Source organism: Vanessa cardui, chromosome 26 (assembly GCF_905220365.1).
Source record: "Vanessa cardui chromosome 26, ilVanCard2.1, whole genome shotgun sequence".
NCBI lineage: Eukaryota > Metazoa > Arthropoda > Insecta > Lepidoptera > Nymphalidae > Vanessa > Vanessa cardui.
Window position 1 is genome coordinate 9,581,066 of NC_061148.1, and position 62,490 is coordinate 9,643,555.

The 62,490-nt window shown below is 34.5% G+C and overlaps 1 protein-coding gene across 1 annotated transcript; it reads left to right on the top strand.

The window, feature by feature from the left end:
- Positions 1 to 34,544: 34,544 nt before the first annotated feature.
- LOC124540680 (uncharacterized protein K02A2.6-like) lies at positions 34,545 to 37,627 on the top strand. Its single transcript, XM_047118348.1, has 3 exons — positions 34,545 to 36,492; positions 36,609 to 36,803; positions 37,347 to 37,627. Exons 1-3 carry the CDS (start codon positions 34,545 to 34,547, stop codon positions 37,625 to 37,627), a joined length of 2,424 nt encoding a protein of 807 aa, XP_046974304.1.
- The last annotated feature ends 24,863 nt before the right edge of the window (positions 37,628 to 62,490 follow it).

The window sequence follows — 62,490 nt, forward strand, 5'->3', positions numbered from 1 at the left end:
GCGAGATTGTGTTATAGTATCAAACATCTCACCCCAGGAAGGATGTATTAACTTTGCGGAGTCGGAAGCGTTGTGTTCTGAGTTTATCTCTGCTTCTTTTGTTTATACTTGATTGTAACTATTCAAAATAATCAATATATTTTTTGAATATACACAAATGCATAACAACACAATTACTAAGGTACTATTCCTCGATAGACCTCTGCACTAACTGGAGCTAACTCTAGCTAGCGGTTTTTCTGAACTGGGAAACTTGAAAAAACGAGCCTATACCTTACTTGGAGGCTCGCAGCGCATCTGCAAGCTCCCAGGTGTTGTAATGTCCATGTGCGATGGTGGTTACTTTTTATTGGGTGAGGTTCCTAACTCAATGCCCGTGCTGACTGCCCGTGACAAACGGGCAGGCCACCTATGTCATAAATATATAAATATACAAGCAGGCCGTCCCGACTTCACACATATGGACATAGTTCTTTTTTATATATTTTTTTATTATATCTCAAAGTGATAAGGCAGCGTTTCCAATAAACACTCCCTGGCAGCTTCATTTTTCCGACATGTTTAACAGTTGTCGTTCTATGTCAACTAATTTACAAAAAACTTTAATGAATTATATACCTAAACTTCCCTCATGAACCCCTCTATCTATTAGGGGAAAACGCATGAAAATCTGTTCAGCAGTTTCGGTGTTTAGCGCGAACATGCGGATAGACAGACTCGGCCGGGGGACTTTCTTTTATAATATGTAGTGATCTATGGTAGGTATTCGACGGTATCTATTAATGTGATGGAAAACAATTGAAAAAATCGTTTATTGCAAATACACGTTACCTTTATCGTATAGCTTGTAAATGTGTGCCACAATCTTTTGACGTTTCACGAATTACACACACGGACAAAAGTAGGTATATACAAATATATATTGATATGTGATGTTGTCTTTTTATTTCAATAAAGATAGAAAGACAAGCAAGGTATGTAATATTACTTAATTACAAGTGGTATAAAACCTGTTTTGAATAAAAATTATAATATTTCGAGATCGAGATTGAAGTTACAAATCCGTACAATCTTAAAACTCATATCGTTGTCGGTGAAAGAAGTATATCACATACATCGGATGTAATTTTGGTGTGTTTATCTCCTGTCAGCATAAGCCCTTACCTTTTTAAAAGGAGTCCAGTGCATTTATAACGCTTCTATTTTTGATATTGTATTTATTAAAATTATATATTTATACACTTTAATGGCACGGCGTTGTAATTCCTCAGTACTCGTGTAACACTTAGTGGGTCAACGAGTATTCACCTCACGATGTTAAGGGTTAAAGTAAACGTGGCGTTTCGAACATGGAGTTGTATTTATCCCTATCATAATAAATAAAATCATAAGAAATCTCGTCATATATTTGTAAAAATTAACAACATTAAATGCTTAAATATATATATACAAATATGAACTCAAACTAGTTACTGTATAAATCTTGACCGCGTGGAATGGTGGCAAGAATGCTAGCAGCATTTCCCCGTTGAATCGCAATTCCGATCCTCTGGGCAAAAAACGAACCAGCCCTCCTGTCACCAGTGGAGGCAATGAGGCGAGGTGTTATACTTTTGATGAAGCTTTTTGCACCACTACTCCAAGGGCCAAGCGTTTCGACAGCAAATGGAACAAAAAAGTAATATATGATAGTATATTGTGTGTATCCGTAGGTAAGGAGGTCTGATATTTTAAGCACTGGCGCCGCTTAAAACCGTGAAAACAAACGCAAACGCGCTACGGTGCCAGTCTGATTGGCTTCCCTTTGGCATGCAGCAGCGGTAAGCTGGCAATAATGGTAAACAAAAATTTTAATATACATATTCAAGAATTGTAACAAAATATAATTTATATTCGCAGTTAATTAATTAAAATCCACAACAGAGCGATTTTTAAGTCATTTTCTGTCTCGCACAACCACTACGTAGAACCAACTTTCGCCGGCGGCTTCCTTCAAGAATAGAGCGCACTTCTTTAAAGGCCGGTATCGCATCTGCAAGCCCCCGGAGATGCAGATGTCAGTGGGCGGTGGTAATCATTTTCCATCAGGTGAGCCCCCTGCTCGTTTTACCCTATAACATCAAAAACACTAAATAGTTCAACTTAGTTTATTTAACATGTTGACAATATGTATGACATATTTCATGAAAATTAATCAGTAGTTCCGTCGTGAAAGCGTAACAAACAAATACACACGCTTGTAACATTAGCTCGGATGTAGTGAAGCTAATGTCCACAGAACATATTAAATAGATACGTCATCACTAAATGTACCCGTTACGCACAAAATACTAATTTAAACTCGAATGCACGACACAATGGAGCGCTATCGACCGGAAAATTGGATTTGTATTGACTCCATATGGAGTAAAATACACGAAGAGCTAAATTAACGGAAACCACTGTTTAGTTGTTTAGGATTTAAATGTTTAAAAGCGGACTCATTGCATTATCATATTAGATACTTAGAACATATTAGCAAAAATGTTTTTGTGCAGTCCTGGTAGCAAACACTCCTTAAATATTCTGCCGCCAAACAACAATAGTACGAGCTGTTATACGCGGCTCTGCTCGTGTGGAATGTGATAACAGTCCTTAGTAAATTTCATGATATGATATTTTATTAGTACAGATTAACAGTCTGAAATATTTTTTATGCCTCTAGTTTTTCATAAGACCTTTCACCTCCTTACAACACTTTTTTCCAATTAAAAAGTAGCGTATGTCCTTTTTCAGTCTCTAGACTATTTGTAAACCTAATTTGGTACATTTAAATAGGTTCAAAAACTTGAAAGCGAGACAAACAGTCAGAAGGACAGACAGAGTTACTTTCGCATTTATAGTATTAAAAATAGATAGCATGGATTGCTGTGTTCCGATTTGAAGGGTGAACTATTGTTGAACAACATTCACAAGGGATTTACGATAATAGCTTCCGAGAAAGGTGTTGCATTGGTCACATAAAGGGTGGTTAATATTTACAGCGCCATCTTTAAAATAAAATGTAAAGCCCGGCAGGCGTTGTCCTGGTGTACATACACCGATTGACATGGCGATCGATCGAACAGTACACAAGACCAGGTCTGTATCTCGTCATGTTTAGATCAAAGTGATATGTCCCGACTTCTATTGTATGGTAATAAGCCAAAAAGTAAAAAATGTAAAGTAACAGCCTTTACATTTCCCGCTGTTGAGATAAGGCCTCCTCTTCCATTAAGGAGAGGGTTTGGAACATATTCCACCACGCTGTTCCAATGCGGGTTGGTGGCCGAATTTCAATGAAACTAGATACATGTAGGTTTCCTCACGATGTTTTCCTTCACCGCCGAGCACGAGATGTATTATAAACACAAATTAAGCATATATATGTAGTGGTGCTTGCCTGGGTTTGAACCTGCAATCATCGGTTAAGATGCACGTGTTCTAACCACTGGGCCATCATGGTCAAATGGTATCGAAATCTATTAATTTCAAACACGTATATATTTATAAATGTGCAAACATGTATGCAAGTTACAAATACAAATATTATGTCTGTACATAATATTATGTTAAGTTGTGCAGCGTTACAAACTAAAGGGTTCGATTGAGAATGAAACTCACTATTGCAACGGTTTAGTGCTTTCCTATCCTAGGATATAATAATTCTAATAGCAACAATGGCTAAGAAAATAATTTAAGTTGTCCTTCCTAAAATTAAACAGTAAATAATTATTAATATGTTTTTAATGTCTAAAAGTAGAATCTACATTCCAAACGTCCAATAAAAGCTAGCGAATTAAATCAAAATGAACTTCATAAAAAGTACCTTATCTAGTATCGTTTACACCGCCCCGTGCGAAACGACCCTTAACGATGCGTGAATATTGGAAAAGGGCCCGCGCTCAGGTGAGGTCGTGAGGTCGTGAGGTCGGCGCTGTTACATTTTATCGCGTTCGCTTCGAGATTGTCACACTCTCGAGACGCTTAGACACGCGTTCAACGCAAATCGCTTCTGATAACATTTAATTTCGCATTCACAATGACGCGTAGTTCGTTCTTGAAGAGATTTGAAATTCGAATGAGATTTTTTTTTTTAATTCATTTTCAGAAGGTAGGTAAGGTAAGCAGATGGTATGTAACTCAGTCTTGAAACGATGGCATCATATTTTTTTATGGTATAGGTGGCGGACAAGCATATGGGCCACCTGATGGTAAGTGGTCACCATCACCCAGACAGACAATGACGCTGTAAGAAATATTAACTATTCCTTACATCAATGTGCCACCAACCTTGGGAACTAAGACGTTATGCCGTTGTGCTTGTGGTTAAACTGGCTCACTCACCCTTCAGACCAGAACACAACAATACTGACTACTGTTATTTGGCGGTAGAATAACTGATGAGTGGGTGGTACCTACTCAGACGGGCTTGCACAAAGCCCTACCACCAAGTATAAAATATATGTCGAAGCATCAAGAATTTTAATGAGGATTTATGCTGGCGTATATGCTGGCGTAAGTATGACGTAGTACACATAACAGAAAAAAAAGTGATTCAAAGAATATCGAAGGAAAGATATTTCGAACATGAATGACTAAACTTCTATTTCGAATACCATCAACATGTCTGATAACGAGCTGATACCTAACCAAATATGTGATAAATCTTACATTACAGCTTTAAGTAGATGGGTTGAATTCAGAATTCAGATCCAATAATAAAAGTTACCATTGGAGCTGCTGATTTAGTCTTTCTCAGTAGCAACTAGTTATCAGTGTTTTAAATTGTTTGTCTCTTACACACAGATCACTTAGTTTGACCGGTTTCAATTGTAAAGTTTTACCGCCCTATCGTGTAATGGCTCAAAGCGAATCTTGGTGCAAACTCCTCATTGTACAAAGTAAGATATTCAGTGCAGTTGGTTCCATTGTGAATGATCAGCAGTTGGTAGCAGAAATCGGCGAGCAAGAAACAATCACAACCAGTAAAGAAGCAATACCTTTATTATTCAATAGAAAAAGTAAAATAAACATAATTGCAACGTCCAAAATTAGACGAAATCCAATAATTGTAAAATCCAATTTAAACGTAAAAAACAACACACATTTAAAATTTCAATTTTCAATTTTCAAAATTGATTGACGGGTATTATTTTTTGAATAAAGAATTGATCAGCAATACATTATTTTTACTGGTAAGCTTGATTATTGGAACTGACAAGAATTTATAGCATCAAAACATTAGCTAATATGACGCAATATGTTTTGCAAAACTACCATACAACTTAATATAAAAGTACTTGGTGGTAGGGCTTTGTGCAAGCCCGTCTGATTAGGTACCACCCACTCATAAGTTATTCTAACGCCAAATAATAGTACTTAGTATTGTTGTGTTCCGGTTTGAAGGGCGAGTGAGCCAGTGTAACTACAGGCATAAAGGCCATTACATCTTAGTTCCCAAGGTTGGTGGCACATTGACGATGTAAGGAATAGTTAATATTTCTTACAGCGTCATTGTCTATGGGTGATAGTGACCACTTACTATCAGGTGGCCCATATGCTCGTGCGCCAACGTGTACCATAAAAAAAAAAAATTCCGTTAAATACAAAGTTGTGTTAGTGTTAGATTGTATTTAATTAACTTATATTTTAGGACGATAACAAACTCAAGGTTAAAGTTAAATACAATTCCCTAAATCAGAAACTTTCAGTATGAAATTAATACCAAAACAATTGACATTACGTACTGAATACTAATATATGATCAAATAGAAAAATTTCATTCAACAGTCTAAATACATCAGTCCAACATGAAGCATTGCTTGAAAAACTTTTATTACTGTCCATATCTCAATAATGTATGCAATTATGTAATAATATGTACATAGTTTATGATAATGTATGTATATGTATAAATACATATACATACATTATCATTGTGTGTATTATTCAGATGTAGTTATATGCAGTTTATTACTAAACTTTAAGATGAGTACTCTTAAATTATAGTTACTATAAATAAATATGAGACAACATTACATACATTCTTCTGATGCCAATGTAAGTAGCCAAAGCACTTGTGTTATGTTAAATCAGAAGTAATGACGGCACCGCAAACACCCAGACCCAATACAATATAGAAAACTAATGATAATCTACATCGGCTTAGCTGGGAATCGAACCCAGGCCCTCGGAGTGGCGTACCCATGAAAACCGGTGTATACACCACTCGACCAGGGAGGTCGTCAAATATCTTCTTTCTATCTATATTTGCGTTGCGTGATAAAATATTTTAAATAAATAAGTAGTTATTTTTTTGTCAAAATATTGAGAAAGTCTTACATTATTTATATATCTGGATAGAGTGGCGCGCTGTAAAATAACTAAATCAAACAAACTTTATTATCTCTGTATGTGTAATAGTTATGCTCGACACTCGCCAAAACTCATACTAATTTACTAGAGTCGATGCTGTGGCCACTGTTGGCGTTTTATTTCAACGCGTTCTTAGCTTTGGCGACCTATCTAGACATATAAATAATAAAAGGCGATAGGATCACATAATTCCTAAACTATTCATCCGTAATAAAATACGGAAATCGGAGTGTATCGGATGAAAATCAGCTACATTATTGTTGGACACTAGTCAGTCAGTTAGTTATATAAAAAAAATGCCGCTATTCATATGTATCGGTATGCCTGTTTTCAGTATTTATCATAAGTAAAAATTTCCAGTATCTTAATGCGTATTTTTTCCAAATTGATGTAATTTTTTTGTAACAAATTGGCAACATTTCATAATAATTAAACTGTACATTTATTTATAATTCGTTATCAGAAAATTATTAATTAATTGATACTCCGTTATATAATATAATCATACAGCGAATTATTTAATTATACATATTTCTTCCAATTAATATCCATAACAAAAAATCTACTATAATGATTTAAATAATATTAAAGCTTAATATTATTTGAATCATCATTTAATAAATAAACCAACTGTTATATCATATTTTGCCTTATTGGATAATGACTGAATTACCTTTAAAATAAACATCAATTTGCATTGAAGTATAGAACTGATAGCAGAGGTAGGAAAGCCTACAACTAGCCCCAAATTGTTTAAAACTCGCCATGAAGTTTATACCGCCGGTCATAATAATAAATAGTCAAAATTTCGTAACCATGGCAACCATTAAACCAAATCTGCTATAAACGTCATTTTCACTCGCATCTCGTCATTCACAATTCATATCGCGTTTTCACCCTCACCCGTCCGCAGGGGGTAGACGCCCTCCCCCACGAGTCCTCTACCCCAGTCACTATCCGGTTTTAATTGAATATCTCTGCGAACTTAATTATAGATAATTCAATTAATTGTTATATCTATGTTTATAATTATTCATCCATGTTACTGCATGCACAGGCCCCATTAGGTCTATTTACCAAAGGTGGCGCATTGGCGATGTAAAGAAATGTCATAATTTCTGTATCAGCGCCAATATTTACGGGCGGTGGACATCACTTATTACAAGTGGCCCATTAGTTAGTCATCACCACTAATATTCGAGTACCCTGATACTATAAGAAATTTAAGCCATTCCTTGAGTCCCCTTAGCGCCACTAATCTTGGGAACTAAGAACACATATTTATTCATTTTTCATTTCAGCACTCAACAATACTTAATCTTATTATTTGTTGATAGAACATTTGGTAAGCAAGTGGTATCTTTCTATCACTAAGTTAATTTGTCAATCATCTAAGTTGGTTGATTTGTAAATAATAAATAAAATAAAAAATAAATAGTAGTAAAAGTAGAGGCGAACGAAAGCGAAAATCCGTATTAAAATCCGGGTAAACGGCGCGAAGTTTTTGTATGATTGATTTGTGTTTATAATTCATTTCGCGGTCGAAGGTAAACAGCGCGGAGAAACTTGAATGTGTTGGATGAAATCTGATAAATGTGAATCCGCGATATCGCAGCAGCCTCGTGGGACAAACCCCAACTCTTTTCCAGGGGAGAAAAAGGCCCTTGCTCGAAAGGGCGATCAAAGATTTTTTGTTTCTAGAATTAAAAATAATAATTTACAAAACATTACTTCTGTAACGCTTACTTCGTCTAATGTAAAGCTGGCTATTTTAATTATACCATTCTATGTTAATACCTTAAAGGTAAATGTATACATTTTAATCAAGAAAGAAGTGTCTTAAAAAACCGACCGAATAAATTATATTGTACATCTTGAATCTTTTGAAACTATGTACATATACAACAACAACAACAGTCTGTAAATTCCCACTGCTGGGCTAAAGGCCTCCTCTCCCTTTGAGGAGAAGGTTTGGAACATATTCCGCCAGGCTGTTCCAATGCGGGTTCGTGGAATACACATGTGGCAGAATTTCTATGAAATTTGTCACATGCAGGTTTTCTCACGATGTTTTCCTTCACCGCAAAGCACGAGATGAATTATAAAGACAAATTAAGCACATGAAACAGCGGCGCTTGCCTGGGTTTGAACCCGCAATCATCGGTTAAGATGCACGCGTTCTAACCACTGGGCCATCTTGACTCATGTACATATAAACATTACAAAATAAAACTATATCGAAAATCGAGCCTTGTTAGTTAGGGCCTTAGAGAAATAGATGATAATTATATTTAATTTATAACTGTAAATTATACTCTGAATTTAATCCATCTGATTTTATATCTATCCGTATACTATAACCAGCTGTTGTAGTATTTGTATACACACACAAACGCAGAGTTCAGTCAAGCGAGCCTTAGAACATACGTCTCATATACATATTATGTTATCGAATATGTTATTATTTATAAAGAAACGAGTTTATTAATTTTAGAAATTGTTTTAAATTATTATTTATTACATACTAATTGTCGCCCTCGGCTTCACTCGCGTTGTTAGTCATACGATAGACATAAAAAGTAGCCCTTGTCTTTTCTTGGAGCTCAAGCTTGCTTCATACCAAATTTCATCAAATTCGGTTCATTGGTTTGGTCGTGAAAGAGCGACAAACAGACAGGCGGAGTTACTTTCGCATTTATAATATTATAGTATACATAAAAGTAATGTCAGTTACAGGTGATTCGAGAACAGAGCTGTGTGTACTATAAACAAATAACGTGCAATGTGTTTACTGTCACAAAAATTAATGTTAGCGGTACTTAATTGTAAATTAACCATAGAAGTACATACACAGACGTACTGACGAAAACCCTACCCATAACAAATTGCACCTCATAATATGACAGTTATAGGTAACTTAAATATATCATGGCTTTTTCAAAGGTTCTATCTAAAAGGGCTCCATTGTAAATTTTTATGTAGCTCGTTTCAAAGGATTCAAGATATACAATATTTTCTTCATTTATTATTAGGATATTTACCCCCCTCTTGATGGTTATATAGTTATCAAAGTTATAGATATGCCTTTGAGTGATTAACATAACATGACGTATCAACGACATTCATCAACCATTCATACCCTCAATAGCAGATGTCACATCAATAGCGTCACCATTCATCCCTTTAATGCTCAATATGTCTTGTCGGATTAAGACAGATCGATAATTCTCTATGACCTAGACAATGTACGCTAATTGATAATTATTTCTCAGAGGCAATTTGGCGGCTTACATTTCGTGAGCTTAACTGTTTCTTTTTTATAGAATTAATTTGACACCGAATTATTTGAATAATATTATTACACAATAGTGCTGTATCACACGCAGTAGTGTGTCAAGCCAAGTTCAAGTAAAATATTTTATTACATCGTACAGCAATTTTTTTAAATTTCACCTCTTAGTTATATTAACACATTCTGTATATTCTCCTGGAATTTATTCTAAGATATAATACGTAAATAATTTCACGTTTAGTCAGTTTGATTGATAGACAGTAAAGAATCCTGTATTGTATTGTATTGTTTATTTAAACTAGAAATAAAAGATTATCCAGTTCGATATATGATACGTTATGTCTGTAAACGCCCATGTCCACGCCCACGTATAAGTTACGTTATTGTTGTACATTAATTGTATTTTATGAGATGACCTTTAGAATTAACAAAGCTGTTTCTCTTACGCTTAAAGAAACCCCAAAGTTCTCCATCAAGTACATCCCCATTTCGCGACACATAAATCACGTATAATTTATTAAACTAATACTATCCTTAAACTTCAAACAAACAGCGATTATCCGAATGTCTCAGCGGAGAGAAATTCGCAATGAGAACGTCTCATAAAGCAATTACATCGCTTTAAACGGTACAAGTATTCATTATTTCGTTCAGAATAAATATTAAATCTTAACTCATTAGCGATAAAACACAAATTCAATTAACAAATTTAATTAAATAAACATATTAATAAGCACACAGAGGAATCATTCAAAATAATTATTTATATGCTAAAAATTATTCGATTTCATAAATTTCGAGATATCAAAAAATGAAAAGATGTCGAAAAACATACTGATCTTCAGTAGTCTGGTCTGTACTGGTCGTGGTGGTCACGCACACAAAGATAATTGTCAACGTAACATGTCATTTGTTTTAATTCTATTGTAGTAAATATCATCACATCATATCGATACATTACACTTGCAGATAACAACTACATAGTAACCATAGCAACTTAAAGAAGAGAGAATCATGGTCGTAGGCCTGATCTCCTTTGACATGTTACAATATACTTACCGAGGAGAAGCGAAACGGATACAAAATAAAAAATTGAATTTAAAAAAATCAACGAGGGCTCTAACTTCGATTTAATCTAAACACAAATAAATCACCAAATAATACATATTGAAGTAAGCTGCTTACAGTCAATCTTAAAAAATCCAAATAAAACATAAATGTTTTAACAAATTGACTTTATCGTCTGAGCCTAAAAAAAATGCACTTTGTTTTTTATTTCTATCCAGTTGTATAGAGAAAAGAATTTCTTGACTTTTAATTGACTGATCTGACATTTAAAAAAGTATGAGAGCATTTGAGATTCTTGTCCAATGATATCGGCTCGCATTACCATGGCACTTACAACACCATTCGGGGTAACCCGTTCTTAAAAGTAAATCTGCCATCAAATAATTTTGGAAATTACTCTAGTAATTAATTATGAATACGGAAACAAATAGAAGACGCGCCGTTATATACATACTTACACGTCCCAAGAATTCACACTGTGATCTTACGTTTATCGGGACGTTTGCAACACGCCCAGGATCTAGTTGAATACATAGCTTCAATTTACAAATTTTCCCGTCCTACTCGCAGCGGTAATAATATAATTACCGTCATGATCATAGTGAATGCAAATGGCTCCCGCCTGTTATGTGATTAACATCAATTACGGCTCGGTAACTGACGGCGCTCATTATGTATTAGCGGCTGCCCGCGGATTTACCGCCTAAGTCGGTTTTGCATTGAGCTGTCTATGTATCGGGAGCTAAATTCGCATGCGAATTGGTCAGTTTGGTCACTTTTTTGGGATATTATCAATCGAATTACTGTAATACGTGTATCATACACCTTTCATAATGACTATTATAGAAATTTTATGACAATGACATAGGAGGGAGTCGAGATGGCCTATTGGTTAGAACGCGTGCATCTTAACCGATGATTTTGGGTTCAAACCCAGGCAAGCACCGCTGATTCATGTGCTTAATTTGTCTTTATAATTAATCTCGTGCTCAGCGGTGAAGGAAAACATCGTGAGGAAACCTGCATGTGACAAATTTCATAGAAATTCTGCCACATGTGTATTCCACCAACCCGCATTGGAACAGCGTGGTGGAATATGTTCCAAACCTTCTCCTCAAAGGGAGAGGAGGCCTTTAGCCCAGCAGTGGCAATTTACAGGCTGTTGATGACATAGGAGGCCTATCTTCGTCACGGTAGCATACAAAGATGGAGAGGGTACAGCTAGTTTTTGGTGGGTATTCCGGTTTGCTGTGGCGCACTAGATTGTCTTGGTGTGTCTCACATAGCTCTCACTCTACGCGGGGGAAACTCGTAATGGGTTTTTTTCTGGGAGAAAAAAAAGCTAGGTTATCAACAGGAGAATGGAAATAAACTGAAATGAGAGTTTATTTATATTTGACTTAAGAATTTTCTTGATATACTAATTAATTAGATAATAAATGGTTAATTTTATACATTGTTTATCCGAAGAAAAGGATTTCAAGGAATCTTTAGAAACCTTTATTCTTAAAAGGTTAATACTTCTATTGAAACGACTCAGGAAATGGAAAAATATAAGCTGTGGGAGGTATAAGGCTTAGCTCTCACTAGCTGCTGCTTGTTGCTTCACGCGAGCTCTTAATAATATTACTATTAATTTTAAAGGAATGATCTTATTTATTTTCAATTCTGTTTGAATGTAAATCATAAGTTTAGTGAAATGAATTTACGTGAGTGAAGAAAATTTCACAGAATTTTTATAGTCCAGGATTCAGAGTCAATTTTTGCACTTGATTTCTATCAAGTTACTAAGAAAGAATATGGATACATAAGGCTGTTGTCATTAAAATGACATTTTATTGAAATCAAATCGAATCGAAATCTTTTGCAAACCGCAACTAAATCATTGTAAGTAAAATATTACTTACAGTGATTTAGTTGCGGTTTGCAAGGGAAAAGGGTAATTATCGAAATCGTTATATTCTTATAAAGTTGGCCCAACTTTCGATTCGTCTAAGAATAAAAAAAGTCGCAGATGGCCATATAATAATTTAAGAATTGAAAATGACGTAATTGCTTGGAGAAGATTTTGTTAATTTTCATACAAAATATATTTTTTTTTAATTGAAAAATAATTACTACTGAGTTCCTTGTTGATTCTATGTAGAATTGTATATAGATCTATGTAGAATTTACATTCCGAACCGGGGATACCTACCTTCAAAGTTAATTTGATTCTATAAATTGACGATCAAATAATTCGCAAAATCTTAATATAAAGTATGTATTTTGACTCCGAGAATAACTGAAACCTACGCACTGAACCTGCATCTTTACGCACTCAAAATTTATAAAACTTTACCTAAATCTAAACCCCATTTCACCCCCTTGAGACGTTAATTAAGAAGGCGCCCTTTTTCCTTTCCCAGGGCTCAAACTATCTTCATTTCAAATTTAATCGAAATCGATTCAACATTTTACGCATGAATGAATGAGGAAATACTTACTTTCACATTTATAATATTAGTTTAGACATCAAGTCTAAACTAATATTATAAACTTTTCTATACATGTATATGTTTGTAAGTCTGTACTAATTCTTATACTATTGATGTTATTACAATGAAAAATTGTAGAGTTGTTATGTGAACAAAGTCTTAGTGACTTCAAAGTACAATAGGTCGAGAAATACATAAGTTTTAAACAATAGGGGAAGCGTAATATTAATGTCTTATCCATATTAATATTTTCGTGAAGATCTATGAGAGACCTGGTCGAAACTTATTCATAATTACGTAACGTAAAAAATGGTTACTTTTAGTTGACAACAAATACATATCGGGATGTTTCGATATTCAATCCATAAAATTCAATGACAAGAATATCAGCGGGCGGGCATGCTGTTAACGGGTGCGTTCAGTAATGTGTGTTGTTACAAATAATAATTTGTTGCAGGTGTGCAGTAAACTTAGTGGAAACTTATCTGGAATAAATAATTAATAAATGGTAATTTTATTTACGACCTCCATGGACGAGTGGTGCATACACAGGTTTTCATGGGTACGCCACTTTGAGGTCCCGGGTTCGATTCCCGGCCGAGTCGATATAGATTACCATTAGTTTTCTATGTTGTCTTGAGTCTGGGTGTTTGTGGTACCGTCGTTACTTCTGATTTCTATGACACAAGTGCTCCAGCTACTTACATTGGGATCAGAGTAATGTATGTGATGTTGTCTCATATTTATTTACATTTATTTATTTATTGTACCCGAGCGAAAGCCGGTTTTCATGTAGTATGAATAGTAATTACGACAACAGTCTAACTATAGTTAGTCTTAGGCTTAGCTTCAATTTATCATCTTAATGTAACAAATGTAAATACTGTTTAATTAATTTGTTTGTATCGACCGAAACTGTCTGTAACTTGCAAAATAGTCAGACTCTTTGAGGCTGGAAGAAATTTCTTAACCTATAATATAAGGCTTTCCTTTGTAACACGAAACTTTAATGTGTTCCAAGAAAATGATTTGTTCGTATATAATACAAATAAATAAAGACGTCGATCCAACTAAATACATACTCTATTGTTTTTGGGCATGTAGACTTCCGAGAATTTTTGAGTAATGAGAGAGGGAATGTTTCCAGTAACTATTTGTAACGAAATAAAACTCGTGAAATACTTCGGATGAAAACAGTTTATAAAAAAAAGCTCGTTATATCGAAATACATATACATATATAAATTCTCAGGAAAGTATACAATTTATGTGATGTCCTGTTCGAGTTCAGATTCCGGGGTTACTCTCTAAGACGAGTCACTTGAACTGGGAAATATGGACAACAGCGACCTGTAAATTTCCCACCGCTGGGCTATGGCCTCCACTTCCTTTGAAAAGAAGTTTTGGAACATATTCCACCACGTTCCAATTCGAGTTGGTGCAATACATATGTGGTAGATTGTTTATGAAATTAGACTTGTAGGTTTCCTCACGAGATAAATTATAAACACAAATTAACAATATGGACAATAGTGTCTGAAAATACATGTATACTCTTTAAACTGTCATCAACTGAGAAAACAGTGATCCTTCATCACCGGAAAGAGTTTAGACGCCGGACCAACAATGGACTTTTTTATGTTATACGGCAAACGAGCAGGAGGCTCACCTGATGGAAAGTGATTACCACCTCCCATGGACATCTGCAACACCGGGGCGAGTGCGTTACCTGCCTTTAAGGATGGGCTTAGAATTGGACGGAAATACCCAATAAGCTTTTTAGATTAAATTGAAAGAAGATCATGATAAATAATCTGCAACCTATAACTCTATCAATAATTCAATCATTAATTTTGTATATAAGCGTTGACGGACAGTTAAATTCATCACGTTATATATATAAGTTGATAACACTTTTCAATCCCCGAGCTTCCTAAGCTGGGCTAAGTTGTAGTCACGTTACTTATTACTATCTCGTGTTTCAGGGCTCAGTACGGATTTTATAATCTCGAGATCTTTTATGTAATTCATCCGGTATCTCGTCGAGGGACCGCTTTATATCGCCATTAATTAAATCTCCACCAAATGTTGTCGGTGCCTTTGCTTTATATTTTATAGTATTTTAATTAATTAATTTAAATAACTAGCAAGCACACTCGGTTTCGCATGGGAATCATAAGGGTATGTCATCATAGGTCTATGTAAACTTACATATTATAACAACCAATAACCAATTTACACAAATTCTTAATAAATTATATCTTTAAACATTCCTCAAGAATAGATAGATTGATTCGAGAGGAAGGTTTTGGGTATATAACACATGCACAATGTAGTAAAACACTGATAACTCTAGTTTCTAAAGTGATGTCGTAAGTAAACAAATTCTGTAGTATATTTAGTATCAGCATTACACCCTTGTGTAATACACAATAATTTGCTAATATCATTTTCAATAAAACGTTAAATATTTACTATTATTATATAATTACTAGTAAACTGGTTTGGATGGCGTTTTGTATTCACCTATTTAATGAATAATAGTTCCTCTAGTGAAATAAATGTTGTTAAATATCATTATTAATAATTAAAATATCCAGTATACATTTCATTCAAAGAGGCTTTTGAAATTAATTTATTTCAACCGAGAATAACCAACAAGGCTACTTTGATTTTCCTGATCGAAGGAAACAAAAAAATTCAACCAATCACGAAGGTATCATTTTGGATGTATTTTTCCAATCTGTGTCATTAATCAGAATAACATCAATCCTCCCCACCCGTTCGCCGTCTATTAACAAATCAACAATAACAGTTAAGCGGTGGTGTCTGCACATGAATTCAATTACTAGCGCCCTGTCTGTCACACTCGAAAGCTCTTTTTCACGTAAATTGGCGACTGACATTGACGTCGTCGATTTTTTTTTGGATGCGTAATTTGTTTTCGCAATTTAAAGCGGATTTTAGTTCGTTTACTTTATTTAATAATGTTGTATGAATAGCTGAACCCGCGTGTTCGTGTGCGATTGAATTTAAGGAAATAGTTATTGTTCGTTTCGCTGATTTTTACTAAAACTTAATAACTATGAGTCGAGATGGCCCAGTGGTTGGAACGTACATCTTAATCGATGATTGCGGGTTCAAAACCAGACAAGCGCCGCTGATTCATGTGCTTAATTTGTCTTTATAATTCATCTCGTGCTGAGTGGTGAAGGAAAACATTGCGAGGAAACCTGCATGTGACAAAAAGTTCATAGAAATTCTGGTACGTGTGTATTCCACCAACCCGCATCCATACATATAATAATATAAGAATATGTTCCAAACCTTCTCCTCAAAGGGAGAGGAGGCCTTTAGCCCAGCAGTGGGAATTTACAGGCTGTGGTTGTTATTTTGTTGTTGTAATAACTCTGTATTAGGTAGCTGTAGTATTAATTCGTTGGTGGAAGGAACCCCATATAATGGTGGCGCAAGACCTGCGCGTATTTATTATAGTATAGTGTAGTATTTATATATAGACATGGATATGACTTTACTATTATTTTATACATACATCTAAAATAAAGTAGCTTTAATTATTTCTTATTACATCAGCTATCTGCTAGTGAAAGTCCCAACAAATCCCTCACATCAAAACGGCTCGACCGTTGCAAATAATAGCAGGAACAAACAGACAGACAACAATTGTAAAATTTGTTATTTTGGTATAAGTATCTCGTATATATGTATATCAAACGTATGATTTTAGTAATGTTACGTCCTTACTATTTAAATCACTCAAACTTCACAACACTTTATCTTTTTACACTACACAGCTTATTATTCGATATCAGGATTTAAGTTATAGTAAAAAAACACTTAGGTACTACTTTGATAATATAGAAATTTATTAACCAGCACTCCTTTCTTGCTCGTGTCTAGCCAACCGAAAGGCTGGTTGTCCGACTTTAATTGCAAGCTTAGTTTTTAGTCAAAATAAAAACCATGTTATTAGTCAAAATAAATATTAAAATGTAATCGGAAAGAATCAATTGAAATACTACAATATTGTAGGATATAGTTTAAGCTTTATTTAAGTATTATCTATTCTACCGTAATATATTGACTGAGAATCGTAATACTCCTTACATCAAAATCTGTTCAGCATGAACCCTATGAGTCGAGATGGCCCAGTGGTTAGAACGCGTGCATCTTAACCGATGATTGTGGGTTCAAACCCAGGCAAGCACCGCTGATTCATGTGCTTAATTTGTCTTTATAATTCATCTCGTGCTCAGCGGTGAAAGAAAACATCGTGAGGAAACCTGCATGTGACAAATTTCATAGAAATTCTGCCACATGTGTATTCCACCAACCCGCATTGGAACAGCGTGGTGGAATATGTTCTAAACCTTCTCCTCAAAGGGAGAGGAGGCCTTTAGCCCAGCAGTGGGAATTTACAGGCTGTTGTTGTTGTTGTTGTTGTTGAACCTAAAAACATAGTACGCCAATTTTGGACAGTCGTGAAAAATTGAGTTTATTATTGTGTTGAGCGGAGGGAAGCGAGGAAGCGATACTGAGCCGTCTTTTTAGAAATTTAAGCTCAAGTTAATATAATTTTGTTTGTCTTAATTGAAACGGGTCCGTCGCTATTAGGTGTTTAATTCATGACGAGTTTTTGTAATGAAAATTTATTTTTATTTTTACAGATATTCTCTGTGATGTTATTTTATTTAGGGTTAACAACATTAAATGCTTAAATATATATATATACAAATATGAACTAAAACTAGTTACTGCATAAATCTTGACCGCGTGGAATGGTGGCAAGAATGCTAGCAGCATTTCCCCGTTGAATAGCAATTCCGATCCTCTGGGCAAAAAACGAACCAGCCCTCCTGTCACCAATGGAGGCAATGAGGCGAGGTGTTATACTTTTGATGAAGCTTTTTGCACCACTACTCCAAGGGCCAAGCGTTTTGACAGCAAATGGAACAAAAAAAAGTAATTAGATATAATACACGAATATTTAGTTCTTTTTTTGGCTTCAGCTTTTTCCGCAGCGGCACCGGCTCTTAACATTGTTTCTCGGATATGAGATGGGGCCAACGTGTCAACACATGTAGCGTCCCACACAAGGGCCCGACCTCGTTCCCAGGGAACTAATGTTAATCCATCAGGTCTCTTACCATCATCACGACTAATTCCACGAGGCTCAGTAAGAGCAGGAACGTCGATGGTGGCAAGAGCCCTTTGATGTTGTTTTCATTTATTTATTTCTTGCTTTTTCGAAAATTTATATTTTCAAAAAACTAAGAGCGAGGTTAATTTTTTCAACTTTTAATCGGGTTTTCAACGGATCTTCATTTTTGGAGGTTCTATGTGTAGTCATTCTGACTATTTACAGCATAACGCCCAGCCAGGTGTGTGTTGTTGTCTGTTAGATTTTGGAATAAATCAATTAAGTTCTATATCAGTTCTATATATTTCTATATACATATGTATATATTAAATTTACTATAATTCGGTTTGAGATACATCAGTATATCAGTCAGTAAAATTAATTTTAGTATCACGAATAGTGATAAAATTGTTATATACATAGATTATTTTCAGAAAAGGTACATACTGCAGACTACCTAAATACACACTACAGCTTGGAAGGAAAAAATGCTCAAAAGTGGAGGGGATAGCATGTGCCCATTGACCACATTGCTTGGTCAAACATTTTTTTAAGGCCATGTCGTCCGGTAACAGAGGTAAATAAACCGCACGATATCCTCTATATCAATAGTATATTGAAGTGATTGAATTTGATAATGGGTTTCAAATTATTTTAATGAGCATAATTATCATTCGCTAATGACATATTAGCCATTAGCAGCACATTAACAGTCTTCCCAATGTCTATGTGATGTATATGTATGTTATTTAGAGTATTACAGTTAAAGAACTACACATGAAATTAATAAATTTAAGGAGAAATATGTATTAAGCTCAATATAATCGTTAATTATTTTAATTTGTTTTTAGAACGTGTTCCAAATTCCATATTTCATATAGTATCGACACATTAAAGGTTCATTTGTTTCATATAGATCTGTTCAATCAAGAAGTCTTTCCCCTTCACGTTAAAAACATTATTGGCCTTTATTGGCATATAAAGTGAGTCGAGATGGTCCAGTGGTTAGAACGCGTGTATCTTAACCGATGATTACGGGTTCAAATCCAGGCAAGCACCACTGATTCATGTGCTTAATTTGTCTTTATAATTCATCTCGTGCTCAGCGGTGAAGGAAAACATCGTGAGGAAACCTGTATGTGAAAATTTCATAGAAATTCTACCATTGTGTGTTCCACCAACCCGCATTGGAACAGCGTGGTGGAATATGTTCCAAACCTTCTCCTAAAGGGAGAGGAGGCCTTTAGCCCAGCTGTGGGAATTTACAGGCTGTTGTTGTTGACATGTATATCTCTGGATATATAATCTCTATTTTTTTGGCAGTCTGTACTCATACATAAGTCATCTCACGCATACTATAACATGTTAGAATTACGAGCGTCACTTGTCTTATATATGCCGATATATTAGCTTGGCATTCGAGAGTAAATCTATAATATATGACAGAATAGTCTGTAAAAAAGTCTGTAAATGTTTAATAATGACAGAGATATTTGTACCGTCACGTTATCAGTATCTGATAAATGGGAAATAAACTAGTACAATTATTATTGTAAATTTTTAAGCGATTATAGTTTTCGATATTGTTTTAAAACCGTATTACGAAATGTTTTAATACAAAATGATAGGCGACTTTAATATATTGAGAACCTGCATCTGAGTTATGATACTATTAGACGTGTGTTTGCACATTTAATAGCCACCCAATATCAGTCAGGATGACATCGCTCTACGAATATCCTGGGCGCGTTCATCAGGGGGCGCGATCATCAAGGGCAAAGCCCAACAGATCAGCTGATTAAAATGCTATTGACAGCGTTAATCAGGGTTTTTTATGGTATAGGTCGGCGGACGAGCATATGGGCCTCCTGATGGTAAGTGGTCACCATCACTCATAGACAATGACGCTGTAAGAAATATTAACTATTTATTACATCGTCAATGCGCCACCAAGCTTGGGAAATAAGATATTATGTCCCTTGTGCCTGTTGTTACACTGGCTCACTCACCCTTGAAACCGGAACACAACAATACTGAGTACTGTTATTTGGCGGTAGAATAACTGATGAGTGGGTGGTACCTACCCAGACGTGCTTGCACAAGGCCCTACCACCAAGTGAGTATAAGGTCGTTCCTTCTCAGACCTGTTCAGAAAATTAAAGCACGAAAAAAGAATCTGCAACTTGCATTGATTACACAGGTTTTCAATTATCAAAGCTAACGCATACACACCTACGGTAGCAAGTGCACTATTAGTTGATCATAGTTAATAATTCAAAATGTCACGACAGAGGAGTATTACAATTTATTTTTGAGTTACGGCAAGGAAATAATGCTCATGAATTAATATTTCATTATCAAATCGTGTTTCCTGGAATCATAAGAAAGTTATTATTCGAATCAATATTTTGTTGAGCAACAAATGCTGGTCAACAATATGTTGTGTCACTTATAATGATCATGTAATCAGACAAGGCCACTGACCAAGTTACTAAAATGTGACAATCTTACAGATCAAGACAACAACGTCTATAAAAAAGTAAAACCTGTCGATAAATTTTCCACTGCTATACTTCTCCTATTGTTTGAACCCACGATCATAGGTCAAGATGTTATTATTTCAAATCGAAGTGAACTGGCTTAAGTCACTGGTTCTGTTTTTATCAATTTGTGATTAGTTTTAAATATTCAATATTAAAAAAGAAATAGCCAGCAGGCGATCGTTTAATTCCCAAAGTGCTATCAACATTTAGGTCTATAAATATAAATCTCCAATCTTTCCTTAAGCGAGTTCGCTCACGTCGCTCGTTATCAAATTTTTCACAAAGACTGATAATCGTATTTTCTACCGACTTGATTACACGGGATAATTGGACGAACAAATAACCTCGCTTGTTTTTCAGACAACCTTCGATCACTTTTAAATAACCTGATCGGGTACCCGAATAACTTATTCTGCGAATATCTCGGATCATGCTTTATTTCATCCGATTTTATTTTAAATTAAATTATTAAATAAAGCGTATATACACATGTACATGTGAGTATCGACGATAAACTTGATTGAGCGTTTACCGCATAAAATAAATAAATATAATAAAAAAGCCTGTTATTTCTTGCGTAATGCTGCTATACGTACAATTTCGAAAGAGAAAGATTAAGACTATAAAGAAAAATAAAGTTAATACATACTAGTTTTTAGTCTATAGTATTTTTAACAAGAATCAATTTTTACGAATAAGGATACGTAATTAAATTTTATTTTAGTAATTGAGTTTCTTACCGGTTATTTTTTTTAGAATTTACAATTTGATCCACTAAGCGGTTTATTACACTTAACTTGAAAATGACGATTCTAAAGTGCTTGTTTGTAGGGTTTTATGTTGCCTGTTTAGGCGAGTTCCACAATCTCATTAGATATTTTACCGCCAAAGAGCCATATTTTGTATTATTGGGCTAAAGTGTGAAGGATTATTGAGCCGGTGTAACAACAGGCACAAGGGACATAACAACTGAGGTCCCTAGGTTTGTGGCGTGTTGGTGTGATTTACCGTAAGTATTTTCTAAAGCGTCAATATCTATGAGCGATGGTGACCACTAACTATCAGGTGGCATTTTCTCCCTTTCATATATTATTACATATGTATTATATATAAACGTATTACATAAAAAAAATCCTTGAAAATATGTTCACTAAACGTATATAGTGTATTCTTTAATCAAGTACATTTATTCAAGCCCTTTTAAAAATTTACTTTTGAATACGATTTAAATATGTTTCATGAACACGTGCATAGTTTGTGAGGAGGCAAAGAACGATTAATTAGATGCGTAGTGTCATGAAATTGTATCATTTTTAGAACTTGGATTCGCTGGGCGCGAGACATGGGATGTCGTGTCTCACAAACTTCGCGACTTCCCGCAGACTCTCAAACATGACTATATTCTAGCACTTGAACTTTATTTATCACTGATTTTACGCTATTGTATTAACCGACCTCTAAAAATGTGTTTATCAGGTCGACATATATATGTATATAACATTGTTAGAATTTAATTATATTTTATTATGATGATAATTCATTTAGGCTTCCAAGCACGTGTGTACGATTTCGTAAATATATGTTTGTCTTCGAATTTCTCAAAAAACTAATAGTCGTATTGATCGATAAGTCGATGATCATTGTCGGTTTCTTACCGGTTCTTCTCGGTAGAATCTACTTTCCGAACCGGTGGTAGCTTCACTTAATTGTAAAGTGTCGATTCAAAAGTGCTTATAAAAGCCTACTTAAATAAAGTTTATTTTGATTTTGATTTTTGATTTTAGTTTATAAGCTAAGTACACTTCAACTTAGGAAACAGTGCAAGTTTCAAGTTATACTTACTTTATCAACCATTGACAGGTATCAAAAACTATATTTCTTAACCTAGACCACCCAACGGAAGTTTTTATGAATAAAAATCAAGAAAGCGTACTAAAGGCGGCCATTGGAAAAAATCTGATTAGAAATAATACGTTTAAATAACAAAGGGTTCGAGTTTGCGAAGTTTTTATTTATTCGCTCTGGTATTGGTTTTCGCTCAGAAATTCCTAAAGTTGGCCGGCCTATGCTAATTTCAGTGAAAGCTGACCCATGTAGGGTGCCAGTGCTTTGGGTTGTTATGCATTTTTTGGGCATTTAATTTTTTTGATATATTATAATTATAATTTTTTAAGGAAACAATTGTCAAATTAGCTTCTCATTCTAAGATGGTTTTCAACGGGTAACGTGTCACGTGTCATTTTCACTGTTGTAATCAAAATTTATTAGAAGTCTTAGTACAATATTTATTTATTTCAATATAAGGTCACGACTTAGTAGATGTTCAAAGTTTATTTAAATGATGGATAAGTATATTTTTAACAATACATTTTTTAAATTGGAAATAAAAACCAATTATACACCTATGCATAGATTTTTTGAAAAAACTTATAATAAAGTTACAGCAATACATGCTATACACACACAATTCACTTAAGATTATTTTATCTAGCAATATGCCAGAACGCAATAGTACTCAGAAGACTACACATATCATGCTTCATCTTTAGAAGTTGCTATGAGATAGTTGAAATACGTTGTAATAAATAACAGGAAACGTACCTCCACATACTTATAATTAGGACGTAAGACGAGTAGCACGTGTAATGTCTGTGGAAGATAAATAAATAAATTTATTAATAATTACTGTTATAACCTGTAAGTATTCCAATAAGTTGCTCAGTCACGTATTCTGACCACTTCTGATCCTACAAACTATTCCAGTTGAAGAGGCAATGAATATAAACAAATAGATTTACTTATCCCTTGGGACTTTCCAATAGCACGGGAATATTCTACGCTGCTAACAGTTTTCGATTAATGTCTTTATTTATAATAAAATACTATTCCACATTATTATTTATATTCGACCTCTGTCTCTTCCACCTATAAAATATCATTTTCTTAATAATTAATTATGAATATCATAGATAATCCGAGCTCTCTACCAATGAGATCATCAAATTGACATCGAATGTTATTTATTTGGCTTTAGTGTTCTTGTGTTTAATGTTAAAAAAGAGTAACTACTGAGTTTCTTGCCGGTTCTTTCTCGGTAGAATCTACTTCCCGAACCCGTGGTAGCTTCACTTAATTGTAAAATGACGATTCAAAAGTGGTTGTAAAAGCCTACATGAATAAAGTTTATTTTGATTTGACTTTATTGTCGGTGTACTAAAGATATTTTACGATAGATTGTCCTAATAGATTCGCTATATTGGCGACCCTACGAAACTAATTTCAGTAGCAGGGTAGCGTAGTTTCGGCCACTATTTTCGTCGTAAACAAAGTTATACCGCCGGCCCCGCTTGTGATTAGAAAGAAAAATAAACGTGTGTATTTTAGTTACACCTTCAATTGCCGATGTGATTTCAATGTTTATTTATTTTATATCAAGTAACCTACCACCGGCTTATCAGTAAATTAATACTGCATATCTATTACCACGCGTTACCACTAGTTGGTGAACGCAGTGTCTAGATATCTTTCTCTGACCCGGCTCGTTATGAGGATTTGCCTATTTGCTATGGGCGGTGGTGACCACTTATCATAATAATAATAGTAATAACATGTGTAATATAATGTTGTCTTAAATTTCGCGATTATTACACATTAAAATAAAATTAGTCCCATCATTGGGATGTCAAAAATAATTAATATACGCGATTCAAATCCGTTATAACTAGTTTTATTTCAATGTGTAATATAGTAGAGTTCTCAAACGATTAACTTTGTGTTCCGTTTTTAAGATTGACTTGTGTTTTTAAATGTTTTTCAACATCCTTGTATACTAACGGTACACAATCATGTGACAGATTTGTTTGTATCCCTCTCTTAAATAAAATTAAAGACGCAAGGAATGTGGCTGGTAAAACATACGTTTATTTACTTTAAATTTAAATCAAATACAATTTATTCAAGTAGACTCTTAGAAACACGTTAGAATCGTCATTTTTCATAATTAAATTGAAAGTAAACCTAAAACTCCTAAAAAAAACCTAAAAGAACCGGCAACAAACTCAACGGTTGCTCTCATTTATATATTCCACGGGAAATTTAACAAGTACATGATTTTACCTTTACATTAACTTGGTGGTAGGGCTTTGTGCTAGCCCATCTGGGTAGATACCACCCACTCATCAGTTAGTCTACCGCCAAATAACAGTACTCAGTATTGTTGTGTTCCGGTTTGAAGGGTGAGTGAGACAGTGTAACTACCGGTACAAGGGACATAAAATCGTAGGTCACAAGGTTGGCGGCACATTGAACTTATATATGGTAGCTTAACACAAAATATGTGAAATTTATAAATAATTTTTGGCACTGGTCTGAAGTTAAAACTTGTAAATAATTTCACTGGGCTTGGAAATCTTCAACTTTCGAGGAGAAGGCTAGGAACCGATTCCACGACACTAGTGCAATGAGGATTGGTGGACACAGATTGTTATCCATCCAAACATGAGCACCTTACAACTTTCCTTTATCGTCAAGCATATAATCACAAATTAGGCATGAGTTTTTACAAAGCTAATTGCCTCCAAACCGTTGCGCCATTGACGTTCTTTAATTTAATACATACAAACATTTTTAACTTATAATTAAAGGCTTATTAATTTTGATTGATAAATGTATCAGATTTTTATTCTCTTGAAACGAAATCAAATATAAATACAAATATCGTCCCACTGGACAGCATTTATTGAGTATCATTATGCGACCTTATCTCCGCATTTAAAATCAATGCGAATTAAACATCAGACGCGTTACACTTTAAAATAATACAATGTAACAAAACAGGTCCGGTCCCGGGGCGGTTTTAAATCAACGTTAGATTGTGATCGTACAAATAACATTATACTCGTATCGATATCGTTATTAAATTGGGATATCTGTTATTACAATGTACTATTTAATAAATTTCAAATTTTGTTCTCGTTGCTAGGATACCGGCTATCGTAATTCTACGCGGTCAATAAAATGTGTACTAGTCGGTAGGACGCGAAACTTCACGTTTATTCAACAGACTTTTACAAGTTTTGAAACCTATGACAGGTTTAGTTTCGATTTATTTTCATTGAAAACTGTCAATTTCTGTTCGCATTTTTTCTATTTGTTTATTTTTTTACATACGATGTTTTTTCCCGTTCTATAAAATTTTCTATAATTCCTTGTTAAATCGTAACTATTTTGTAAGGTGTAATTGAGAATCTTCTTTAATCTTCTATACATCTACGGCTGTAGAGCCATGAGTAGAGATATGTACAGCTATCGTCCCATAATCTCTGGGACAAAAAGCAGCTTATGCTATTTAAACATATATAACTCAAAAGTGACTGACTGACAAAGTGATCTATCAACGCACAGCTCAAACCAATGGACGGATCGGGCTGAAATTTGGCATGCAGTTAGATGTTATGACGTAAGCATCCGTTTGGAAAGGATTTTGATAAATTCCACCCCTAAGGGGATAAAATAGAGGATGAAAATTCTTATAAATCTTTTCAGATTGAACTCAAATTAAAGATTGGAGCTACTATGATCCCTTATTTTATCCACTAATATATAAGATATTCCAAAAAAGGACATAACGCGGGCGGAGGCGCGGGCAATTACTAGTTAATATATAAGATTGTTACTCAGGGAGTTGAACGACCACTGTCATACAATTCTATCGCATCTGTATTATTTGAATTAAATTATAGATTCATCTATGAAAAGAGGTTTATTAGGCGACTATATACAATGTCAACCTCCTTGGTCGTCTTATAAATATGAAATACTTGTCTCTCTGACATCGAAAATAATATAATTAAAAAAACGCTTTCCAATCAAATTTATAGCTGACAATGCGTTATCAAATCAGATTTAAGCTATAAAATTATACAATCCAATTACTAGAATGTAATGACAGTCCTTCCCAAAAGTACTCATAAATCTATATACTAATATTATAAATGTGAAAGTAACTCTGTGTGTCTATCTATCGCTCTTTCACGACTAAGCTGTTAAACTTGATTAAATTGGTATGAAGCAAACTTGAACTCCAAGAAAAGACGTATTCTACTCTTTTTGCCTGACACATGAAAATCAATCCCCTAAACGCGAAGAAAGCCGCGGGCGACTACTAGTATTTAATAAATTATTCTAATAAACGTAAGCTAAACGTGTGATAGGTTTTTTTTTTTATGTACAGCTCTTTTTGTGGACGGACAATCTTAATCTATATTAATATTTTATATGTGAAAGCAACTCTATCTCTCTGTATATTACTCTATAACAACCAAATAATTGTACAGAATTTGATGACATTTGGTATCAAGCAAACTTGGACTCCAAAAAAGGTCATAGGCTACTTTTTTGCCTGCTACATGACAACTAACACCATGAAACGCGGGCGACTGCTAGTATGTAATATATTGTCATAAGGGCCGTATTAGTTTGGTAATTAACTGACAGGCTTACGGGATGGCTCTGATCCCGGATCGAAGTTATTGGATTAACTATCAGGAAGTTCTCAGCAGCTGCTTCTTGGAAAGTTGTCAGTGTGACAATCCAGTGTGTCGGAGCGAACGTAAATCCGTGAACTCGGCGTCTCATCGCGTCGATCGCATCGGATTTACGAATCGGATTATGAGAGTGTCGGAAAACAGGGTGAGATGTAACGTGCTCTGCGCGCTGGCTATCCTTTTATTTGAAATACGTAATCAGTCTCAGTAAATAGGCTACGTCGTCCATACTGACACGGTACGAAAGAAATCCGTACTTTATGCATGTATTAAAATTGGAGTGTCTGTATATAATATACACTCAATGTATACATAGTATATATACTAAAATAACATTTTTTTTGTATATGCGTCTGTTTATTTGTTCGGGATTATTTCTGGGCCGCTTGGACTTTCATTAGAATATAGCAGTTTTAGCAATCAGAAGGGAAAATAATTAAAAACAATAAAACAATTGAAACAACCTATAGCTGACTTATTTAAAAATAATCTTAATTTTTAACAGTAATTCAAAATATTAAGCAATCACAAACAACCGTTAATTTCAGATATGACAAACGCATAAATAAACACAAAACCACAATTATAAATAAACGATCTCACTGCTAAGTAGTGAAAGTACCGACACTCTTACCGACCGACGACTGATGAGAAAGTGCCCTGCAGTCTTTTTTTTTTATATGTTTTGTATTGCTGTTGGCCCTACTGGCCTTTACAGCGTCACAGGTCTTTATATGCCCTGCAGTCTATCGAGCGGTCGTTTTTATACGAGTCGGAAGGTACGCCAACTGCCCGCAATAAGTTTGGCTTATAGCAGATATAATACTAGTACTACGAGTAACTTAGGCTACAGCAATAACTTCTTTGTTAAATTCACAACGTTTATACTGAACTAATGATCCACCTGAAAAACTTCGCGTTTAATTAAAGTTTGGGCACCCATGACAGTTTTATTTCGATTTCATTGCAGACCATATCCATTTGTTTATGATCAACTATCGTCTCATAGTCACTGAGACAAAAATCGCCTTACGCTATTAATATATAAGATAACTTAATGAGTTTTTTGAGCTGAGATGGCCCAGTGGTTAGAACGCGTGCATCTTAACCTATGATTGCGGGTTCAAACCCAGGCAAGCACCACTATATATATATATGTAACTAATTTGTGTTTATAATTCATCTCGTGCTCGACGGTGAAGGAAAACATCGTAAGGAAACTTGCATGTGTCTAATTTCATTAAAATTCTGCCACATGTGCATTCCACCAACCCGCATTGGAACAGCGTGGTGGAATATGTTCCAAACCCTCTCCTTAGTGAGAGAGGAGGCCTCACATCAGCAGTGGGAAATTTACAGGCTTTTACTTTACTTACTTTAATAAGTTTTGAATTCATTTTGTGAGTGAATTTCGATTGATTTAGAATTTATAAATTAATTAGAAGGCAATTCATTTGCCAGTCAGCCTACATACACGAAATACAATTAAAAAGAAAGCGATACCCCAAAAAGCTCCGTTAAAGTAGGCATTTCTGATAATTTGAAATTCGATTCGTGAAATTTATTGAACAAATTCTCATTACGCAAAGCTATCGTTAATACAAATACATAATTAAATCAGGCTTACGTTCGTACATCACATGTTTCGAAACGCTTATTAAAATCTCTTCCAAAACTGTTCGGGTTTCATTTTAAATTGATTGCAGGAATTCCACGTCCATTCTATGATTGCATTAATTGTATTTCGTCGGATTTGGTATTTCTGATTGTACAGATAATAGACAAGCTACTAATTCATATATACCTTTATAGTTAGTAACTATAAGGGAATCCACAACAGCGCGTTTTGCAAGACATTTTCTACCTCACACAAACACTCTGTGCAAACAGCTTTCGCTGGTGATTTTTCCGAACCGATACGATTTGGGAACCTTCAAAAAAAGAGCATACTCCTTCCTTAAAGGGCAGCGACGCACCTGCAAACCCCCCAATGTTGCAGATGTCCATGGGCGGTGATGATCACTTTCCAACAGGTGAGCCTTCTGCTAGTTTACCCCCTATAACATAAAAAAAAATAACTATAGGGTTGAACACTTCGATATCCTGAGTAAAAATGTGCAGGATTTTACATTGAGTATTTCTCACTAGCACGCGTCTGGTCAGCTGCTTTTATTTATGTTATATAGTTCAGTGAACTGGTAAATGGGCAATCTGCCTGTAACTGGACACAAACGCCTCAAGACATTGCCAATAGAAATATTATGTATCCTTTCCATCATCAATTCAATTCATTGTGTTGAATGATAAATCGCTTAAATTAAATTAAAACGAATAACTATATACGTTTATATGTATGTATAGACGTTTTAGGGTTTGTTTTTCATATTAAACTATACTTTAGAAACATACAGAGAGACATACTATCGCATTTATAGTAGATACAAATATATTATCTAATAATAAAGTATCTATATTGCAAACATAACTTCGTAATTGCACAAAAGCTATTCTATGTGAAAACAAATGGGAATTAAATTGACTATTTGAAATTTAAAAATCAGATAAAAATAATAGGAGTGTTTGTATTGGTGACTATTATCATTATATAAAGATTTTTGTACGTGTGTCTGTTACTGTATTCTACCAAACTATCTGAACCTGAATTCGTGGTTAAATCTTAACCAACCTTGGATTGTTTATATTGTAACGTGGCGCAGTAGATGCAAGTATTTTTTTTAATAATGACAGATTGGAGTCAAATAAATAATAAATAAATATTGGACAAAATCACGTACATTACTCTGATCCCAATGTAAGTAGCTAAAGCAATTTTGGATTTGGAAAATCAGAAGTAACAACGGTACCACAAACACCCAGACCCAAGACAACTTACTGATAAACTTTTGCTACGAGTACATCGATTCGGTCGGAAATCGAACCCGGGGCCTCGGAGTGGCATACAAAAAAAACCGATGTACACACCACTCAAAATGCCAATAAGATTTTTTATATTACTGTTTTTACAATAGTCGAAAAAAGCACACACGTTTACAAGCAAGTTGTAATGTTTAAAGCCCTGTTAGCGCTTAAGCCTAGCTTAGATCACCCAATCAGTCTTCACTTCGAGCCTTTACGTGTGACATTCCATCAATCACTTCACCGATAAGCGACGGGTACCATTAAAAAGCGGCCAAGTGCGAGTCCGACTCGCCCATTAAGGGTTCTGTAGTGGCAAGTAAAACAGAGTCTGTCGCGGGAACTATTTAGATAAGAAAAAAATGATATTAAAATCCTCTATATCACTCTTTAGGGTTTTATGAAATATTATTGTTTTTTTTTTCTATTTTTGCGTGATGCGGTTCACAGAATACATAAACTTAGCAAGTTTCAACAGTATAGTTGATATAGTTTCGGAAAAAAATGGCTATGATATATGGACGGACAGACAGAGAAACAAAACAAATCTATAAGGATTCTGTTTTTTATCATTTGGCTATGGAACCCTAAAAATGCTGTTCATCGTATCATAAGAAGAATTTTATCAGCCTACGTATAAAAGGGCTTCAAAATGAGTTACTTGCATAATTGTCTTTTTTTATGTTCCTTAAAAAAACAGATGCAATTACCTAACGGTAAATAGTTGTTGTGCAGATGATGTCGTTCTCAGCTATTTCTATCTCGGCGGAAAATCCCAAGAGATCAGCCAACAACCCAGGACAAATTTTAGTCCACAAGTTTGTCCGCACAAACGGGCTTAACCCTTGGTTTTATAATCTGATGGGATCTCAACTCGCACACGACCAGAAGGAAACCAGGCCCAGGACCTATGCTAGTAACTTTAGATCAGGTACATCTCGGGGATTTGCAGTTTCATATCTACCAAAAAAAATCAAAAAGAAAAAAATAAAAATCAAAATAAACTTTATTCAAGTAGGAATTTATAAGCACTTTTGAATCGTCATTTTACAATTAAGTGAAGCTACCACCGGTTCGGAAAGTAGATTCTACCGAGAAGAACCGGCAGGAAACTCAGTAGTTACTCTTTTTTAACATTTAAAAAATACAACGTCATGTTAATTAAATACAATTATTGAAATTAATGTATCCTGCTTGGAAGTCAACAGGTAATAACTCCACGCTTTTTTATCATCTATAAAATCTTGTATCGAATAATATGCTTTTTCTACCAATGTATTTTTTACAAACGATTTGAATTTAATGTTGTCTTAAATTTTCGCGATTATTACACATTTAAATAAAACTAATTATAACGGATGAATCGCGTATATTAATTATTTTTAAACATCCCGACGTTTCGAGCACTTTGCAGTGTTCGTGGTCACGACAACGTTTGTTTCAGAGAGCCCACCATCTCTGCGATGCTGAACACCTAGAGGACGAGCTACGTCAGGTCAAGCTTGCACTCCACCAGAACAAGCTGCCCGTGCCTCGCCAGCATCGCAGAAGCCGTATCAAGCCACCCACAGTTGAGCGACAACCTGCATTTCTACCATATGTGAAAGGAGTTACAGACAGGATTGGCAACATCTTGAAGCGAGCTTCGATTAAAACCGTTTACAAGCCTCATAAGAAAGTGAGCCAGTTCTTGAGACCTATCAAGAGTAATATCCCTTTACAAACTGTTCATCCGTTATAATTAGTTTTATTTAGATTTGAATTTACTAAACGGCAAAGTTAAAAATGTCTGCGGAATTTTATTATAGAAACGGATACCTTGCCCCAAGAAGGATTTATAGACTTTGCGGAGTCGGAAACTTGGCGTTATAAGCTTATCCTTACTCCTACTGCACATACAATGATTATCACTGATTTTATCAATGTGATAAATGTTACTGTGAATATACATAATATTGTTGTAAATATATTGCGACGCAATAGTGAGTATTCCCACTTTGTTAAAAACATGCCGAAGAGAGTCTCTAGCTCCAAGATTATAAATAAACCGAATTGCTCTCTTTTGTAAAATAAAGACAGATTTAATATCTGCAGCTTACCCCAAAGTAATATGCCATATGACATAATACTGTGAAAATAACCAAAATAAACTAAAAAACGAACCATCCCACTCACACTCGCCATCACAAACACAAACTACTTTGTACATCGTCAATGTACTTTTACAAGGTATCTAAGATGACTGAAAGCCTATTTGTACAAGGCCAGTTTGAATGTAGCAATACAAATATGTTGGGCGATAGAATATTGATAATACCCTCCCTACATCGGTAGATGGGTTTTTGCAACTGGAAATAAAAATATATATACCCTAAAAAGAAGTTGTTTTCTTACTCCTTATATTTTTCTTGACTGAGATGACTCAGTATGACACATGAATCTTGGCCCATATCACCTAACTGTGGTGGAAAAATGTCCCTGCTTTTTACTTCTATTTAGAAGTTTTTACTTTACTTTTTGCCTTCCTAGATTATTGAAATTAACCGATTCGGTTTCTTTGTGTGTTACCGGAACGAGTATTAATTAAGTTATTATGCTTTGCACAAATTCAATCGTCTCCATAAAGCTATATCAAAGGATGTTACCTAATTGAGCTATGAAATCTATTTTAATTAGAATTAATTTAGATTAATTAAGATTTTAGTTATGACGGATTAGTTTAAATTAATCCGGATATGTTCATCGGAGTGGAGAAGATACGGACGAGACAAATCGTTGTGATCGAGATACAACTTAAGCAATTCTCTTAAACATAGTTGGGCATGCTGATAAAGGTGCCCGTGGTAGATCTGTGTGCCAGCCCATCCGGGTAGGTAGGACCCGCTCATAATTTATTATACCGCCAGACAGCAATAAATCGTATTGCTGTGTTTCGGTTTGAAGAGTGATTTACTTGAGGCGTAATACCTTTGATTTGATGGTTCGCAGCGCTTTGCCAGCTATATTTGTATACTCGTACATATCAGTTTTTTACAGCGCCAATAACAATGATGTTTACCTACCGCCACACTTACTTAATAATATATTAAACAAAGTAACAATTGCTATAATATTGCCTTTTTTATTTTTTTATAAATGAGACAACTTCACATACATTACTCTGATCCCAATGTAAGTAGCTAAAGCACTTGTGTTATGGAAAATCAGAAGTGTTATGTTTGTAATGAATGATTAATTAATATTATATGATTGTGGGTAGTTGTGAACTGATTTGACAAAATAAATAGTTTAGCTTTGATTCTCAAATATGTTGTATCTTTTAATGGCGACTGTGGAAAATTAATAATTTTTTGTGGAAAATGGCATCGAATATTGCTAATATAGTGTTTCCCGGACGATTTAACCCTAAAACGGACAAGTGGTGTGATTATAAAGAATAATTATTGTGTGCTCTGGATGCCGCGGGTTATGAAGAAACCAACCTTGACAAAGCGCGTTCTTTGTTTTTATCCCAATGCGGGAAGGAGACTTATTCATTAATTGCATCACTATTGGTTCCAAATCGACCAACGAATGTGAACTTTAGCGACATTCTTCGTGTTTTGGATCAGTTTTATGAGCCAGAAGTTAACGAAATTTTACAAGCGGGAAAATTTCATAAACGTCATCAATTACAAAGTGAAAGCGTGCAAGATTTTGTTTCGGCGATAAGTTTACTAGGCGCCAAATGTAATTTTGTGGATTTAAAACGTCAGTTAAGAGACCGGTTAGTGTTGGGTGTGCGTGATGACCGCTTAAGGCGTGAATTATTGAAGATTAAAGATTTAACATATGAGACAGCTGTACAGACGTGTCTTAATCACCAAGCGGCATTACTTGATTTGTACCCCGATGCTAATGAGACAAAGCAAACTCCGTTCCATGTTACAGAACCCATGGATATTATAAAATCAGATCCAATGATTGCCGACACTGTTCGCGTGCATATAAGCCAGGAGAGAAATGTCCATTTATAAAAGCAAGATGTTTTTATTGTAAGAGATTTGGGCATATTGCAGCTGTATGCAATAAACGATCTGGAAAGACGCAGGATATCTCTAATATTGAAAACAGTGGGGAGGAGGCAACATTCAGTGATAGATCTATGATGGGTATATATGTCTGCTCCGAAAATTATCGTCAGCCGATAACAGCAGATGTTATGATTGAAGGTGTTAAAGTGACTATGGAAATTGACTCTGGAGCATCAAGAACTATTATTTCTGAAGATACATACAATAAATTGTGGTCAATTCCTCCTTCACTTAATGCTACTAATATAAAACTTGTAACATGGACTCGTGAAACATTAAAAGTACTCGGTGAAGTAAATGTACATGTGAAGTTGGGTGCTAAGGAAGCTCGATGTGACTTGATAGTGGTTTCGGGCAAAGGACCTAGTTTCTTAGGTCGGAATTGGTTTCATGGATTAAATATTGAAATTGTTGGACTTTGTTGGTCTGAAGATAAGATAACAAATTTAGTGAATCAGTTTCCTGGATTATTTGCTAGTGAATTAGGAGAATATAAGGGACCACTGGTGTCTTTACATGTACGTGCTGATGCTACACCAAAATTTTTAAAAGCCCGAGCAATTCCGTTTCCTTTAAAACAGCAAGTTAATGAAGAATTAAATAAAATGGTGGATCAAGGAATTCTAACTCCTGTAAATTACTCCAATTGGGCTACTCCGTTACGCATTGTGAAAAAGGATGATGGGTCACTACGGATTTGTGGTGATTACCGAGCTACAGTTAATGCGGCAATTGATGTAGATTCTTTTCCACTTCCTAAAGCGGTGGAGGCTTTTGTAAAGCTGAGTGGTGGTCGTGTATTCAGTAAACTAGACCTTAAACAAGCTTATACACAATTAAAAGTGGATGATAAGACAGCAATGCTTTTAACTCTGAACACCCCTATTGGATTAATGAAAATGAATCGCCTAGCATTTGGTGTAAATGCAGCACCGGCTATATTCCAACGGGTGATGTCTACAGCCTTTGCTGACAAGGAGGGAGTTGCTTGTTTATTAGATGATATAGCAATTATGGGCCGGAATGAAGAAGAGCATGAACAGCGATTGTATGAAGTTTTACATAAATTGCATGATATGGGTTTTCGCTTAAATGTATCAAAATGTATATTTGCAGCTGAAAGTATCACTTTCCTTGGTCATATGATTGATGCTAATGGCTTACACCCGGCACCAGCTAAGGTTAAGGAGATTCGTGAGAAACCAGCACCAACAAATAAAGAAACTTTACGAGCATTTTTAGGCCTGTATAACTTTTATGAAAAGTTTTTACCCGATAAGGCTACACTTTTGGAACCACTGTACCGCTTGCTAGATTCTAAGAGACCTTGGAATTGGGGTGAACCTGAACAAATAGCTTTTGATACGGCTAAGAATCTTCTATCTTCGGAATTGACTTTGGTAGGATATGAGCTGGATAGAGAATTGCTCCTTATTTGTGATTCATCTGATTATGGTTTAGGAGCAAACATTGCACATGTAATGGATGATGGTTCTGAAAGGCCAATTATGATGGCATCGAGAACTCTGCAGAAACATGAAAGATGTTATGGACAAATTGACAAGGAGGCTTTAGCAATAATATTTGGATTGTCAAAGTTTCATGAATATTTAGCGGGTCGTAAATTTTCTATTATAACAGACCATAAGTCTTTGGTTGGTTTGTTTAATCCAGATAAACCAATACCAGAACAGATATCACCTAGAATGTTGCGTTGGTCATTAAAATTAAGCTGTTATCAGTATATTATTAAGTACAGAGCAGGAAAGTTGATTGGTAATGCTGATGCTCTTAGTAGATGGCTTCCTACGGCTTCTGTGGAGGAAGCTCCTCTCAAGGATGTTTTATTACTGGATGAGACTCCAGATGGCTGGAACTTAGATGCTAATAAGGTAGCATCGGAGACGAAAAAAGATCCGGATTTACGGAAGGTTATGTTTAACATGCTACATGGATGGCCACGTTCAAACTCCGATCCTACCTTACAACCATTTTGGCAGCGCAAAGAAGCTCTATCACATAGTAAAGATTGTTTTTACTGTTTTTATTGTGTTGTTGTTTACTGTGGTGCAATAGAGTTGTTATCCCTAAAACCCTCCAGGAGGATGTGTTAAAGTTATTACATGCTCCACATGCAGGAATTGTGCAAACTAAGGCTTATGCTAGAGGATATGTTTGGTGGTATGGAATGGATAAGGAGATAGAGAGATTAGTTTCTGGATGTCATCAGTGTCAAGCGGTAAGAAACAACCCACCAAGGGACCCGCAGACGTGGGTTGTATCTGAAAAGCCATGGAAAAGAGTGCATATAGATTTTGCAGGCCCATTCCAAGGTAAAACTTTTCTATTATTAATTGACAGCCACAGTAAATGGTTGGAAGCAGAGATTGTTACGTCTATGAATAGTACCAGTGTAACAACAATTCTCAGGAAAATATTTGCATCTCAGGGACTTCCTGATGTATTAGTTTCTGATAATGGTAGGACTTTTGTTTCTGAAGAGTTTAATAATTTCCTAAGCAAAAATGGGATACAACATTTGTATTCTCCACCATATCATCCAGCTACCAATGGCCAAATTGAAAGGAGTATACAAAGTTTCAAAAATAAATTGAATAAATTGTCTGAGTTGGAGATACCATGGAGTGAAAAACTCCCTAGAGTTTTATACTATTTGCGTACAGTACCTTGCACTACTACTAACAAAAGTCCAGCTGAGATGTTAAATGGGCGTAAATACAGAACAGCAGTGTCTAATTTACACCCAGATGCTGTACCAAGTCGTACTGAGTTACAGTTGGATAATGCAGCCCAAACCTCACCAAGAAGAGCTTTCACAGTGGACCAACCGATACTGATTCGTATGTGTGGACCAGGTGAGAAATGGAAGAGGGCTGTAGTAGAGATGGTAGAGGGTCCCAGATCGTATCTGGTGAGGACAGAAGACGGAGTATTACAACGTCGGCATGTTGATCAAATTCTGGCTCGCAGTGTTGAGGCGACTAGACAAAATAATGAGCCTCAAGATAGAACCATGCCTCCTGTATCTTTATCACCTAGATCAAACTCTGACTCACTACAAACAGATGAACCTATTGAAATACCGCCACCAGAATTGTGGCCGGATATAATTGGCATACCAAATACTACAGAATGATAATTAATTAATTTCCAAATTATTTTATTGTTGTAATTGGGCAAATCTTTACATGTAATAAATAACTTAAATGTGTGAGGGGAAGGTATGTTATGTTTGTAATGAATGATTAATTAATATTATATGATTGTGGGTAGTTGTGAACTGATTTGACAAAATAAATAGTTAAGCTTTGATTCTCAAATATGTTGTATCTTTTAAGAAGTAACGACGGTACCATAAACACTCAGACCCAAGACAACGTAGAAAACTAATGATAATCTACATTGACTCGGCCGGGAATCGAAGGCGGGACCTCGAAGTGGCGTACCCATGAAAACTGGTGTACACACCACTCGACCACGGAGGTCATTTTGCCTTGAAAGAAACACAGTTTTATATAGTAGTGTATTTAGAAGCGGAAAATACGATATTACATGTTAGTTGGGCGGCTGATAGACCAGCTCGGTCTCTATGGTTGTTGATGCATACAAAATACTATCGCTCCTGATCTTGTAATGCAATATGTATCAATTTATATTCTCAGCAGCGGCGTATTCAATGATTAACAACTGTATCAGAAATGCTATGCGTCATGTTTGTCATAAAAAAGCTCTCAAATGACTCTTTTCGTTAACAGAGTAATTTTGTTTTTCTAATGTTTAATTATTACCAAGCTGATTTACAAGTATTTAGTAAGTTTTCCCACGCGGTCGAGATTTGTACATTAACTAGTTTTTGTTCATATTTGTAGCTTATATTTAAGCATTTAATGTTATTAATTCTTATGTTATTAAAGCTGAGTTTATCTGCCATAAATCGCATCGATAAACATTCTTTTATCATGTAAATAATTTATTGTTTTATTCACGTGATAATATTTTATGCTCAAAGTGAAATAATATACTGGCGCCCAAAGTGCCCCATGTTGGGCGCCAGTATAATGAATGACCTTCAATCTGATCAATCTAGTATTATCCAACAATTGTAATAAATTAAAAGAAGACTGAACAGATCAAAACCCAATGTCTCATTTTTTAGTACATTTAAGTTGCAGAACAGATAAACAATTCAGACGATGTCAAACTAAATGGGTTATTTTATTACTTCAATGTATTAGTGATGCCATTTCTACTGTAGCTGTTTTGTGAGCTCATTTGTATACAAGCCGGTATCTTCTATGATCATGTTAGGGCGGTATATGGAAGACGTTATTTATGTAGCGTAAGTAAATATCTCTGTATGTACTTATGTTTTTTCGTATATTTCTTTGAAGATACATTCACGTTCATCATTATTTAACAATATTAATAAAAACTAGTACTCAAAGGTATTGATCGAATACTCAATTTTTTTTTGTTATCATAGAATACTAGTTTTCACCCGTGGCGTCGGTGAGTTTTAGGGGATTGGTTGTAATCTGTTAGGCAAAAAAGTAGCCTACGTGCTTTTTTGGAGTTCAAGTTTGCTTTATAGCAAATTTCGTCAAATTCAGTTCATTGGTTTGGCAGTTAAAAAGCGACCGACAGACAGACAGGAAGAGTTACTTTCACATTTATAATATTAGAATAGATTTTTGTATGAATAAAATAATAAAATAGCTAGGCGATATCCGTTTTATTAAATTCACTGGTAGCAGACGGACAAGTTTTTGCCCATAGAATTTCGACTTAGCGGGAAATTTTACGAACATTCTTGCCCCAACTCCACACGACTATGATTTTGATCTTATTCATATATTTCCTATGTCATATATTATTGTACTCTACTATTATAGGGAGAACCGTCTGTATAGGTATCATCCTCCCATCATGGACTTTACAGCTCAAATGTCACAGAAGTCAACCAGTATCGAAATATTTTTATGAACATCATAGGTTTCCCAAAGTTGGTGCTGCATTGATGAAGGGAAATATAATCATGGATACCAAGTATCATAAAAGATATATTGTTATATATAAAGGTATATATAACATATTTATTTAATTATACTGTTGGATATTGATGATAGAGATAAATTAGCTCGATTGCCTTCCACAAAAATTTACTCAGTTTATTCAATTCATTCATATGCACACACTCAGATTAAATAAGACAGCTTCCCATATAGTGTTTCACATATCATCGTGTGATTTTGCCTGTGGAGGTAATCGAAGTAAGAGGCAGTCTATATTTATAAAAATATTTCGAAAAGCTCATACACTCGTGACAGGAGGTCTCACGTAGTAGATTGGAACACGCGCGCTTTGACACCACACGCGGTGTCAAGCTTGGGATATTCCTACTTGATATCATTAACGTAGCCATTAAATATCAAATGTAAAAAAGGAACCCATCGCACAGGAACATGTTTCACTTGAGTAACTTTAGCCATTTGAATTTATAATTTAACTAAACATATATTCCCATTTTGACAAAAGGCGGAAGACTGTACTTTTGCCAGATATATCCACTAACCCGCATTGGAAAAGCGTGGTGGAATCATATCGAAGAGTGAAGTGAAAAAGTAGAAAAAAAAACATCTGGTCTGTCATGTATAGCAATAGTCTTCTTAGCAACAGGAATAATTGAATTAACGTAATTATTCGGCACATAATTGTAACATACGAACTTAAATACAACATGAATGTTTCTTTGTAATCATGCAGACTCCATGGCCACCCTTCTGGCCAGCTGCAGGTAACAGTGTAATTTATATATTCCGGATACGCGGGACATCGCGCTCACAAATCTGAAAATCAGGTCTACGGACTTGTTTTAGGTCGGCTGCTGTCAGAGGCATTAGTTAACTATTCGAAAATTTCGCAACTTTGCTGCGCGACACAAAATTAAATTGGAATTCCTAATTTGAAATCCTAACTGGAGGAATTAAATGCAAGGCTGACTGACTTCATTTCACCAAATCCATACACACCGAGCTCTACTGCAGGCTGGTCGGTATTGTTGGATTTTGCAAAGGATGTGCATTAGTCATACTATTGAAATCATTCTTGCAATTACGTAAAACGTCATTGATTAAACCGAAATACATTTTATATAAATAGAACCTTCTATACAATAAAACCGATGGTATGCGTTGTCTGCTACGTATAAAAACCTTATCCAAAACTATCCTTCTCCGAGGTATAAATTTATCTACATATATTAGTAAAACTACTAAAGTTATTACAATTAAAAACATATTAAGAAACTTAGCAGTTTTCTATTTTACTGAGGAAAAAACCCCTTATCAATTAATAATTTTTGACATTTGATGATGCTTAATTAACTTAAAATCAGTTTGTAAGGCGTTCCATAATAGTATTAATAGTGTACTCATGGTAATTCGAAACACTAATACTTGTACCTACCTTATCTCTTGTGTTTATATATATATTTTAAAATTAGCTGTAATATTATTAAGTATCAGATATAGATATATTCATGCAAACCAAAGGGTAACCAATATTATGCGAGAAATGTTCGAATTCACGCACCTGACGTCGCGTTACTTTCGTGATATTTCTCAGCGACATTAGAAATGGCACGTAGCGAGGTTACGACTAATATTAGCAGATCGTAAAGAAAGACTGTTATCGCAGGGTGTAGTCGTTACTGGCTTGTATAAAAGGGTTTTCCTATTAAACGTAACAAATGTATAAGACTTTTTCAGAGCATCTGTTGTTTAGTTTGGATGAGAAATATTTGGGACATATTTGAGTTTGTCGCTGAGCTCTACTTGATCGTTTATTTTATCTCCTCTATCTATTATCGCTGTGTGGCAGAGTTGGGATAGTATTTAGTTTGGTTTTGGATTGTCCTAAGTTCTAATCCGTGTTAGAAGAATCAATGGCACACACTTCGAGTCAATGAAAAGATCATCCTTGAAGAATCTCATTTAAGCTTGTACTTTATAAATTAATTTATTAACATAAGAATTAATAACAGTAAATGATTAAATATACACAAATATGAACTAAAACTAGTTAATGTATAAATCTTGACCGCGTGGAATGGTGGCAAGAATGCTAGCAGCATTTCCCCGTTGAATCGCAATTCCGATCCTCTGGGCAAAAAACGAACCAGCCCTAATAAAATAAATTAATAAGCTTGTATTAATATATGCAAATTATACTGTCGTTAATAATACTAAAGTTAAGACTGAATTACACTTAATAAAATATTTTAAATTATGGAAAAAATATCATAAGCAAAGATACGGATCAAACATCCGTAGATATGCATTATTAATTTAAAAAAAAATTAAATTTTGTTCGTATCTCACTCGTGGAATATCGACAATCGAGATGTAGTGATACACCTCAAACTCAAACTCAAATAACTTTATTCAATATAGAAGCATTACACTTACTTATTGATGGTCAATTGAAACACTACCACCGGTTCGGAAAAGAAAATACCCTGACCTGAGAAGATCCGGCGAAAGAAACTCAGCGGGTTTTTTTTTGTCCGCTTATGTATTATATAAATAAACAATTTAATATGAGATGAAATAGCCTGGAGGCGATCGTTTCATTCCCAAGGTGTGCTGTCGATCATAAACTCATTAATTGTATAATAAACCTTTTGCACACAAGCGTTCCTTAATATTTTTTTAAATTTGGCAACAGAGGCATTTTGAACGCTTTCTGGGATCCTGTTGTAAAACCGTATACATTGCCCCACAAAGGAGTTACTGACTCTATGCAGTCGAGTAACAGGAGTAACAAGTTTGTGTTTGTTCCTTGTACCAATGTTATGAGTATCACATTTTCTCATGAAATCATTAATATTTTTTCGTACATACATAACATTAGAGAATATATATTGAGAAGCAACAGTCAATATCTTGATTTCTTTAAATTTATTTCTTAACGATTCTTTAGCTCCTAGGTTATAGATTGCGCGAATAGCCCTCTTCTGTAGCACAAATATGTCATGGATAGCGGCTGCATTGCCCCACAGCACAATACCGTATGACATTATACTATGAAAGTAACTGAAATATACTAAGCGAGCTGTATCAACATCGGTACATAATCTAATTTTTCCGCACCGGTTTCGCATATCACATGACTGACATTTCACGCTCGTGTTCTACTGTGAGTTTCGAGTTCTTTCAAAAGTTATCATCAGTCGCAGCGAGGCATGGAAATGAATCATAAAGCAATATTGTAGAAACTTCAGTTAGCGCCATATATTGATATGTTTTACCCACACCTTATCGGAATACTCATTGAAGATATTTGTCGTTTTCCGACAAGAAACGTTCACTGCAAGAAACATACTCCATATTATGTATCACCTGGGTAATCCAATACTAATCTATCGAACTTTTATAGTGCGTAACTGATTTGGATAAAATCATACGTTTGTCTATAACTTGTTTTATGATGTTACACAATTTTTCACATATCTATGGCCTCTTCTCTTTTTCCCTGTAATTGAATTATTTGCGTCAACGAATTTTCAAAAAATAGGATTTAGGATAGCACGGATTTTATTCATATTATAAGATATAAAATCTTATAATTTCGCTCGAGTGACTCGTCTGCGTCACATAAGCAATAATGTCACATAAATCAGCCCTGTGAGTTGACAGGGCACGTGTAGACGAGGCATTATTAACATAACTAACACTAGTACTTGCCCGCAACTTGATGCGATGTTATAATGCAAAATTAATGCTTAAAAAATCATTAATAATATAGTAAAGGTATTTGTAATTATTCTTCTGGTATGTTTGAGGTCACGTAAAAGGTTGTTGTAGTTTTTTTTGACTAATTATTAGATATACGTAAATCCCGACGTAAGTAGCTAAAGCAGTTGTGTTATAGAAGATCAGAAGTAACGACGGGACTACAAATACCCAGATCCCAGACATAGAAAACTAGTAAACATTTTCTACATCGACTCAGCCGGGAATCCAGCCCGGGACCTCGGAGTGTCGAAACCATCAAAACCAGTGTACACACTACTCGACCACGGAAGTCGTCAAAAGTTCTTATATTTTCCAATATTTTTGATACTTGTAGTACGAAATATCCACTGTTTCAGTCCAATGTAATTGTTGTTAATGGACCAAGTACCTCTAACTCAACACGTAACTAATGTTTTGATTTAGTGATTTAATATAAAACTTTACATATATTCTACCTATTCATGTTTTTTCTAATATTTTATTATTTCATATTATTTATGCTCACTTATATTACATATTATTGGTTTCTTAAATATACAATTTATTTGCTACTAACTGCTTTACTTTGATCACCTTAAATTAAATTATAGGAGTAAATATTTTTTATATGAATAATAAATAATATTATAATCAAATAAAAATTCTTGTACGTAAAGCATTATTAAAATTTGTTAACTTGTTTACCAGATAAACCATTTACATGTATGCCCTCAGTGAGATATATTTATGAGACATCAAAAAGCATAGAGCACCCTACAAAGTCTACGCAAGCATTACATGCATTGTAACATAAAATAGGTATACTTTTTACTTTTACTTATTTCAATGTAATCGAATAAAAATCGAGTCGAAATTTCCCAGTGGTTAGAACGCGTGCATCTTAACCGATGATTGCGGGTTCAAACCCAGGCATGTGCTTAATTTGTCTTTATAATTCATCAAGTGCTTAGCGGTGACAAATTTCACCCACATTTCATTTCACAATTTCAAGTGTATTCCACCAACCCGCATTGGTACAGCGTGGTGGAATATGTTCCAAACCTTCTCCTCGAAGGGAGAGGAAGCCTTTAGCCCAGCAGTTGGAATTTACAGGCTGTTGTTGAATAAAAATCTTTGTTTCAGATACACGTTGTCTAACCACTGAGCCATCGCCCTCAAACAATACGAGCTCCGATAAAACACTCCTCGGTGATTCACTTTGAGGCTTGACACCTTCGGGCAGAATGCCAAGAATGTTGACATATTTCCCAACTGGATAGCAAAACGTAATCTCTTTGGATAACTAAATCAGTGTACTATCACAATTAATTATTACTGCTGTAATACTATTACTGTATCTATATACAGTTCAGGTCTATATACCTGTCTGATACCACCAGTTTGTCCATTATTATTTCCACGGTGGTAGCCTTTGTATAAGCCTTACTACTTAGTAATACTTAGTAATTAACCTATAGCCAAACAGCAATACTTATTAATGTTTCGGTTTTTGGTTTTCGGATCTTTTATTGATCTGATCTGGGGATTGAACCCATGGCCTTATGATGTTGTAGCCTTAAAAATATTAGAGTTGGAATTCGAAAAAAATGATAAACGCAAGTAGATTCCGATGTAGTTAGTAAGATGATTAAAATAATCTCTTTATTGGCTAATTAAGCTTTTGATGACATTGAATCTTATTTCGACCGTGCTTCAAACGCTTAAATTTTAACACGCAACTATAATAAGGATGTTTGAAGGATGAGTGTGTCAGTATCGCTGCAGGTGCAGGGGACATCGCATCATCAAGGTTAGCATCTCACTCACTGGCAATGAAAAGTGTCGTTGATGTTTTTTGTGGCGTCAGTGTCTCATAATCGAGTGGCTCATTTACCAGTTTTTTATTAAATTAAATAGAAAAACAAACCACCGATTAACAATTTTTTGTACAACTGTTTTAATGATGTGAGCCAGTGTAAGCAAAGTTAGTTTAGTATAAAATACGAAGTGGTTTCGTCTCCTTGCAGTACTTGTGTAAAGGGACGAATAGCACTCCATCAGGTGGCCCATTTGCTTATCTGCTTTCATAAATATCCCCTTCTAGAGACGCAGACAAGCATTAGAAGTTGATTCGTTGATAAAGTAACATAAAACCGGTCCATAACCGACTATTAAATACCAATACGAAACTTTTATTTTAAGACCGTTACTTTCTTAATGATTTCTAGGCTATGTAATATATATTCGTGTACTTAAACCGTGGAACAAAAAAGACACATATTTCTCTCTTTGTATGTATAAAAAGGTCGAATTTTCTTGGCAACGCTTTTCGGCAAAATACACAATCCGAGTCAGTTACCTGTACGAAACTTGCAAAATGGTAACTAAAAAGTGATCCTAAGATAAATTCACCGTTAGATTTATGTTGAACAGTTCTTGTTTTATTTATATTTTAAATTCTATTACAAATTTGGATTTATTCAATAAAAATAATAATAATATATTTTTTTTAATTATTCTAAGGAACACAAATTCCTTGGTGTCAGGGCTTTGTGCCCGGTGTTTTCCACCCAATAGATATTCTACCGCTGGCCGCAATACTGTAGTGCTCCGATTTGAAGGGTGAGTGAGTCAGTAACTAGTGCAATGGACTTAAAATGTTTGTTCCCAAGGTTTTTGCGCATTGGTTGTGTTAAGGAATGGTTAATATTTCTTATAGCACCATTGTCTATAGGTGGTGGTGAACACTTACCACCAGATGGCCCATTTGCTTGTAGGCCTATCTTTATCATAAAAAGATTAGTATTAATCATATTCAATTTTAATGTCTTATGTCTAAGTCTGTCTGTCTGTCTATCTTATCCCTAAGTTCCTTGTGATGTTTTTCTTTTTGTGTGATATGTTTCTTTTTTTTTAGTATAAGGGCTTTTTAGTTTTTAGTTTTTGTTCTTATAATTTCATTTACTTATTTTCGTGTGCGCGCATGTGTATATGTTTACCCAATAGTCAGGGGCCATCTGAAAATCAGTGCTGTGCTTTAGCACAGCTTATACTGAGATGAACCCCTTGCTACCTACACTGTGTTCTTTAAATTGATTTTTTTTTCTTTCTGTATAATCTATGTAATGTATGTGTGTAGCAAAATAAATGGTTTAAATGGTTTAAAAAAACACCGTTAAACCATTAAAAGTAGTTCTTGATAACTACTGGAAAGCGCTGAAACACACGAATGATGGCTTCATTTTCAAGGGTCCGAGGGTACACCTATGACCGCCAATTTTCTATCTCCGAGCTGACATTCACTATTAATTGATAGGAAGAGCCGATAGCTTTCCGTGACCCGTTCTGAATTGTGAACGCAGGATTTTGTCATTGACTCCAATAGTTATAAAATTTTGAGGACCAAATTTGTGTATGTTTTCGTTTTTCAACTTTTCACGACTGCGATCCCTTATAGAAAAGTACTTGATAGAAGGCAATGATATAATTAAAATATAACCCTAGCCCGATATCAAATATTTTCCACACATATTACATATAAAATAAATCAGGATGATATTTAATTAATCACGAAAACAATACCAAATGAATATCCAATAATCTAAATAGAGGCAAAAATATTTATTAATCTATCAAAATAAGTCCACATAACCCAATAATAAAGCTTCGTACAATGCCCTTTGGGACACGTGACATGTAAGATATATAGTAGCTTGTATAAATTACATTACCATAAACATGTTATACAATAACAACCCTTAAGTAAACGATATTAAGGTTCACTTAAGCATATGTTGAAAAAAGTACGCGGTACACTTCGACGAGTGTACAAGACCCGATTCCCTCTGCGAAACCCTTGGTATCCTATACATTTTATACATGTTCAAAAATGATACAAAGGGTCCAGTTAAATGGTCGATATAACGATACCCTTTCCATTTACCTTTCGGTTGTTGTGTTTTTGACAAAATTATTTTTTTTATACCATGTTCGATTAACAACATTAAATGCTTAAATATATACAAATATGAACTAAAACTACATAGTTACTGTATAAATCTTGACCGCGTGGAATGCTAGCAGCATTTCCCCGTTGAATCGCAATTTCGATCCTCTGGGCAAAAAACGAACCAGGTGTTATACTTTTGATGAAGTTTTTTGCACCACTACTAAAAGGGCCAAGCGTTTCGACAGCAAATGGAACAAAAATGTATATAAATAAACATTTATTTTTAATACGAATAATGTATATTACACTCATGCTGTGTTTAGAAAAATCCTTGAGTATGGACAGCAATCAATTATAGTCGAAATTTATTTAAACAGAGTTGTTGTGCGAAGTAGATTAATATAAAGTATAAGGAGTATAAACTAGAGACGTATTTATGATATTCTAAAAAATACGTTTATTTGATAAATAAACTATATTTTATACTTGGTGGGCCTTAAGTAAACCCCTCTGAGTAGATACAACGCAATCATCGTACTGTACTGCTAAGTGGTATACTAGTATCCTTGCGTTACAATTTGAAGGATGAGTGAGCCAGTACAAAAAACGACACTGGAGACATAACATCTTAGTTCCCAATATACCATCATTTGTAATATGAAGAATTTATGATATTTCTTACACTATAACACACAATAAATATCTATTTGTGGTGGTTATCAATTACCATCTGGTAGACTGGTTGCCAGTATGCCATTCTACATAACATAAAAAATCCCTACACGGCTAAAATTCAAATCACGAAAGGGAAACATACTTGTCAACTTATTGACTTGTCTTGTCGTATCCTTCGTGAGTTTGCTGATTCGTCTTCCCTTCAACAACATGTACATGTACAGCCTTAACATTTACAGTCAGCGATAAATATACGTATCAGCTGAATTAATATTCCGTTATTAAGATAGCTTTTATGAATTATTTATTAACCGATACGTACATTTTGTAAATTGTTATTCTTTTAATGTAACGTTTAAAAATGGAATCCAGAGAATATTGATTTACACAGTCCATTCAACCAATAATATTCAAACCTCCTCCGTATTATGCAGTCGGACCAGTTCGTGATAACATTTATTATTTTATTGGCGACAACAACAACTTTACCAACATTAAATATCCCGTTTGCCGCGAATGCATAGTAAAAATCATACATCAATCTATTGATTAATCTTGAGCAATAATAATATTACGTTAACTCAATGACAAAGTTGCTTATTTTTTTGTCTTCATCTTTTGATTTCTGCATTGGTTTGAATAGGCTTTATGACATGTCGTAACCAATCCGGATCTGGACCAGACAATGATAATAGAAATCCTTCTTGAGCCAAGGTATCCGTTTCTACAATAAAATTCCGCAGACATTTTTTACTTTGCCGTTTCGTAAATTCAAATGGTTTATAAAAAATACATCGGTAAAAAAGGCATAGTATCCGATACAAGATTTTATAGCTGATAAAAAAGCGTGGAGTTAATACTTGTTGACTTCCAAGCGGGATATATTCATTTAAATAATTGTATTTAACTAACGTGACTTTGTATTTTTTTAAATGTTGTAAAAAAGTAATTACTGAGTTACTTGCCGGTTATTCTCGGTAGAATCTACTTTCTGAACCAGTGGTAGCTTCAATTAATTGTAAAATGATGATGCAAAAGTGCTTGTTTTTTTTAATTTGATTTAAGCACTCACGCGAATGTAACAATGTTTCTTTCTTTATGTATAAGTGCATACGAGCCTTATTATTCACGAAATAAATTTAAAACTCTCACAGGTAAACAATGTATTCTACCTCCAAAAAACAGCAAGGTATAATTATTTTTTAATATTTTTTAACAATACAACTAAAAATTCTTAACATCACTGGGCAAATTAAAGCAGCTTTATGTGTACGCGGTCCTATGCATGATTACACGAGACGGCAAGTAGGAAAAAGTGAATGCTTGTGACAGGAATCTAAATCTAAAAATGTATGACGTCACGATGATCACGCTTTAAAAATGCGACTAAGAAAAAAAACTGCTAAGGCATTTTTTTCTGTCAGTATACTTTGCGGTCGACTGTACTCGTCGACGTGACACCTTCAGTTATAGGTTAGTTGAGAAGTTCTTTTGTGTAAATTGTTAAAGCGTTGACATGATTTTCAGTCGTCTACGTATATTAAACCTTTTTTTTATTTAAAACCGAAAGGTGATATCCATTCTTCTACTAAATATATATACAAATGCTTTTAAAATTAGAATACTGGTTCGTGTTCAAAAATCACTTTAATAAAAGTATCAGCATCAACCGCGTTTGGGATTGCGTTACCAAAAGTTGTTTGTCTAAATATCAATAAAAGAAAATTGAAAATTTGATGTTATAGGTATTCATTTTTATAAACTCAGGTAGCCATATTGCTAAATCAAATTACTTCTAACCCGGGAACGTATCAGGGTGTTGATATAGTAAATGTTTGTTCATAGTGTATCCTCTGACCCGCTTTGGTGTGGTAAGGAAAAGAGCTCCAAGTCGTCTTCTTGGCCTTGTACCCGACAGTATGATAGCAACAGATTGCTCTTGTTTTACAGAATCGCAAATCAATTAATGTTATTTATATCTTTGAAGACGTATTAGTTTGAATGTTACCCATCATTGTACATGTATTGTTAATTTTGAGTACTTAGTGATAATTAACTTGTTTCTTTTAGGATGCCATAACTTTTTCAATAAATAAATAATAAGTATTAAAATCTGCGCAGTTTCACGATGACCAATATCATTTAAAAGTCATAGCTAAGATTAACCTTGAGGTCATCATCATCAACTTCAAAGTAAAATAAAACGTAACCAATTGTAAGTGAAGTAGCTGAAAATTAGCTAGTTAATTTAGGTAATTTTAATTAACATCGCAAAAGCAAGGTTTGTTAATATAAAAGTATATTTTTTCTCTTGTATTAAAAGCAGGAAAACTTGTCTAATATCATAAAAATCGCGTCTAAAAACGTTCACACTGAATTCCTTTGAAATTTTAGATTTAAACGAATATAAAAACTTTAACAAAAATTTCGCTCGAAAATTTCATTTCGTAAGAAGAATTGAATTTTTTTAACAAATTTCAATGGCCTGTATTTTGTTTTAGGATTTTATTTAATGAGGGTAAGCTAAATTTTCATGACTTCAAATGCCTCTCAGGCTTGATGTGGAAATGTCAAGGTTACGCCGACTTTTAACAAGATGGCGTATTTCCATAAAACGTATGTGTTGTTCCGGTGTTTTATTACTTATAGCAAAAACCTTCTGACATTTTACCGACGAAACATTGCGTTGGTTGTGAAGTGATATACGATCGGAGTAATTACTTACACATACAGAGTATATATAGATACATAATACATTTTATTGAGCACACTCTATCTAAACAGTACATTGAAATACTGCCTGATGAAAATTTGTAATTTTCCCAGAATTTAAATTTTATTTCGATTTTAATTAATTAAAATAAGGATTATATTGTTTATTGTGGTAAATGACCAGATGGGCTTGCACATTTGCACAGCTCACGGTGTCAACATTTTCTGTCTAACTTAATGTATTATTTTATTTTTTTATTTTTTTATGCTATATGTTGGCGGACGAGCTTATGGGCCACCTGATAATAAGTGGTCACCATTACCCATAGACAACGACACTGTAAGAAATATTATCTATTCCTTAAATCGTCAATACGCCATTAACCTTGGGAACTAAGATATTATGTCCCTTGTGCCTGTAGTTACACTGGCTCACTCACCCTTCAAACCGAAACACAACATTACTGAGTACTGTTGTTTGGCGGTAGAATAACTGATGAGTATAAAGTATTGATTATTATTTTCTTTTGCCGATTTCTACGAGGATTGTCATTCTTCACGAAATCGTGCTACGTATAATATAGTGCTCAAGTTTCTAATACATATATTCCCCAATTTCATAAATAATCAGGAGTTCAAAGGCAAACCGGAAAACTTAATATCTTTTATTGATCTGACCTGGGGGTCGAACCCTTAACCTTATGATGTGTAGCCTTGAAAATTAGGCCGAAAAATATTAGAAATGGAATTCCTTTCGAAAAAAATGATAAACGCACGTAGGTTCTGAAAGTTAGTGAGATGATCAAAATAATCTCTTTATTGGGTAATTATGCTTTGATGCCATTCGACTCTTATTTCGACCGTGATTCAAACGCTTAAACTTGTACACGCAACTATAAGATACAAAGAAATATCTCGGAAAAACTACGCATAGTTCATAGCCCTTAATACTACTATCATAAGAACCATAATGACTCGTATATAACCGAACAATTGATGGGATTATACATTCAAAATTATACCTTAACTCCTATTTAAAAGAGTTAGAATTTTATCGACTGTACAGAACCAAATGGAGCGAGGTCTGTACTTGAAAATAAATTCTACATTCGTTATAATAAAGTTTAAACTCCAATGAAACAGATAGTCGTTCATAATCCAGGGTTGGCGATAAAGCCAGGGATACTGTGGCCGGTGAACAATAGTGTATTGTTCCCAGAGGCAAGGGTAGGGCTGTCGCGATAGAATTACTGCGTTTTTATTAAAATAAGCCTGATATTTGAAATTTACGGATAGTCGGGTTGCTTTTATGATTGACATAAACGGAAAATATAGAAGGAACTCTAATTTAGCATTTAGTTTCTATTTAAGGTGAATTTTAATGTTTTAAGTCAAATAAATAACTTTTATTTGAGTTGCTAAAGTGTAAATCTATCTGTCTGTATCAAACTCAAACTCAAATAACTTTATTCAATATAGAAGCATTACACTTTCTTATTGATGGTCAATTGAAACACTACCACCGGTTCGGAAAGAAACTACCCTGACTTGAGAAGAACCGGCATATCACTCTTTCACCACCAAACCAATTTGATTAAATTTGATATGAAGCAAACTTCAGTTACAAGAAAGGGTAAAGGCTATTTTTCTTTACTTTCAACAACAACAGCCTGTAAATTCCCACTACTGGGCTAAAGGCCTCGTCTCCCTTTGAGGAGAAGGCTTGGAACATATTCCACCACGCTGTTCCAATGCGGGTTGGTTAGAATTTCTTTACCTAGCATGTGACCAACCCCTAAAACGCGAGCGAAACCACGGGCGACAACTAGTAGCTAAATATCATAACGATGAATGAGATATTATATCTCGCATAGTAAATTGTAGAAGTCTTCGATGTATGAATTATAATTGCTGTTTAGTTTTATAATCTTAAATTCGGAGCAAAAAATTACTAACGATTAAGAAACAAAACTCAAAGTGTGGACACGCCTTTAAAATAATCATAAAATCAATATTACCATAAAATCACAATTAGAATTTTCGTTTAAAGGATGTGATAACAATCAATTTTATTATAAACTTAATATAAAACAAACAATGCTAAGAGTTTCTAATCTTTAAAGTGATGTAAATACAAAAGGCGAAATTTTTGCTTAACAGCAAAATCTCCCGGAAAACCTGAGGGATGAGAACAAATATAATTACCTTAATTGATACTCTTATAATGAGGTGAGAGTTATAGGAATGGATTTTTAAATCTTGAAAAAGAGTAACTACTGAGTTTCTTGCCGGTACTTCTCAGTAGAATCTACTTTCCGAACCGGTGGTAACTTCACTTAATTGTTAAATGACGATTCAATAGTGCTTGTAAAAGCCTACTTGTTTATTTTGATTTTCGATATATTGCCAAACTCGGCTTACTGAATATTTCCTGATAAAGAAATCTACTATTGTTTTAATCACGGGTTCGAACTCAGATCTTTGGAACGGTTCCATATGAACTAGTCCATTTTTAGCAGCTCGAAGTTTGAAAGTAGCCAATGCCAAAAAGTCTTTAGTCCAACGTCCATAGTCCTTCCAGTTGCGTCAGATTTTGTCAATATGTCGAACTAAACATTTACACTGTGATATATTTCTGCACTACTAGTTATAGACTTGGTCTTACCAAGGCAGAAATTAAGGGCATTTCAAGAAGGACCTAATCGATTATTCTCAGTACGCGTTTCTAATTATTCCTTTAATGAAATACTAAAACGTCCGAGTGCCAACCCTAGCAACAATGAATGAACGAACTCACTTATTCGAGATACTTTTGTTACTGTTTTTGTATCTCCGTTAATCGCTTTGACGTCTTTATGTTCGAAGGGCTGGACAGATGTAAGCTATACTGACTCTTATTCACCTTGATTTAGAGATGATTATCACGTGGAAACGTTTGAATTTTTTTATTAAGTGAAAAGTGCGTTTACGTTGAAAATTAAGGGACGTATAATTTTGTTTGGACGAGATGTTTGGGGTTATTAATTATGCTTAAATTTTTTATCGCAATAGCTCATTGGTTGTACATATGTGTACAGGATTTTAGGTTCTTTATAATAATACTAATTGTTGCCCAAGCTTCGCAGGCCTTTTATAAGTTAGTTGTCGTGTGTTAGGCATACAAAAGAAGCCTATAATCCTTTCTTGGAGTACAAGTTTGCTTCATACCAACGCAAACAACAACAACAGCCTGTAAATTCCCACTGCTAGGCTAAAGGCCTCCTCTCCCTTTGAGGAGAAGGTTTGGAACATGCTGTTCCAATGCGGTTTGGTGGAATACACATGTGGCAGAATTTCTATGAAATTTGTCACATGCAGGTTTCCTCACGATGTTTTTCTTCACCGCTGAGCACGAGATGAATTATAAAGACAAATTAAGCACATGAATCAGCGGTGCTTGCCTGGGTTTGAACCCGCAATCATCGGTTAAGATGCACGCGTTCTAACCACTGGGCCATCTCATACCAAATTTGATGAAATTCGATTCAGTGGTTTCGTAGTGAAAGAGCGACAGCTAGGCAGACAGGCAGACTTCCTTATTTATCATATTAGTATACATAGTAATTGTGAAAAAGAAATAATAAATAAATATGGGACAACATCACATACATTACTCTGATCCCAATGTAAGCAGCTAAAGCACTTGTGTTATGGAAAATCAGAAGTAACGACAGGTACCACAGACACCCAGACCCAAGACAACACAGAAAACTAATGAATTTTCTCCATTGACTCGGCCGGGAATCGAACCCGGGACCTTGGAATGGCGTACCCATGAAAACCGGTGTACACACTACTCGACCACGGAGGTAGTCGAATTGTTTGATCTAGCCTATTGCAATTTATCTATAGTTCTTGCATGTAAGATTTTGTAGTAAACAAAAACAGTATTTCGAAAAAACCGTTCCGAATTCAACCCGTATGATATCAAGGCTTTATCGATAACATCGCGACAGTAAAATAAAAACGAGCTAGAACAGTCTGGTTACTATTTCTCAGTTACAATTCATAAAAAAAAAATCGCTCAAAAATATTTTGAAATATCAAAACCATTTTCATATGGCCGTTTCGTTTTTTGTCCGTCGCTTTGAGCAATCAACATTTTTTGTTAGTCTCTCACAATCAAGTGGTGAGCAGACGGGTAAAATACATTTCATAAACAAAACAAAACAAATCTAAGCTTAGGAACTATTCTTGTTATTAAAAGTATTAAAAAGAAATACGTTGTTGCTTGATTTAATATTATGCTCTTGATTTAATATATATATATATGTTACAGCCAAAGTAATAAATCTGGATATTATGTATAATGGCTAGCCATTTTGCATAATATCTACTCAGTTTGGTTAAAGTGATAATGGACACAAAATTAATCACATTAACTAGCTATTATATATAATATCTTCGATGACTTGGATAATGTAATAAAAAAGGTAGGTATGCGTTTAAAATTATAAAATTATATTTAAATTTGCCTTAACTAATCATAAAGATTATTTAAAACATTAAAATAACATAAGATAGTAATTTCACGTCAATTAACATTTTTATAAAATAATTTAACTTTAATTTATAAAGTAAATTTAAAGCTCACTGGCTATAAAACAAAAAAATAAAAACACAGGGATCAACACCCAATAAAGACAAAAATAATAAAGTTTTTAAAACGAACTGACATTAATGAACCAGGTCATAATTATTATTTATTCTTACAAGTAAGGCTCTTGTGACATTTTGAGTTACACATGAGGTTTGACTTTTTACATTTACCTATTTGAAACGCATTCTCTAGTACAGTTGCAATACTGAAATCTTTGGCCGCCAAGATGTGACTCTTTTGTTGCACATTCCCTGATGGCAACTTCATGTTGAGGAACGGTATCTATTGTAAAAAACTTTTCTTTGCAGATAGCGAACTGATTCTTTGCGTAAAGTTGAAGATGAAGAGAGTGAGGGGTAACAAGTCGGCTAGACCGTATTTATTACTTTGACTAACTTTGACACGTTATTATGAATAATGTCCAGACAAAGTGATTAATTTATTACTTTGTCTAGTGAATTTGGCCATTATATATAATGACCAGTCATTATGTATAATAGCTATTTAATCACTATGACTGTAACATATATACATAATAAGATGGTTCAAAAAATCAAAATAAACTTTATTCAAGTGGGCTTTTATAAGCACTCTTAAATCGTCATTTATCAATTAAGTGAAGCTACCACCGGTTCGGAAAGCAGATTCTACCGAGAAGAACCGGCAAGAAAGGCAGTAGTTACTCTTTTTCAACATTTAAAAAATACAATCATATTAGTTAAATACAATTATATATGTATGTAATGTAATGTAAGTGGACATGTCACGTTAAATTGAAATTCTAATTCTGATGGCAAAAATGTTTCGTAATAAAATTTTAAATAAACTAACTGACATACAGATACAGTCTAACTGTTGAGTCTTAAGGATGATATTTTGCACAGGAATTCTATAGAACTTTGGTGAACTCTGAAAGAATTTTCATATATTCTTCATTTATGATGTTAGAAATAGGGAAATTGGTATTTAAGCTTTTCATAATGATTTAAAGAAAGTTATGAATTGCTTACTTTTAATGAATTAGAAACATTTTAAAAGCCGTTTTAAAGATTATTCGTCCAACAAGCTGAAACTGAGAATGAAAGTTAGAAATATCAAATTCAGTGTTTGTACTTGTGAGTATGAAAAAAGTTCAATTTAATACTTAGTCTGAAGTAATTATTTCATGTCATTCTATTGTTTCCAATTGATCATTCGATAGTATCAACGTGGAAAAAAGCATTATTAAGAAATTGGTCAAACTGTGTCTGTTTATCACAAACAAACAAAATCCATTATACATAAGATACAGGTACGGCCTTACAAAGACTCAAACGAGGCATCGTAGTTTAGAGAAACAGACTATCACAACCTTCGAAGTGAGATTACTAAAGTATAAACTTTACATTAAAATCAAATTGAAAACCGTCAAAGATATTCAGAAAACTCACAAAAATGTGTACTAATATCTTTACTCCGTATTTTTGAAGTCGGTTAAAAAAAATACGAGTTGTTACGCGGTAACATAGAAATATATTTTTATTAGCGACATAATATATCTGAGCGTATTAAAAAGCCCCCAGCGATGTCGTAAATCGCAATATTAGACGAGGCTGTCATATATTTTACAACATACTATATCTTTGTTAAATTACAATTTTATTTTTACATACATATAATTTTTGTACAACATTTTTATCGTCCTACTAATATTATAAATGCGAATATATCTGTTGGTATGTTGCGTGATTATTTACTAACTTTTCCATGTTTTCCTTTTACATAAATCAAGATATTCTATAGCTGAAACTTAAATCTTAATGATAATTTGAACTACTTTAACGGTTAATTGTTATGAGCTTATTATCGACATGACGAATCTTTTATTTTCGTTTTGTATTACTTTATATCCCTTTTGTATTCGCCACGGTAGCCCGTGAAAGCAATCCCGTGGCGCGCGCCGAAGGGCATTGGTTTTTCAGTGATTAGGCTTCCTGGGTAACGCGTAATGCGTTTTTCTAGACAGAGACAAAATTGTGTCTTTTGTAGGAAACTTTTATAGGAGATAACTTAAGTTACTACTACTACTAATATTATAAATGTGAAAGTGTCTGTCTGTCTGTCTGTCGCTCTTTCACTACAAAACCAATGAAGCGAATTTGATGAAATTAGTATGAAACAAATTTGAGCTCCAAGAAAGGACATAGACTGCTTATTTGCCTAACATATGACACCTAACCCCCTAAAACGCGAACGAAGTAGCGGGCTACAACTAATAATACATACGTATATCACTCTAGAAAATGTACATCTGTACATCTTATTACATGCTGTGCCCGCGATTTTGTACGAGTTTGAATTTAACAAAAAAATATTATTGTAGCCTAAGTTACTCCCTATTATATCAGATTTCTGCCAGTGAAAGTCCCGTCATAATCGGTCCAGCTGTTCCAGAGATTAGCCGGAACAAACTGACAGACAGACCGACAAAAATTATAAAATATGTTATTTTGGTATATGTACCGTGTATAAATACATATGCATTGTCTAAAAAGGGGCTATTTTAATAGTACAAACAGTCACACATAGATGTTGTAAGATATTAATTTTGTCCAATTTTGAACCAGTGTTACATTAACCGGGGAAGATTCCGAGAGTGATTGTTGTGTATTTGTGAACTGTCAGACACTGTCTTTGACGTAAGGAAAAAGTGTTATGTGCCACGCGACCTGACCCTTTCTTTCTCTGTTCTTTTGTTTATACTGTTTCACATGATAATGTTTAAAGTTATGCTTTGACAATATTTCACACAGCATATTGCACTATCACAGATACACAATTGGTTTACGGTAAATAATTTAGTTTTGAACGCTCAAAAAACAAAATGTGTAGTTTTTACCCTACCTAATGTTAGCAAGCAAAATTATAATATATCTTTAAATGGTGACCGTCTTGAAGTAGCTGATACTACGGTGTTTTTAGGAATAGAATTGGATTCCAGACTTCAGTGGACTTCTCATTTATCATCCCTAACAGGAAGACTCAGCTCCGCAACATACGCGGTTAGAAAAGTTAGACAACTAACTGATATTGATACCGCTCGTTTAGTTTATTTTGGTTATTTTCACAGTATTATGTCATATGGCATATTACTTTGGGGTAACGCTGCAGATATTGAATCTGTCTTTATTTTACAAAAGAGAGCAATTCGGTTTATTTATAATCTTGGAGCTAGAGACTCTCTTCGGGATGTTTTTAACAGAGTAGGAATACTTACTGTTGCGTCGCAATATATTTACAATAATATCATGTATATTCACAGTAACATTGATCACTTTGATAAAATCAGTGATAATCATTGTATATGCACTAGAAGTAAGGATAAACTTATAACGCCAAGTTTCCGACTCCGCAAAGTCAATGGATCCTTCTTGGGGCAAGGTATCCGTTTCTATAATAAAATTCCGCAGAATTTTTTAACTTTGCCGTTTAGTAAATTCAAATCGTTTGTTAAAAATACATTGGTAGAAAAAGCATACTATTCGATACAAGATTTTGTAGATGATAAAAAAGCGTGGAGTTAATACCTGTTGACTTCCAAGCAGGATACATTAATTGAAATAATTGTATTTAATTAACATGACGCTGTATTTTTTGAATGTTGAAAAAGAGTAACTACTGAGTTTCTTGCCGGTTCTTCTCGGTAGAATCTACTTTCCGAACCGGTGGTAGCTTCACTTAATTGTAAAATGACGATTCAAAAGTGCTTGTAGAGGTCTACTTGAATAAAGTTTATTTTGATTTATTAAAGAAAGCTGTACCGGCGAATTCGTGCGTTTCTGAAACTAACAAAAAGTTATCGTTCAGTTCAAACAGATTTTACTATAAATAATTAATTCTGCAGCAGCAATTGGAGAGGCCTATGTCCAGCATTGGATAGAAATGGGCTGATGGATTGGATTGGACAGCTTTTGTGGTATTAAGTCGTTGATAAGAGGCACCCGACGCAACGTGACGGCCGAGTGGTGTCGCGACGTATTTGGACAGTGCAGCGTGGCTTTATTATTATTAATGAATGTAGATAATTCTAAAATAAATTGAATTTATTATACATCAGCGATTTGTCAAAGTCCCGTCAAAATCGGTCTAGCCGTTTCAGAGATGACGAATTGAGCAACAAATAGACATACAAAATACATATGCATTTAGTAAAAAGTTCAATCTACTTTCATCTGTTTGCCATACAACCTTTTTTTGTTTAGTGTTAAATAAAAAAACAGATATAAATAAAAAATATATGTATATATGTTCGAATTTAAACTAGTAGCGGTACTTATAAATATTAATTGGGTAATAAACTAAATTGGACGTACACTTTTTTCTAAAAAAAAAAACTACAAAAGGAAGCAAATTGAGTCGTTATTCCAAAGCAAGGAACCGTGCTGAAGTACCAGGCTAGCATAAGAAATAAGGAGATAAAGCTATACGACATTATCGAACCTCGGCTTAACTTGTACCGCGAAGTCCGAAGCGGCTAACTACGTTACCTAATGCCGAAGCAAAATCCAAACTAAGCAAGACTGCCGCGACTCGCCGAATGAAATAAACCGACTTCTTTTGTTGGCCGGAACTTGTACCGAGTTTCCTGTGGTACAAGTCACAGAAAATGTGTTATGTTATACTCGTATTGTAAAATATATTAAGGGAGGGTGTTTACTTGGTGGTTTGTGAGTACCTTCGCAGACTCAGAGTCTGGGTTAATACTGAGAAAGGCAAGAGATAGGCCTCAAAACTCAGCAACTACTCTTTGTACAAATAATTTGTGATCTTTCATCTCTCAGATTTTCTCTTCTGATAGAGAAATATGGAAAAATAAGACATGTTGAGACCCCAAATAAAATTGGCAGATAAGGATAGGAGGATGATTCACTCAGTACACTAAAAAGGCCCTAAGAATGTGCTAGATAGACGCAAGTAAATAGTCAAATTTTAAGTCATAAAAGTTGATAATTAAAGTGACAAAATATGAAAAATTATTGCTTAATTATGAATAGTAATTTCCGTTACATATATTATATGTCGGTCGTCGTATTTAATTTGAAACTAATATATGAAATATACAAACAGGATATTAATGTCAATAAAATGCAATGTTTACAGAATATATAATTAAAATTAAAATATGAGTACAATGAAATTAATTTTGTTACAATTTATAAATGTATAAAATATATGTTTTAAGTGTGTTGTCTCATCTTTGACATGTACGACGTTGAAAGGCTCGTAACATTAGAGCTAGCGCGCACTGGTGATTTTTGTCACGGTGACTTTAAATTGTTTGTCATTGTCACGTCACGTTTGCAAAGTGTAGTGTGCTCATTAATAGAGACAGTGACAAAACATTTTCGACATCGAAGTGTCATTTACCACTATGGATTTCGAAGAGACGGCGGTTCTCTGTGAGCTTGTGAGACTCGGGAGAAAAAGCGAAGAGTAATACTGGGTACTAATTTCTTCCAACGCTTTAATTTTCACGTGAATATCTGAATACACTTACAATTTTTTATCATTAAGGCATTTTCTGCCTCGCATAACTACACACATAACCAGTTTCCGGCGGCAGTTTTCTGAACCATTTTGTAACCTTCAAGAACAGAGCGTACACATTTCTTAAAGGCACCATGGGCAGTGGTAGTCACTTTCCATCAGGTGAGCATCCTGCTCGCCTGCCTATATCATAAAGAGACCGTTCTCTCGTGTCTTGTACCACAGACAAATCGTTGTCAAAGTTAGCCGTTCATAAGAAGATCGCTGACAGAAAGTACCCACTGTATGCAACACAATAATACGTAAGGATTTTCTCTATTATTCGTGTAGCATGTTACTTAGTCTTAAGATTAATGGCGTTGATTGAGAAACTTAAACTCACAACACAATCATTATTAGTTTGATGTCAGAAGGAGAAATGGATTGCTTTGGTACTCGGGATCAAAATCGGACCCAGTTTTTCTAAATAATGTTGACTAATGTCAGTTTTCTTACCGTCGTAATTACAGCCAATTATAAAATATATATTCGATATACAATTAACTAGCGACCCAACCCGGCTTCGCATGGGTGCAATGTTGATACTAAATATACTACAGATTTTTTTTGTTTCTTTAGTATATTCAATATTTATTATATACAACGTTCCTCTTGAATCACTGCGTATGCGTATTTTTAAAGATCTAAGCATACATAGGGACACACAGCGGTAAGCGATTTGTTTTATACTATGTAAAGATGATAAAAGTAAAGAAAGATACTGTGAAAGTTTGTTTGTATGGAAAACTGAACTTTGTGGAGAATATGAACACAATAGTTAACTTGCTTTATATATTTTTCACCTAAACAACAATTATAGTATAAATTGTTCTGTGCTGGTTTCAAGGGCGACGGAGACTGCTTAAAACACAAGGAACATAACCTCCTAGTTCCGAAGGTTGGTGGCGAATTGGAGATGTCAGGAATGGTATGTATTTGCTACAGCGCCAATGGCTTATCACTTACTATCAGTTAGTCGCCCGACCACATACTTTTATCACAGAAGAAGTATCTTGTCAATCCTATATGTTTTTGTAGCAGTTCAACAGTTACATTCATTTTTATAATATTTAATTTAAAAGAAGAACTTTTGCGATCACCGCTTTAAAATTCTCTATTCTACAGATTCATCGTTCAATACGTTTGGTTTTAAAATATGAACTCGCATAACGCGAACTCACTGTGCTAAGTTATAACGGGTTAACCACTTGCTCGAACCTGCTGGTCACTCTACAGATTTAAGACAGCATGCAACTTATAAACAGAAAGCAGTAGGGCTATTCTGCAATAAGTATCGTAACTCACCGCAGAAAGCAAGGGTGTAATCATTATAAAGTCAGAATTTGATATGCGACATTGACTGTAATAATTATAAAATTTAAAGGAAACATGTATCAAATTGGAGTATCACTGTAAGTCACATTTCACAAGTGAGATGCGAACAAAATGGTACTGCTGGAATTGTTTTTTTTTTTTTTTAATTAATTGAGATACATTACAGACGTTCTATACTTGTTACTGCTTATGATATCTTGTCCTTAATTTGAATATGATTTTAAGTGAAATTCAATCTACACTTAGAGGATGATTACATTTTACGAGTGATATACGAAATTGTAGTCTTACAGAATCTCACTGCGGGTGTTGAATGGAAATCGGAATATTAAATGCAGTCGGAATTATAA

What these genes read in the sequence shown, in the direction of transcription:
- LOC124540680 (XM_047118348.1), top strand. Translation starts at nt 34,545, where the DNA reads ATGGGTATATATGTCTGCTCCGAAAATTATCGTCAGCCGATAACAGCA. An exon ending in CAAAGAAGCTCTATCACATA is followed by an intron (nt 36,493 to 36,608) that starts GTAAAGATTGTT and finishes CTCCACATGCAG; the next exon opens with GAATTGTGCAAACTAAGGCT. An exon ending in TTTTGCAGGCCCATTCCAAG is followed by an intron (nt 36,804 to 37,346) that starts GTAAAACTTTTC and finishes TGTGTGGACCAG; the next exon opens with GTGAGAAATGGAAGAGGGCT.